Here is a 72,089-nt window from a genome sequence, read left to right on the forward strand (position 1 = left end):
ACCTGATTCACATGTGATCAAACTGATTTAGTCCAACATTAATTATTCTAAAAATTGATATTGTAATTCTGAGCACATTTCTAAGAGGCGCGACCTGATCAAAGTCGCCAAACACGCAGAGTTGAAACCAGAGAGGGCCTTTGGTAGATGCTGGATAAAGTTTTGTTTTTCAAATGGCGAGGTGAACGTTGAAGTACGATGGTCGTTAAGATAATGTGTAATTTAGAAGCAGGGTAGAATGCCCGAGTTTCCGTTTTTTTAAGTAAATTGCTTCCATCTATGGGCATTTGTAGTGGTTCTACAAACAAAGTGAAAAAACGTCTCGTTATATATATTAGTGCCCCCTAGGTGAAAAACACCCCACAAAAATGTGTAATGGTTTCATCTATCCAATATAACTAAATATTATATTAATTAACTAATTAAAAGAAAGAGATTTTTACATATTTTCCCTTACTAACATGTAAATTACATATTTTTTCAAAATACAAGCTTTTAATGCAAAATGTACAGTGCTTTTTAAGCATGATTTAGAGAAATGTGTAATTTCAAAGTTTAGAATGGGAAAATATGTAAATGAAGGTTCTAGCATTCAAAAAGGAAAGTTGAATGATTCAAAGGTTCTAGCATTCAAAAAGGAAAGTTGAATGATTCAAGAGGATGTTAACTGAAGTTGAGGGGATGTAATGTACTAATCAACTTGGGAGAAGTTGGTATTTTGTATATTTGCTAGGTAGTTGGAAAATTTAATGCGAGAGGGAAATCACTGATATCATAGCGTGCTACGTGTTGTGAATTTTAAACACATATCAGTTGATGCATTTTAAAAGTTTTGTGTTATAACTTATTTTGCGCCAAGTAATATATCTTGATTAATCAATCGAGTTAGTAGTTTTCCATAAATCATTTATGTAATTAATAAAATTAAAATATTTACACACATCTCTTTCTATTCTCTGCCCACGTCTGTATATCCATGTTAATGAACAAACTCATTTTTTTTCGATGAGCGTATTCATTGTAAAATTTAAAAAATATTTAATCATCAATTACGAAAATTTTGGTTATTTTTTTAATAAATTTTTTTTATATAAATCTTAGAAAGATTTAAAGAAACATGATATTGTTTTTTATGTGACTTGACCTGACTCAAAAACTTTGACATCAAATCTATCTATCTATATATAATATATATAAATGAAACCCCTAAAATCCTATGTGTCGTGATTTGGTCGTTCCTCCTTTTTATGAAAGCCACCAAATTGCTTGATTTTTAAATGGAGGTCTCTCATTGATTTAACTCAAATTCATGGGTATGGGTCTTATTAAAACCAGATAGCTCTTAAACGAGTTATAACATCTCATTAAATTAAAAATTAATTTTACCAATTATTTGATAGAAAAATCCTATAAAATAGAGATATACTAAAATTTAATATACAATTTAAAAAGAAAAAGATATTATTTATAATTAATAAACAGTTTTTATAATAAAAAACATAAGCGGGTCATGGGTCACCAAATCCAGATAGCTTTTAAACGAGTTATAACATATCATTTTTTTATGAAACCCTTTCATCATCAAACCCTAATTATATTATTAACTTTCTTATAATAAAGAAATTAAAATCCAAAAAGTAAATATTAAAAAAACGAAAAATGTAAAACAACCATTCCCTCATTATTTATAATTAAGAAACAATTTTATAATAAAGAAAATAAATGGGTAATGGGTATCACCAAATACAGATAACTTTTAAATCGGATTATAACATATTATTTATTTGTGAAACCATTTCATCATCAAAACTCAAGTATATTAATTATTAACTTTCTTACAATAAATAAAATTGAATCCGAATATACATATATAAATATTGAAAATGAATAATGTAAAACAACCCTGGTAATACGGAGAATTAAATCTGGTAATAATAATAAATTTAAGACAAAAATGTCAAATGCAAGAAAAAACTTTATGGCTCCGCGTTTAAGTTAAAACACAAACGTTATATTCCATAAGTTTGACTTATTCAGTTTTCAAAGTTATAAAAGGATACCAAAGTTGCCAAATACACACACTATCTTCTCCAAATTCTCCGTTCTTGCAATTCCACATTTCCACTTCATATAAACAGAAAAATACAAATACATATCATGGCTCGATTTGAAGAACTAGACCGCCTCAAAATCCCACTTCAAGACATCATACAAGCCACTAGCAACTTTGCCAAAGATAACTTCATCGGAATGGGTGGATTTGGGAGGGTCTACAAAGGCCAACTCTTACGCTCCAATAGGTCCGGTGAGCCAATTAGCACCATCACGGTAAAAAGGCTAGACGAGGGGGTCGCAAATCAAGGAGACCGTGAGTTCAGGAAGGAGATCATAATGCTTGCAAGGTACAAACATACTAACCATGTTTCTCTTGTTGGATTCTCTGATGAAAGCGGTGAGAAACTTATTGCCTACAAGTATGAGGTTAATGGAAGCCTAGACAGACATCTTGCCTCCACAGCTCTCACATGCGATCAACGTCTTCGAATATGTCTTGGCGCGGCTCGAGGCCTGGAGTATCTTCATGACAGTGTGGGAATAGGACACAGGGTGCTACACCGCGACATAAAAAGTGCTAACATTTTGCTAGATGAGAACTGGGAGGCAAAGATTTCGGATTTGGGATTGTCGACAATAGGCCCCACGAATCTAGAGTTCAGTTTTCTTGCCTCACTTACTTGTGGTACCTTAGGCTATGTCGATCCACAATATGTAAAGACGGGTGTACTGTCAAAAGAATCTGATGTGTACTCCTTAGGCGTTGTCATTTTTGAAGTATTATGTGGGAAGCTTGCGGTGACCCAATATCATGATGAACGTAGGCTTCTGAGTAATTTGGTTCGACGCTACTATGAAGAAGGAAAAATTGAAGAATATACTATATATGAAAAAGTATGAGTGACTGGCAAAATTAAAAGCATACTTTTAAGAGTTTTACAATCTATAAAACACAAGGTACAACCTTAAAGATGGACAATACGGTTTTTGCTCACATAATTTACCATTAATCAATTAAGTTTCAAAAAATACTTACAATAACAGTCCTTCAACTTTAATCAATATTTGTCAACTTATTAAATAGTTACACACTTATCCCATCTCATAAATCTACCCCATGATTTTTTAAAGACCATTACTTCTTATGCGTTAATATATATATTTTTTTTATATTATATTATGAAAATGAACATTTTACTCTCTTTAATTTGAGTATGATATTGCTATACTTTTTAATTTTAAAATGTTTGCATATTACGTGATTGTCAGTTAGGACTGGCAACAGATCGGGTCAGGTTGGCTCGGGTCATGCGTCAAAATAGATTAGGGTTAGAATGAGTCGATAAAAAAAAGAGTTAATTTGGTTTAGGTCGCGTCGACGAGGGTTTGGGTTGAAAGGGCCCATGTCAGATCAGTTTCGCGTTAGAACGGGATTCGAGTTAAAACAGGTTGGTTCAAAAATGATTTAATTGAAAGTGCTGTATATTTTAGTTTTGCTTCTTGATTTTAGGCATCAGTTACGCGGATGACATTGTTTACACTTACCAAGGCTGATAAACACGTGTCCGGTGCCACGTAACACACATTCGATGTTGTGCTTGTACGCGCACCCGCTCGCACAGGCACCCGTCTGTTAATAGATAAAATAATTGTAATTAAGAATATTTTTGATGCCTAAATATAATGCTAGATGATTACAAATTGAATTTACATATAAAATAATTTGTTTATTGTAAGTATATTTTATTTCCAAGTATACGAAAATGGTTTCGCCGTTTAACGTACAATGAAACAGCCAAAGAATTTGAATACGTGTTCATACAGTACGAAAATAAAGTTGGAAATTAAAGAAGGAGAAATTTATGTGGCAACAACGGCAAATCCAACCATGTTACTCAAGCCTATATATGTAGTAGTTGTGTCAGACAATAAGTTTCTCGAATATCCTTTCCATTTAACTTATAAAAAGATAAATGTTAATCTATTTATTATTTTGAATACTTGTTCTCAAGTGATCATATCTAGGTGGTAACATGTCTTTAATCTATCTTAGAGGTTGAAAGTTTAAATTATAAAAAACGAAGGTATAGATGGTTTATAAAGATAAATTATCAGGTATTTAAAAAGGTTAATTTATATTAAACTCTACCGTATTAGAGGCAAATCCAACAAGATCTTTAACATAAGACTGCGCATCAAACAAAATTCTTGATATCATTATTTTGTATACAATAAATAAAAATTAACATCACATTAGTGTAAAGTTCCTATCCGATAAATGATTTAATTGAGTGTTACTATATTGAACCAGTTATTGGCAGTAAGGTAAGATTTTATGATTTCATGCAACTTAATTTTAGGTTCAAGAAATTCTTCGATGACGTTACAGTTAATCTCCTTTGGCTCCGATAACATAAATGACCATTCTTCGACGTAAAAATCAGTACAAGTAATATGTTTAACCTATCAATGAGTAAGGGAATGAATATATTAGATTGATTACCTATACACTCTGAATGGTCTATACGTACCTTTGGATCTTGACGAAATGGCATATGGTCCTTCATCATGGTCCATTTAGTGTAATAATATCTATTGTACATCACTACAATAATAACTCTTTAAATAACATGCAACCTAACCTAATAAAGCTCAATGATCCATTAATGCAAACCTTTTTTAACTATATTTTTTTCCTATTCGCCTCATACACAATATCTTTGGATTTTTGCCTCAAGAAACTGTCAACATAGCAAGCTTTGTAGTTTTCTTGTGCATTCATTCGGCTTTTGCCTTGTATGTATTTCTTGTACAAAATCAACAATGCTTGAGACAAGAACACTTATTCCTCAGTATATATTGAACTCCCCCTAACTCAATTCTCCACACCCATCATCTAAATTTTAAAAACATATATAGCATAAGATATACAAAATGAAGACATCTAAAGTTGTCTTTCTTCTAATTATGACCACTTTACTCGCCTCATGTATCGACGCTCGATTTAAACTTGGTGAGAATTTGAGAGGCAAAGACGCATACAAACGCCCGCTATTTGCATCCGGGAATGCAAATGCTGTTATGACATTGAATAGCTTTGAGAAGGGTGGAGATGGCGGAGGGCCGTCCGAGTGTGATGGAAAGTACCACTCGAATAACAACCTTCTTGTGGCATTATCCACTAGGTGGTACAATCACGGGCAAAGGTGTTTTGACTATATTAATATATATTACAAAGATGCAAGTGCGCAGGCTATGGTCGTGGACGAGTGTAGTGGGTGTGGTGATGATATTGTGGATGCCTCTCGTGCGGTTTGGGAGGTGCTAGGGGTGTCTAAAAGTGATTGGGGTGAAGCTGAAATTACTTGGTCAGACGCTTGATGCAAATATGCAATTCAATAGTCTATGATCATAAGTAATTGAGAGCATATTTGCTTTGTTTGAAGAGTATTCATTTTATATGTATTTCCTAGTGTAATCTAGCTAATAATATGTTGAAATGTTTAATAAAGCTGATAGTCAGCACCTTTCGTTTTCGTTATTGAAAGGAAATGAATCGACTAGTCGACTACCTGTTAAGTTAAAACTAAAAATTTTCAGTGCCTGATTTTCCTTCAACTTGATCTCGTATCGGTATCGCTATTTTACTATTTGGTAACGATTAGAATATGTAGAGTTTTGGAAAGTTTCTATATTGATTCATTATATTTGACTAACAGTACCTTGAATATTTACAAGACTGTTGTCTCTTAGAGCATTCTTAGCTCGGTCCTTAAAAATATGTGAGGGAGATACAGCTGGCATGGTATTGATTTCATCCCTACATTCAGCAACAGTAGAGTACACACGGTTTTAACATTGTGTATACATTCACTACTACCTAGCATTTCACGAAACCTATATTGGCTTGCGTGTCCGAGTAAAAATTTGCATGTCGTTGGAAGTTAGTCTATGCAAATATTATTTTACACACAACTGAAGAACGTCATGAAACTGTTGTTGACTTTTACATACTGCTATTCCGGACATATTTAAGTACTCATCATACGCGCCAGGAACGCTCCCATATGCTAGTTGATGTATCGCAAATGCGCACTTATGTAATGACGTAAACTATTCTTCATCAAGCATCCCAACTTGTTTGAGACCATTCAAGGTTTCGCTTCATGTCAACAACAGTCACGCAATTCTCTTCACAATCGAAACCTTCTTCTGAGCACATCATCACCAAATATTGGATATGGCCCACTTCATAATCTCTAAATACATGAATCATTAACCTTGCGGTATCTTCAATTTCTCAACTTAATAGATTATTTTGTTTTTCCAAATTTGATTACAGGTTAAAAACTTAAAATAGACTATTTGTTATCATTACTATTTATTTAATTAAAATAACAAGAAGGTTTACACAAATGTTTCCAAAGTTTCGCACAAATTTGATAGTAAAATGCAAGAAAGCATGTTGCAAAGGCCAAAGTTTCAGTTGTGTTTAAACGAGCTCTAGCTTAAAAATAAGTTTGCTTAATAGAAGAGCCCGAGATAAAGCTATATGTGTCGAGTTTGGCAAGTTCATACAAAGAAACTAAATTTACTTAATATAACAAGTACATATTACATAATAAAATAGTTATGTATAGCTATACTTATAAATCATGTATTAAATTGTATATGCATATAGATAAATCATTAAGTAATTAATCAATAATAAACGAACAAAGCTCGAGCTTGAAGTAGTTCTCCTAGATGTTTGTAATACCATCCATATCAGTTATCACTTATGAATAATTCCATTGGACGTATTGAAGTGCGACCCGCAAAAGATTTATATAATGCCACAAGGTCAAGTATTAGAGAGTATGGACTACACGCAATCGAGTACTTTCAAGTTTAACTTCATCAATCGTCATCTTCCGAGTTTTAACGATGTTCATGCTCCAACCCCACCACCATTGCTACCACCGCCACGAGCTAATATTAGACCGTCGGCTCCACCTATTCCCACAACTCCAGATTTGGTTTATGGATACCCTCAGGAGTGCTTTGGCTTCAAAGATCATCCACATGGTTGGTGACTTGTTGACCACTTCTTTGGGTGATCATAATCTGTTTTGTGATTTTCAATTTATTTACATATATGTAGCCTTTTTATTGTTCTCATAGTATGTATTTTGTTGTATTTTTCTTATTACTTATATCTTGTATACATGTATATAGAGATATTTTGAGTATGCTTAATTTTTATGCAAATGGGTTCTTTTTGTGTGTTTAATTTATATGTAAATGGGTCCATTGAAAATGGGAGGTCTTGGGTTCAAGTCCGATAGACATATCTATTCGATGCAGTCACCCTCGTGGCTGAGTTGGCATTGGTCAACTTGAACAAAACTAGTAGATGATTTGTAGACCTTTGTATTAAATTTAACTGTTACACCAACAAACCAAATAAGATAAATAAAAATGGTCTACAAGTCACCTATTCTTAAGCACATGTATAGTTACAACAAAGGTTGTACCAGTCACTACATGCATAAGTTCTCAAGTCCAACCAAAACACACACAGAACCTGCAGCTTAAGTTTCATTTGGTTCCAACGGTAGGCCGCTGAATGATGAAACATTCTTGATTGCTTCCTGTTCCATCTCAACAAGTCGTTTGCAAAACGTCTCAACATCCGGAGCTTCATCCTTCAACGGCAATCTCAACTCCCTCCACTGGTATTCATGTGACCCATCATCTGTCATGGGCCCCACAAACTTCCCCAGCACATCAAGCCCTCTTCGATCTATAGAAAGCACCAGTGCGTCCTATATTATAAAAGGTACGTGATATCACGAGTCAATGAAATAAATCGACTTATATTAAGCAAGATTTGAGCACTTGTTTCCAAAAGGTTATAAAGTGACTGATGACTGATGGATTGAGTTTCATACCTTCACAATCTTATTCAAGTATGTGGCACAAAAAATCATGAGGGCTCGACGCCTAGCTTCACTTCGATTGATGCCATCGATCAAGCTTGCAGAAAAAAGTGCTACATGACCAAATACCAAAAGTAATGTGATCATACAACTTAGCTATATTGTCCATATTCCAAAATGGTGTTTTTTCTTATAATTTTCAAATGTTGAGGAAACCTGCTAAACTCATGTGAAATGACCTAAGCAGTTAATGCGGAAAAATATCGTATATCAGTTACCGCAGTGAGATATCGGTGGGATATCGGTAATTTTAATATCATGTAAAATTCATATATATAGCAATTTAACACTAATAATTCAGTATAGTCACCTACCATTAACAAATTAACCTTTTGCAACTTGCAAAACACTAACAATCGTAGCAAGCTAAGACTTAAAACACAAACATTGAACACTAAAAGTTGATAATTAAGACTTAAAACACTGATACCGGGAATATCAGTGATATATTGGTCAAATATTAGTCAAATATCGGTCAATATCGCTTATATTATCGGTACCGATATTTTGACTGATATTTCACCAAGGGACTGATAACCAATATATCACTGATATATCGGCGATATCGACTGCATAGGAAATGACACAACTTGTTTGAAAAGTGTGAATTTGAGCTTGAAAACATGTAGGAAGATACTTACACAAGGAGTCAGCTTTTGATTCTTCCACGTCCTTCAAATCCACTTCATGGCTGTTTTCCTTGCCTTCTATGTAAGTTGTTGTACTGTATGATGAACAAATTTGTATCAGATGTAAACTGGTAATAGCAATATATATTACCATGATTCAACAGATAGAATCAAACAAGCTATAAGGCAGTAACAGTCGAATGTTTATGCTCATAAATTGAAATTATTTATCTATCAATAAAATATGTGTAAAGGCGTATTCCTACCTTGGATTAAACTTATAAATCCTGTATTCTTGATCTCTGTTCAACAGTTCTTGGAGGTTTTCAGCACGAGATGTATATCTGAAGTCAGATGAACTTAATATACCAGTAACTGAATAACTGAACGCCTTTATTGCCTCCCCTTCTGATATTAATGTTTCTCGGAGGCTTTCTGCAGCTGACTTGACCTGACAGGATTCCACAAAATAGGGTCATACAAATAGATGTTAACATAAAGAATATCTAAGCATTTCTATTAACTAATATCTGTTACCATTCTTTAAAGGGTCATACAAATAGATGGTAAATTATGCACAGCTGTGCATAATTTACCTTGTTATGTACAGCTGGCAATTGTGTCATCTGGATTCGAATATCGCTGCAGTGTTGCACAGCATAATCTGTAATTATGCAGTTGTGTGTTGTGTGAAATAGCTTACAGTATATGTGAAAACGAGTGATGCACACCAAGTGTTTGTTGAAATTACTCACAGGAAGGTAGTGATAGGTTCGGTTATGTGAGGAAATGTGTTGGTGGGACGATAAAGAATGAGGGTTTTGCCACGAGCCAAATATTATGGGCTTTGGTAAAGAATCGGAACTGTGTGACGAACCTAACTGATATAGAGGTATGGGAATCGTCGGGGTATTTGTATTTGTTTTTGTGTTTTTTGTCGATTTAAAACATATGTCAATATTCTTTTAGGCATGTATAAAACTACATATGTAGTTTTGATTAAATTTTTTCACAACGAGTTAATAAGAATTCTGTTAAAATTGAGTTGTGTTTGAAATAAAGCATTCTTTTAGCATCGTAAACTACACCGAGTGCACTTACCGTACCGGTACTGTGACGAACCAAGCCGATACCGGCCCAACAACATAGGTATAGTTGTCGATTATGTTGGGACTGGTATTGGTATTTATTTTTATGGTTTTCGATCTATGCAAAACACGTATCATTACTATTTTAAGCATATTACAAATTTATGTTATGTTCAAGCTACTTGTGTACACCTAAGGTTACCACGATGCTATTAAAATCCATATATTGTTGCCCATCGCAACACACGAATACATTTACTAGTTAAGTTTATAACCATCAGATGATGACATCGTTTGACGTTTTCATTTTGGTTTCAAAAAGTGAGAAGGCACATAAAAGCGACAATGCTTAAAACTGAGGGTGCTGATACCATGAATAAAAAAAACATTAACAAAATGTAAAGAAAAATCTCATTCATTCATTCGAGAGTAATCAACATTATGTATATACATCTCAGCTAGGGGTGCAAACGAGCCGAGCCGAGCCCGAGCTCGTTTAACTTACACAGAGCTCGAGCTTGGGCTCTGCTTGTTTCGAGCTCTATTTTCAAAGCTCGAGCTCGACTCGTTTACTATGTATCAACTATTTTTTATATAATTATAATTAATTTTATATATTTTTTATATTATAAATTTATGTATAAAACAATGTATATTATTAAGTTATTTTTATTTATTTTTCATAACATTATATATATTAATTGATAATTATTAAATATATTTTAAAAAATTATATAAATGACAGGCTCATTTAGCCTCGCGAGCCGACTCGAGCTCGATAAGTGAAACTTGGGCTCGTTTATTAAACGAGCTTATTTTTAGGCTTGAGCTTGATTAAGCTCGACTCGATCGAGCTTTTTAACGAGCCGATCTCGAGTAGCTCGCAAGTAACTCGGCTCATTTGCACCCCTAATCTCAGCACTAAAAGCCAGTAAACATTAACCTCGCTTCATGAGTCTAAACGTCCATGTTTATAACTTTATAACAATAATTATTATTCACTATTCGGTTTATTTGGCTTTCTTAATTTATCGAACCAAAAAAGAAAATTAATAAAGAAAAAATAAAAGGAGAAATTCTTAAAATAGCCTCTTTTAGAGAAAGAGGTCCTAAAATAGCCATTTTTTTCTCAAAATCTTTTATAATTTGGACTGTCAAGACGCATTGGGAAAATATAAAAATAAAGAGACGGCAAGCCAAATTTCGAAAGAAAGTCAGGTAAAAGACGAGATTTGAGAAAACAATGAAGGTAAAGTCCAAATTTTTGTAATCTTTGAGGAAAAGTTCAGATTTTTTCAAAACTTTTTTTTCAGAAAACCGTCTTGAGAGACTGTTTTTTTATGTTTCCTATTTTTCCCGTCCATATTTTCAAATTTTTGAAAAAATATATTTTGATTATACCCCTGAACCACCACCACCACCTTGAACCACCACCATCACCGACGCCGTCGGCCCCACCCCGTCACCACCACCGTCAGTACCACCACCACCACCTTTAAACACCACCATAATTTCTGTGTATTCATCTTCATCCCCTGAAACCAAAGTTTTTTAATAATAATACTAATAATAATGTCTACCCACCGCCTCAGTAACTAGTTATCAAAGTTGTGTTTTTTATGCTTTTAAATCACACCCTTTTGCTTCTTGATTCCTAATTTCACAAACCCATTTTCAATTTCTTGAATTTCACAGTAAATTCATGTTTCTTGTTCTTCCAGATCTATAAAAGTAAAACCACTGTTTTGGTGTTTATTTTGCTTATTTCTTTCTGGGTTTTGTTGGGTTTAGCTTCAAGATATGAGTAAAGAGTTTGTCAAGATTCAGGTACTTAATTCAGCTAAATTGTTAAGTGTGTGTAAAAAAAGGTGTAAAAATGTGTGCTTTGATCTGTACATTGCTGGTTTTAATGCTTTGCTTGTTGTGAAATTAAAGATTTGTGTTTCTTGTTTCTCTCTCTCTCCATTTAATTTTGTGGTGGTTCAAGGTGGTGGTGTTTAAAGGTGGTGGTGGTGGTGGTGACGGTGGTGGTGATGGGGTGAGGCTGACGGCGTCGGTGATGGTGGTGGTTCAAGGTGGTGGTGGTTTAGGGGTATAATAGTAAAAAATATATTTTTTTAAGAATTTGAAAATATTGACGGGAAATATAGGAAAGATAAAAAAGCAGTCTATTAATACGGTTTTTTGAAAAAAAAATTTGGAAAAATCTGACTACAAGATTACAAAAAATTTGGACTTTACCTTCTTTATTTTCCCAAATCTCGCATTTTACCTGACTTCTTTTCGAAATTTGGCCTGTTCCCTCTTTAGTTTTATCTTTTCTAAATACGCCTTGATACTCCAAATTATAAAAGTATTTTTTGAAAAAAGCACTATTTCTAAAAAGTGCTATTTTGGGAATTTAATCTTACTAGATTCGATTTATCCTCTATGAGTTAAAAACTTAAAAACACCCTCAATATGACTTTTTTTACCCTTATCACACCCTCTTTTGACTTTTAACCACCAAACAAAAACCCCGCTGACTGATGGTTCAGAGAATCTGTCGCAACAATGGCTGACGACGGCGATCTACTTCACACACCTCCTTCCGATCCAGTACCAGAACATCAATTGTTCGACAGAGAACGTCACATAAGGTACCTGGAGATGAATTACCAGTTACTACCTTCACCCTATGAAGGCCAAGAGATTAATCATCTTACTCTTGCTTACTTCATAATCTCCGGCCTTCACATCCTCCACGCACTCGATCGCGTAAGCTTCTGTTATTATTATTAGTGAAATTATGTGATTTAAGGTCTGATTAGGGTTAATTGTAGTAGTAATTGAAGTTGTTTGACTTGTCTCAACAATGTGATTCCATAGTTACAGATAATTGGGGCTTGGTATCTATAAGTATCGTCAAATTAAACGTAATTGCGTGTATGTTTATGTTTAATTAAAGCATGTGTAATGTGCTAGTAGGGGTGAGTGAAAACTGAATCATTAACTGAAATTAATATAACCGAAGATAACCGAAGGTTATGATTAAGGGAATATGATTAACTGATTAGTCGGTTATGGACTTATGGTTATGGTTAATGTGTCTGTGTTAACCAAATTTAGCTAAAACTGAACCGAACCTTGTATGCTTTTGTTTTTTCAAATTTTATACCTATATTTGCAGCTTTGAACAATTAAATTTATGTTGCAACCGTCTATATCATAGCTTAGAATTTGGAACGCCATAAAGAAAGCTTGAAACCGGCATAGTTCAACTACGAAACTTCATATTTTTTTGTTTTTCGAAATTTTATATCTCTATTTACATCATACCTCTATTTCTAGCTTTGAACAAGTAAATTTTATGTTGCAACTCTCTATAACATAGCTTGGAACACCATAACGAAGCTTGAAATCGGCATACTTCAACTTTGAAACTTTATTATTCAGCTCGTAACACCATGAAAGAACCAATTTCAAGTTATCAACTTAAAAAAAAGGAAAAAAAAAATGCATTGGACAATTAACTGAACTTAACCGAAACCGACCCATAACCGACTGTTAACCTACCTATCGTTAACCGACCATTCGATTATGGTTATGGTTAAGTAGTCTTTCATAACCGAGTCAAAGCGACTTTGCATACCCATATGGCCATATGTGCTAGTGTTGCAGCCTTGCAGTGTGACTTGACTCGATGAATTAATATGATATTTAATTGATTATGTAGATTGATAGAGAAGCTGTTATTGATTGGGTTTTGTCATTGCAAGCTCACCCGAAGAATGAAGATGATCTAAACAATGGTAGGAACTATGAACTGTGAATTTACCAGTTTAGAAGTACAATGCAGAAATTAGTGAACCTGTTTTGGATTGTTTACTGCAGGGCAGTTTTATGGATTTCATGGTTCTAAAAGCTCTCAGTTTCATTCTGTTGATAATGGGGTATGAAGTCAGGTTATCAGTTTTTGTAGTTCTGGTATATTTCTCTTACTCTTGTGTGATGTATCTGCTTACAGATTTCGGTTCCCAATAATAGTCACTTGGCAAGCACATACTGTGCATTAGCCATATTGAAGATAGTTGACTATGACTTTTCACTTATTGACTCTAACGCAATTTCGAAGTCAATGAAACATCTTCAACAATCTGATGGGAGGTATGCATGATGCTATTTCAATTAGACTAAGCAAAATTTATAATAAGTAACTAGATCAAAGTTTCTGAGAAAACTACATTGAAACATATGATACTGCAATTTTTAAGTAGAATTCTTAACCAGCAAACATGATCTCGTTGGTTTTATATGTTTCATGCTTTCCGTAGTTCGACTCTTCCCTTCATTATAAAGGAACATCTTCAAAATTACTGGCCAATGGTTTTCTTTAACTTATTAATATAGGGTTTATATTTATTTTGTCTTACAAAACTTGCATGCTCGTTTTCTAATTATATGAGCCAGATGTGATTAAAAACAAATGAAATTGTATACATGTATTGTAGGAAAACGATATGATTTCTTGTTAAATTGTTGGGGGTGAGATGAAGGCACTTTGCACTCATTAATTTAATGTTTTTGGACACTATAATTATAACAATCTGGCAATATTAATGAACTTTTGAGTTTTTTTTTGCACATATAGTGTTTTGTGATCAAAGGGCCTACAATGTTTGTTTCACATAGGGCCACCAAAATCCACAGGCCAGTCAAAAGCTTACCACTTTACACACACACGCACATGATACAAGATTTTGAGTAGGCCTTGATAACAAAGGTCTAATTCATCCACACATATTCACATATAGGACCAAGTATAATATTAATGATTTATAGGAGTGATTAAAGACCACAAAATTTGTGTGCAATCTTTCAAGAGGTTTTGAATCAACAAATTTATGTAAAATTGAACCGTGTAAACATGAAACACCTAAAAATTTGACCCAATTGTGTTTTTTAGGGGCCAATAACTGAACCGGCCCATGCCCACCCCTACTAACCAATGCATTCATATCATATATTTGATATGTTTTTACTGACTTTATTTGCTTTATTTGTTTTCCTGCCATGAATTCTATTTATTAATTTTGTTTTGTTATACATTTGTGCATCAGTTTCATGCCTATTCATACGGGTGCAGAGACGGATTTACGGTTTGTATATTGTGCTGGTAAAACTCTTTGTTACTTTAAGCACTTATCTAAATCTAGTTCTTGCTAGATTGAATTTCATTGTAGCCACTTGGATTTTGTAGCTGTTATATCTTCTCTATTGGATAATTGGAGTGGCATTGATAAAGAGAAGGCCAAGAATTACATATTGAGTTGCCAGGTATCATTTCACGTGTTCCAATATGATAACGTTCATTTTTTTAACTTATAAGGTAATGTTTTCTTGCAGTCATATGATGGTGGTTTTGGGCTAATTCCTGGTCAAGAATCTCATGGTGAGTTTTCTTGCCTTATAATTGCAGTTTGACTTGAGTACTTGACACTATTTGTCAACTATATATTTTTTCAAATTTTGCGCCTTGTCAAATAAATGAGTAATTAGTATTATCACTGTGTAAACTGACTAGCTTTATAGTTAGTAGCTTTTAATTTTCTTCTTTTAGAACTACGTTTATTACTCATAAACCGTTCTTACTTTTAGAATCACAGGTGGTGCAACTTACTGTGCTGTAGCATCTCTTCGGTTGATGGGCTTCATTGAAGATGATCTAGTTTCTAAATGCACATCCTCTTGCATCATAGACGTTCCAATGCTTCTTGAATGGTGTTTGCAGGTACACTTACCAATTTCCATTAGATATCATTCGAAGGTCAAATGAGTCATTTAACTGTCGTCATCTGTTTCATGTTTCAGAGGCAAGCGGTTGATGGAGGATTTCAAGGAAGACCTAACAAAGTTAGTGACACATGTTATGCTTTTTGGTGAGTTCATATTAACTTTATATGTATGTTCTTTTATCCTAAATCTTTTTAACATTCACTGGTTTAATTGTAATCTTGTAGGGTCGGTGGAGTTTTGAAGATCTTAGGTGCCAATAAATTCATGAATGAAAAAACCCTGCGTGAATTTTTGCTCACGTGCCAGTCTGAGGTAAAATCTTCTTTCTTTTTCGTGTTATAATTTGTTTAAACATTATTTTGTTTATCTTTGTAGTATGGCGGTTTCAGTAAGTTTCCTAGGCAATTTCCGGATCTTTACCATTCGTATTACGGATTTACTGCATTCAGCATGTTACAAGAAACTGGTCTCAATTCTCTTAATATAGAATTGGGTATAAGTACCATCCAGCACACTATGATCTAATTATACTCACCTTATAGATCTTGTATCATTTGTCATGTAATGTTTTTCTAATAAGTTAACAACAATCCAACTGTTGGTTTTGTATTATTTATGCCTTGAAGTTTTGGACTTGTAGCATATGCATGGAAATTTGTATATTGTACTACATTGACTCTAAAGACAGTGATTTGACAATTGGTCATGTTTCGATGGTCAATTTGTCCCTAAAATTGTACATATTTGCCCCATTATTTTTGGTGGCGAAGAGTGTTTTTATTGTTTGATTTTATGTTTTTTGAAATTGTAGTTCTTAGTTCCTGAAACATCGGCTCCGACACGAATTGAGGTGTGCCCGATGATTCAACAATAGTGCGCCCCAACGGTCCGTCGGGAGTTGACAGACTCAACTATAAATGGCAAGTTTCGGCTGCTCATTTGAAGCATTCATATCCTGAGCTGTCTTGATTTCTGAACACCACATCCGTTCCCGAGCAATGTTCCCAACTCCTTATGCTTGTAGCGTGTTCTTGAGTCACCGAAGAACGTGCAATATTCCTGATACTGGATGTGTCACTCAAGGTTTTGTCCGATCACTCAAAGTCAAAACCTAACCCGGTGTCTCAATAAGCGTGAAGGTTCTGCGCAACCGTTTAAAGTCGTAGCTTTACTCTGTAGCTAGTTATTAAGTTTGTTGAATTAAGTTTTATAGGCTTATGTGCTTACTTATTTATCTAAGCTAAGACCTTAGACGGAGTTATAGTCAATCCTTGATTTAAAGAATAAATAATATAGTTAGTTTTAATGCAAAGATTTTGATAGTTTATCATAGAAGTTAAAAAGAACATTGTTAGTTTGTTACTGAGGTTTTGATAAATAAACATTTCTTTATGATGATGAAATGTCTGATAAATGAAGATAGGGCATGTAGACAAATTGGATGATGATCTAAATGATGTGCTGACCTATCTAAAGAAAGGATGATTTCTTAAAAAGGTTTTAAACTATCAAAGGGTAAAAACGGTTTAACGAAAGGTTTGAAACTATAAAACTAGACCTCTATCTCATAGGTATATGATACAAACCTATGGTATAAATATTGGTCAAAGAATATGATGCTGAATCCACGGCTTTATTCAAATGGCTCACAAAACTCATAGTTTATTCATAGACTTCATCTAACCGAAAGGTTAGAGATGAACCGAAAGGTTCAAGAACAAGCGTTCTTCACAATATTCTTAACATTTGGGCCAGGCTAATTTAATGGGTCGGATGCTTCTGCATCAGAATATAAACAGTACCGAAAAGAACCGTCATTACAGAAAGACAAATAAAGGTGAAAACATTTGACCTTTAAACTAACATGAAAACTTTAAGTATTTCAAAATTAAACATCGGTATCTATTTTGCTTGGAAAACACTTACCATGTGCAAGAACACAAAGCTGCAAATGTAACCAATCAATGAATCAACCCAATATTCACAAAGTGTGTCGTGTTATTATTATTATTATTATTATTATTATTATTATGATGATGATGGAGCCATGAATGTCCATATGAACACTAAAAAGACAGAAAAAGACAAATGTTTTCTCTTCTTTTTTGATAGCATTTTTTTTAATTATTATTTAGGCCCACTTATTATAATTTGTGCTTACTTTTGTCAACTTTTCTGTAAGACTGTAAGACTATGTGTTACAGAGGGTTGGTTTGGGGCTTGGTTGAGAAAAAAATGTTGCCACATAGGCGATACATAGATTCACTTTTTAATCACTTGTAAATAAATTGAAAAGGGTGTAGTGGAAGGGGCTTGGTTAGGGGCTTTGTTGGTGATTAGGTAATTATTATTTATTTATTATCTAATCTAACTAATATATTAAAGCAAAATCAATTTGTCGACTTGTTCTTCTCCTAGGGTGTCCACATAATGTTCCATGTCATCCACTTTCCATGCTTATAATTTTCACATAATTAATCAATTAATTTTAATGATAATGCTAATTAACATTTTAACCAATATATAACACATGCATTGTTCAAACTTAACATTTATTTTGACTTTATTATATCTAATCTAATCTATACATCTTGTGGTTTTGCAGAAAATAATGTAAAGAATTCTTATGATAGCTATATATATATATATATATGACGTTTGAAATTTTTTTCACCCGTGTGTAACACGGACCACTATCCTGGTTATATATCATGTTTAGTTCATATATTAAGAAATGTAATTGAATACGTATTATTCTTAAATACACGCAGCATTTAAAGAGTTAAAGTTTTAATTAAATTTTTATAGATAACAAAACTAAAATAGAGGGAAAAAAAAAGCCATAATTAGAAAACTTAAATTAAAAATATAAAAGATGGAGTGGATTCAATGATTCTTTTTTAATTAATTCATCAAACTTAACCTATTTCTTCCATCTCTCTCTGCAAACATAGCCGCCATCTTCAAAATTGCTTTCAAACTTTGAAGGTATGTCAGTTAACCAAAAAATTTGTCCCATCTCTGGCGTCCTATGACGCTGTGATAACACACAGCCTAATTTATGCTCACTTTTTAATTTTTGTTTACTTTTGACAGTTTTAGTGTGTAGAAAAATCATTAGTTTGTTTTGTATTACTGTTATGCAATACGCATTTATATTTTGAAACTAAGTCAGGTACCCGTGTCTCTTACACAGATTGAACAACTTAAAAGAACGATAAACAAAATTGAATATTACATTAAATAAGTAAAAAGTTAAATTGCAATTATAATTCACAAACTTAAAAATAAATCATAAATCTCTAAATATTTTTTTCAATACTACATTAGATGATACACTAAAAATATGGTAAAAACTAAAGTAAAATAGTATTATGAGAACATAACCGATATAATCGGAAAAAAAAACGAACCTATCATACTTAAAAATAAATCATAAATCTCTAAATATTTTTTTCGATACTACATTAGATGATACACTAAAAATATGGTAAAAACTAAAGTAAAATAGTATTATGAGAACATAACCGGTACAATCGGAAAAAAACGAACCTATAGAAAACTTTCGATTAGTTGAAAAAGGTGCAGTAAAAGAGAATCGATATGGTTTTGATTAACAATATATGGAAAGTGAAAAAGAAGGCGGGTGGGGTCGGATTTAGTTAAAAATCTACGTGTTTTTAACAATGAGCCTTGGTAGGTTTTAAGGGCAAAACCGATTCATATATCTGCAAATGCTTTTATATATAAAAAAACGATATAATTCATACCAGAGAAGTTAAATCATGAAAAATGCCCAATTTATAAAAAAGTTTAATAAACAAACCTAACTTTTTTTAAAATAAAATACATTTTGTAAAAGCAATTATAGAAATCAAAATGAATTAAAAAATGTATATTTAATGTACAATTAATAGGAGAGAAAGGCGGGAAGAAAGAGTAAGAATGCACCAGAGAATGACATGTGACAAGGGAAAACTTTTATTTATTATATAGTATAGACTTTTTACATATATCTCATTCTTAAGACCACTAATTAATAATTATATATATCCACAACCTAAAAAAAATAATTACATATTTTCTCTCTTTAAAAACCATTAATTACATAAACCAAACAAATCAATTACATGTTTCCCCTTCTTAAAACATATATAGTACATGTATATATATTTCATTAAATATAACTTATTAAATGGCTATTTTACTCTTATTCTTAATAAAAGAATTTTACATTTTTACTCTTCCTAAAACATATGCACATATTTATTTATTTCTTAAAAATTGAATAACTTTTTTTACTAAATATTTTTACCGATATCAGACATGTTAACCAGTATTGAATGCGTCACTAGCGTTGGACATGTTATCCGGCTTCAAATGCATTAACCAACTTCAAACGCACCAGGGGACGATTACGTTTCCGAAGATAGTTATGTCGGTTGCGCGTCAGGCAACTCTTGAATTTTATTCTTTTTTTAATTGTACATTTTAAAAATATTTTTTTGAATATTTTAAACTGGCGTAGGCTCTAAAATTTATTCCTTTCTTTAGTTTGGATGTAAAAAAGTTTTTATAGTGACCCTCGATTGAAAGTTTAAGTCATAACCGACACCTGACGCGTAACCGGCACATGCCGCGTACAAAGTCAGTTAATGCATTCGAAGTCAGTTAACGCGTCTGGCGCTGGATATAGGGGTGTCAACTTTTGACACAACCCGAAACCCGACACGAAAAAATATAGGTTTTGGGTCGGCCGACACGACCCGTTTTCTTAAACAAGTCAACCCAAACCCGACACGTTTAAAAAACAGGTCAACCCGAACCCGACCCGTTAAAAAGTGGGTTGACCTGTTAACCCGTTTAACAATTTTAGAGAAGTTAATATTTTTATTTTAGAGATAAGATGTTTTAAATTTTAAAGTTAAATACTTAGATTTTTTAATTTTTCATATATCAATTAACATTTAAAAGTAAAACTAATTTCTTTATACACTACTTTTATATACTTTTTACTTCTAATAATTTCATTTTATTAGTTCTAACTGTATATTCTCTAGTTATTTCATTTGTTTGTTCTTATCTTGAGCTGAATATGTGAACATAAATTTGTTAATTGAGAATGAGAGATAAATACACAAAAACAATTAGATTTATCACAAATTATTAACAAATTTTATATGAATAAGAGCAAATATTTGTTTATTTTATTACTGAAATCAATAGATATTACTCGTATTCGTATATGAACGTAAAATGGGTTGACACGGAACACAACCCGAACATGACACGAATTTAACCGGGTCGGCGCGACCCGACACGAATAAAAATATGGGTTGGGTTAAGGTTGAAGAATCTCAATACGCTAACCCGCCAACCCAAAGCCCATTAACCCGCCAACCCGACACGATTGACACCCCTAGCTGGATAACACGTCCGACATCGGTAAAAATATTTCAGTATAAACAAGGGTAAAATATTAATTCTAAGTTGCATTTCAATAAGAGCATTCTCATCCAACCCCTCATTTAATGTGAGTGGTGTTTTTATAATTTAGAGAGTGATTCATGGTGTTGTGAGTGAAAAGTTTTTATATTTTAGAAAAAGTAGTGATTTTTCTGTATATTTGAAAAGTTACTGTTCATCCCCTATAATTTTTTAATATATTTTGAGAGTGGTTGTGAGTGAAGGAAAGAGAAAATGTCATAATAAAATATATAAAAAATATTATTTAGTTGAAATAGAGAGAAAAAATTTAGTGAGTTTTAGTGTAATGTTTGGTTAGGGATAAGGGGTGGGATGAGAATGCTATAAATGGATAAATATGTATATATGTTTTAGAAAGGAAATATGTAAAAAAAAACTATTATTAAGAATAAGGGTAAAATAGTTATTTAATAAGTTATATTTAATGAAATGGATAAATATGCAATATATATGTTTTAGGAATGGGATATATGTAATTGAGTTGTTGGTTTGAGGAAATATGTAATTAATGTTTTTAAGTATAATTGATTTTTTTAAGTTGGGGGCATATGAAATTAATAGTGTTAGGAGGGAGATGCATGTAAATTACATTTCATTTAAATGACCAAGTGCAGACACAGATGCTATCTTACTGATGGGATCTACCTTGTTTGATCGACGTTTGTGACACTCGAGGAATGAAAAAAGGTTCAAGAATGCTTAGGAGTCGGCAAGAAAAGACGTGGAGCGTACTTTCAGCGTTTCAAAGGGCAAATTGGGGTATACTTAGGTGACCCATGCGGGCTATGTCCGTAGAAAAGATCAGTAACAACACGTGTATGCGCATTATATTGCATAACATGATTACAACAATGGAAACATGATATCACCGGTCTACATAATGGATCCTTTGGTCAGCCCAGTTTGGCAGTTTTTGACGATAATGTCCTTGTGGTGTTAAAAGATGAAAAATACACATTTATGATTTGATTTGATCTTGTAGATTATTTTGCAACTTTAAATATACCGCACATAGACTCGGGATGAGGAGTAGTTTAATTTCGTATCCATGTATTTTTTTTATTGTTGATTTGTTTTTATTTTTTACTTTAAATTATGTATCTTTCTTATCATTTTTAGTAAAAGTTTATTTTTGTTTTAAAAGAAATAATTTATGTTTTATATAAGAAAAATGATCTTGGGTAGTTGAAAGATGAGTTACGTTCAAGATAGTAATTTAGGATAACTTAAGGGCAATGATAAAGTGGTAAATATTATTAGGGCTAGTCAAAACATTTTTCATGGGACCCTTGTTATTACAATAATTAAAAGAAAAAAGGTGGATCTTGATAATTGATATGATACACATATTCGGTCCCTTTTGTGAAAACATTTTTCCTAACTCCAAAATATTTAATTTCCTCCTTTTTTTTATTTCATAATTTGCATAATAACATTCTCATATGATGTCTTATCTTCAAGAATTAGACCACTTGAGAATTCCATTTGATTACATTAAATCTGCAACCAGCAACTTCGCAGACGACAATTTCCTCGGCCAAGGTGGATTTGGGAGTGTCTATAAAGGTCATCTACTCGGATCAAGTGATCAGCCAGGTACAGATGTTGCTGTAAAGCGGTTGGATGTGAAGGGTGGGCAAGGTGAACATGAGTTTCTAATGGAGATTGCTATGCTTGCTAGTTACAAACATCACAACCTTGTTTCGCTCGTTGGATTTTCTGACGAAGATAATGAGAAAGTTCTCGTTTACAAACACGAGGTCAATGGAAGCCTTGACATGCATCTCTCCTCTACAAACCTTTCATGGCAGCGACGCCTACGAATTTGTCTTGGTGCCGCACGAGGACTTGAGGGGGGCACAGGGTGCTACACCGTGATGTCAAAAGCTCTAACATATTGCTAGATGGCAATTGGGAAGCTAAGATTTCTGATTTTGGATTGTCTAAAATAGGTCCAACTAATCAACAATTCACTTTTCTTGTAACGAAAGCTTGTGGCACTTTTGGCTATGTTGATCCACAATATATAGAGACCGGGATACTTACAAAAGAATCTGATGTGTATTCTTTTGGAGTCGTATTATTTGAAGTCCTTTGTGGGAGACATGCAACAATTATGGCATACGATGACGAGCGTAAATTTTTGTCTCGTCTAGTAAAACTTCATCAAAAGAAGGGAACATTGCATGAAATCGTAATGCCTAGTCTACTAGAGCTAACAGACACGTATTTGTTAAAAGTGTTCTCTAATATTGCTTTTCAGTGCCTGAATGAAGATCGAAAACAACGTCCAACGATACATTTAGTCATCGAAGCTTTAAAAATTGCTTTAAACCATCAACCAGTAAGTTATCACGCACGCGCGCATACACACACACACACATATATATATATATGGTTAGGTTAAAATAAAACCCACTTGAGTTGTGAAAACTTTAGAAACCCATTCTCAACCACAGTTTTTAATTAATATTTGAATCATATGGTCCACAATTAAAATTAATAAAAAATTGTAAACATAAATATAATTTTTTATCTCTCAACATATAAAAAAATTAGTAAAAAATGTTAAAAATAGCAAAACAATTTTTTTTGATTTTTCGATGTTTTGTATTAAATGTTACAACATATATTACATGTGCCAAAAAAAACCGATGTTACATAGGGTTTTCATTCTATACTTCCCCTATATATATATATATATATATATATATATATAGAGAGAGAGAGAGAGGGGGGGGGGGAGGGATTATTATAAAACAAAAAAGTAAAAAAAAAAGAGAGAGAAAACTAATTTTACCAACCAATATGAGAAAACTAATATTACCAACCAATATTTTTGTAGCTTTTTTTTTCATTTCTTTTTATTTTTAAGGTAAAAAATGTAAAAAAATAACAAAAAATTTCTTAATATGTGTAGCTTAAAAATTTACATATATGTAATTTTGTGGACTGCATATTAAAAAAAATATCTTTTTATAAATAAAAAAATGAAAAGTAAATCTAAAAAAATATTGCTTGATAATAGTTTTTTCATAACTTTGTAGTTTTCTCTTTTGACTTTACCTTTAAGACACACACATGCACACACACTATATTGATCAAATATAAATTACTTAGTGTAAGAAGTGTATAAACAATTAGATTAACTATGTTAACCCTAATATAATTACTATTACTCTATAAATTTTGAACTAAAGTAGTTATTATTACTGATGTGAAGTCAAAGTTCCACTTAAATTTAATCCCAAGTATACTAATTAGATAGTAGTAAATGGGTATCGAACACAAGAAGGTTGTGGAATGTGTGTTAATGAAGCAGCTTGTAAACTAAACTAAGATAAAAGTAAATAACAAAAAGTAATCTTCAAGTTGTTTTTGATTTGATTTTAAAAATTAAAATATACTAACACGAAAATTGCAAACAAGTAATTAAACAAGTATTCCTCTTGGAGTTCTGGTTATCAAGCAACACAATTGTTAAAGTTCTATGGATAACCATAATATCTTGGTTTTGTGTAAATATAAACGGTTGTGATTAACAAGAACTAAGTACTCGGATTCCTACAACGCGAGGTCGTTACTCGATAATCAATCAATATGGCTAACCCTAATTCCTTCTACTAAATCTGAATTGCCAATAACACTAAGAAGGTATGGATTAAAACGAGGTTTAAACAATATGGATAAGTTACAAACAATCACATAAACATCATGATCATACTAACATAAACGATTAGACAATCAATCCAAATTCAAGAACAATTAACATAATGTCTTGTAAGTAACCTTACATCCTTATAGAAACACCAAAAGGTTTAGCCACACATAGTTTTCATCTTCACTTCCAAGTTTAATCCAAACCAACCAAGGATTATAGCCACAATCTTCAATCGGAATTGCCCAAAATATTGTTTTAAGGCACCCAAAATCACCCACACACTTGTAAAAAATGGAATAATCAAGAAAGGATGTCAAAAGCCTCTTAAAACATATTTTTCGAGTTGTAACCGCCATCAGGCGCTGAGCCTATCGTAAGCTACGGTGGCTACTGTAGTTTACGGTGGCCAGTAAGGCTTTACGGGAAATTCTCTCTGTTTATGGTGGATAGCTACGCCAGGCAACCTGCCGTAGCTTACGGTGGCTACCGTAAGCTACGTTAGCCTTAGCTCCAAAATCATTTATTCTTCTTCAAGTGTTGGTTATTAGCTTCCCACATCATCTCTATTGCTCCTTTCCATCTGAACACACTCGAGCATCCTTTTCTCCTCACTTGTGCCTGCAATAATACAATATAAGGTAGTAACCTAAATACTTGAAATATTACACATTAAAGCATACGATTGTATTAGAATTACTACACTTAAGGGTTGACCTACGGTCCACCCGTCAATTACATTATTTTATTTTTTATAGCATTATTACTTTAATTCAAAACTGTAATTACACTAATTATTTGTATGTTTAGTATGCGAAAAAATTAAAATACAAAGGGAGACAAAAACGAAAAGTGTGAGAAGGATTTGTGGCCTCAAAAAACCCCTATAAAATTCAAGAAAATAATAAAAAAAAAAACTATCTTAAAATATAAATCAAAAATGAAAAAAGTAAAAATAAATAAATAAAATGTTTCCCACGTCTTCCTCATTCGAAAAAGACACAATGTCTTGAAAAAAAACACAATGAAGAAAATAAACAAAAACATAGTTATAAATTAAAAAAGACACAATAAATCGCAAAATATAACGCAATTCCGAACAAAATATAACAAAATATTAAGTAATATAACTCAATACCAAGAAAAAAGACGCAATGTCAAGGTAAAAATGCACAATCAATGACGAATATAAACAAAAAATACAATGATAAACAAAAAGACACAATAATCTTTTTTCCTCAACGTTGTGTCTTTTTTTTTTCTTTTGAGAACGAGAAAAGCGGGGAAACATTTTTTTGTTTTTTTTACCTTTTTTTCTTTAATTTTGAGTTATAATTTGTTTATTATTTTTAGTTTTTATTAATTTTGTTTTTGGCCACAAATCCTTCTCATTCTTCATTTTTGTCCCCCTTTGTAAAATATCTTGATAACGGTTTAAAATTTAAAGAGTTTGAGTTTGAGTCGGTTTAGTTTATTAAGAATAAGATTTGGTTAGTTTTATTAATTTATCAGAGTCTTAGTGAGCAAGTTAAAGTTCTAGTATTCATAGGATATTGTAATTTTTTTGTTCAAAGTTTTTGTTTGAGTTAATAATATTAAAAGAGTCGTGGTGAGTTACTACAAAATATCGTGTCACTCGTTCTAGTTTTCCAACAAAATATATTAGATTGTAAATATTACAATTTAAACATAGAACACCTACTGTAACTTCATCTTGTATTGTATTTTCAATTCGATCAAAACCAAAAAAGTGACATTTGATGCTAGGGTGCACGAACCAAGTTATGGGGATCGTTGACGGGTGGCAATCCATTTTTATTCCAGCTTGAGAGCAATCAAAAGCTGAGCAAGATAACGATATATCACGGACACTGGATTCATGCACTCATGTTTACGGTCCAAGATTCCGATTGCTTGTTGCATTCTTCTCAACAATATGGTGGGCTACATGACCCCATCATCAAGAATGTGATGAATGTGGTGATGAACTCGATCTTATTTATCTATCCCTTACGATTTGCATGCCCAAAATGTTAAGAGTTATTAATACCATATTGGTCATTACTCATTAAACTAAAGGGAAATCACTAAACATCATTACTTTTTACCGTTAGAACCTCACGTTTTTGTTTTAGGGGGTGATGACGATAATATCCCTGGGTTGTAGATGATTCTGTTAAGTCCAAGTGTTATAAAAATTTCCTGGTTTATGATTCGGGTATATAGTTCAGGTAAACGGGTATGTGTTTTCGGGTAATCGGGTTAGGTATCACAAAATCCCATGATACCCGTGAAAAATTTTCAAAACTAAACCCATGCCCGTCTGCTTGGGTTTCTGATATCCCTAGTTGAAGTGGGATTTTTGATAATTTTCTCTTAAATAAATAGTTGAGGTTACAAAGCTCAATATAGCATGTATTGTTGATATACTGATAGTTGAGGTTTGAAAGAAAAATGCTTATTTGACTTATTAACTTTTTTAAAAAGTCATTTTAAAAAACCAGGATTTGAGGCTTTTGAAAAACTGTTTTTATACCCCTTTAAAAAGCTAAATCAAAAAAGATTTTTGTGATTGCCAAACGCATTCTAACTTATGGGCTTTTTGAAAACACCAATAAGCCCATAAGCATTTTTCAAACTCAATCCCAAACATACTCTTGAGTAGAAGCTTTTTAGTTTTTGAACCATACAATAATTATTGTTGGTTTTCATAAATTGACTTGGATGCCGATGAAGAGATAATTGGGATGTTCGGAACTATTGGGGTGTATTATGAGCTTTTGCTAATCTCGTCATTGTCTTTTAAGACAAACAAAAACATCCATGGTCCTTTCGGTGAGGAGTACACTCCTGCTGAAGAAGCCACTTATTTTTCAGAGTCGTGGGACTTGGGTTTGTTTGATGGGTTCTATGGTCGTTTTGGCTGGTACGTGGATGCTCTGGGTTGTTGTTTGAAGACTATCACTTGAAAGACTCTTATTTTTATCTTTGTAGAATGGACAAACTGTTGACTTATATCGATCATCATCTATTTTCTTTACCGTAAACAAATCATCTTTCTTACGAAAATCAGCATGAAAGTTGGAAAGCTGGCTTCAAAATTACTGGCTCGATCGACATCATAGTTTTCTAACATCTTTGCAGTCATTAATTTAATGTTTTAGGACATTATAATTTATAAATAATAAGTTTGTAATATTAATGAACTTTTTTGCACATGCATTGCTTAGTGTTTAAAGGGCCTACATTGTTAGTTTCACATAGAGCCACCAAGATCCATAGTACATTATGTTAGAGGTGAAAAAAAAACCTGAACTCGGAACCAAACCTGAAAAAAATACCCGAAACTGATTTTTTTAATACCCGAGTTTTTGATGCCCAAACCTGTACCCGACCCTACCAGTAGGGTACGGATAGGGTATGCATTTCAGTACCAAAACCCGTACCCGAAACCGGACCCGATTTATACCCGGTAATACCCGAAAACCAGAACCGGTTCCATACCCGGAACCGGGTTTCTCCAATACCCAAAACCGGGTTTTTAAAATACCCGATTTATATCTGAAATTACTCGAAAATACTTGAAAAATACCTAAAAAATACCCGAAAATACCCCAAAAAAGTGCAACCTTTTAAAAAATCTAATCTATACCCGAAAAAACCCGAAAAAAACCTGAAAATAGGGTTTATTCAATACCCGGAAATAGGGTATTTAAATACCCGGTTTTAGAATACCCGGTTCTATACCCGACCCGAACCCGATGCATAGGGTATGGCTTTTAGAGACAATACCCGGACCCGAACCCGACCCGGTTATTGCCAATACCTGATTTTCCAATACCCGGTCATACCCGAACCCAGTTCCATACCCGAACCCGGGTATTTGAAAAACCCGATTTGTGCACCTCCACATTATGTAATTATGTATGATACAACCTTTAGTTATAATAGGCATTTTGGTAACAACGGACTAAATCATCCACATATGTTCACATATGAAATGAAACCAATAATAACTTATGGGAGTAGGGAAAGACCACAAATTCGTGTGTAAACTTATGAGGGATTTTGATTTAAAAAAAAAAGACTAAACTAAACCATGTAGAATAGAGGTGCACAAATCGGGTTATTTAAATACCCGGTTCCGGGTATGGAACCGGGTTCGGGTATGACCGAGTATTGGAAAATCGGGTATTTTCCGTACTCAAGTCTGGTTGGGGCAGTGGCAGATCCAGAAATTTTTTCGGGTGGTGCACTACTTATAGATGCTCCAATTTAATAGAGTCGGGTATAAAAAAGTTTCGGATCGGTTTGAGGTTCGGGTCGGTTCAATGGCAAAGTTCATTACACGATAAAAATACGATAAAATAATAGAAGACCTCTAAGTAGATATGCCCATCTAATTTCATCTTTTTGACTTGGGTGATAAGATGAAATTGGTTGCCTTTCGGAAGGATCCCATGGAAGATTGTGGAAATTTATTTTTGACGTTTTACTACTTGAAGATGATGATCCAAGGTTCGATGGTTCATAAAAACTAAGAAACTAACAAATTAACAAATTAAAACTAAATTTAACAAATAACTTAACAACTAACAACATAAAAAACAATTAACAAGAACAAGTAATTAGCATTTTACAAATGAATGTGAACATACCTTCAAAGTGGGAGGATTCAAGCTTTGAGGAAGAGTAGAAGGCTGAAGGAAGGAGCTATGTGGAGTGTGGACGTGTGGCTGGCCAGAAAAAGAGAGGGCCTGGCGGCCAGCGACGGTGGTCGGAGAAGGTCGGAGTGGGCGGTGGCAGAGTAGCAGATGCAGGTGGCTGTGGCCTGTGTGTGTGTGTCTTGAGAGTAAGAGAGGCAGCGGTTGATATTGTGATGGGTTTTAAAACTTAAAACCCTAAATTGATAACACAAGGCTTTAATTAAAAAAAGTTCAAAAAAAGCTTTAGAACCGGCTTAAACTTGCGACCTCACAGTTACAAAACCAGATATTTACCACCAGACTAGCACTTATAGATAAGGGTGGATCTTTTTTTTTTTAAGATGGTTCCTATAATATAAGGTGGTTCCTATAATGGATCCTTTCTAATTTATAAGGTGGTTCCTATAATATTTTCTATATAAAAGTACACTATTATTTCGAAACTCGGGTGGTTCCGGGGAACCACCCACTTTCCATATATATCCGCCCCTGGGTCCGGGTCTGGGTATCGTCTCTAAAACCATACCATATGCACCGGATTCGGGTCGGATATATAACTGGATGTTCTGTAACCTGGTATTGAAAAAACCCTATTTTTGGGTATTTATTGGGTATAAATTGAGTTTTTAACGGGTTGTACTTTTTGGGGATATTTTTGGGTATACATCGGGCATTTGAAAATCCCACTTCCGGTTTTAGGGTACTAACGGGTACAAACCGAGCCTGATTCCATGTTTTTGGTAATGAAATGCATACGCTATTCGTACCCGGGTAGGGTCAAGTGCGGGTATTAAAAACCGATTCCGGGTTATTTTTACGGTCCAGTTCCATGTTTAAGTTTTTTGTTCACCTCTAATTTAAAATGGGGACCCAAAACAGCCAATTATGTTTTTAGAGCCCAAAACCTGAACCGGCCCATATCACATATTCGATTATATGCTTTTACTGGCTTCATTTGCTTTATTTGATCTTCCTGACATAAATTATATATTTTGTTCTTGTGTTTATGTTTCTTTGAGCATCAGTTTCATGCCCATTCATACGGGTGCGAAGACGGCTTTAAGGTTTGTATATTGGGCTGGTAAGACTCATGTTTCTTTTGCTAAACCAATAAACGTTTCAAGGTGAAATCACAACACAAACACCAACAATAAACAAGCCAATTTACTGCCTGTTCTTGGACGAACAAGAACCGAGCCGCTGCTTTAATCGGTTGGGATACACCTTTGAACTCACCGGTATTGCTTCAACAAACAAAGCGACTCTAGCTATTTTATTAACGACAAAATTAAACTGAATAATACATCGACTCCAAGGTTTATAAATTTCATAAGACTAACTATTTATATTTCAATAAATAACTTATTATTATTATTTATTTATTATTATTCTGAATCTCCTGGAAGCCACCCATAACCAAACCACCCTTAATGAAATATCGCCTTGTTTGATACTCCATCTCGATATTAGCTTCTGTTGGGTTTCGTAGGCCTTGTTTGGGTCAGTTTATTATATGAAATCAAAGAGGAGACGGGTGCGGGCGGCCGGGCCCAAGCCCAACCCGGTTTAGATTTCTTGTTCAATAATTTACAAACCCTAGTTCATTCTCTATTTAAACAACGCTATGTACTTGTAATTATTTGTCACTCAATAAAGAATACCTAGTTGCCACCCGTGGACGTAGGTCAGTTTAGACCGAACCACGTTAAATCCCCGTGTTCGTTTATTGCTTTCGGTGTGTGTTCGGTTTCATGTGTGCGTTTAATCCTAACAGCTTCCACAATGCTTGACCAACTGCAAAACTCCGCAATCTTCTCTTTACATAAGCTCTTAATTTGTAAATATATCAGTAGCTTGTTCCAACGTGTTGACATATTTAAAGTTAATATGTCCTTGCAATACGTGTTCTTATTAGTGAAGTGATAATAAACTGTAACGTGTTTCATCCGAGCATGGAACGTTGGACTCTCAGCTAACATAATCGAGGATATATTATCTCCGAACAAGTTTACTTTACTAGTCTTTTTGTTTCAGCTCCTTTAATAATTATACCAACCGAACACACTCTTGAGTTGCCATTGCAGCTGCACGATACTCTGCCTCGGTAGTGGACAGTGACACTGATGCTGATTCCAGGGCTTTACTCAAATGACTCAAACACAATTGATTAATTCATAGACTTCATCTAACCAAAAGGTTAGAAACAAACCGAAAGGTTCAAGAACAAACGTTCTTTACAATCTTTTAATCTTCAAAACTATCAATCCTTATGAACCTAGACATTCTTAAATAATAAAAATGGTTACACATAAAAAGGAAACAAATAAAAGTTAGCCAAAATTAAGGGAATTAAAATTACTAATGTGACATTCGTCAATTTCGGGTCTTGTTTGTATTCGTTTTTGTATTTGTTTATTATGTAAACCGACCCGATTTGTAAACCGAAGCTTATGTTATAATCAAAATGATGGATTTATGTTACAATATTTTTTTACACTTGTTGGGTCTTGAAAACATCCTATTTTTATTTTTATTTATTTTTTTATTATTTATTTATTTTTTTGTTGTTTTGTGTTTTTGTCTTGATCCATTTTGCATGAAAACTCTTGTGTCTCACACCCATATTTGACCACCAACATTACCCTGTATATACACCACCTTTCCTCTTCATTTTCCCTTGCTACAACTCCAAAAAAAAAAACTCTCTCAAACATCAAAGATTCAAGGTTATCTTCTTAAGTGTTCTTGAAGGATTTTGGTCTTTCATCTTAATTAGTTTATGTAGCCTTATTAATACTTGTTTATGGTTGTACAACATATATATAATATACACCCCTTGTTTACCTTTGATAGTTACTTCTCCGATTCCGGTCGGTGAGGTTTCGGACCCCATAAGGCAAGGCTTCATGGAGGACTTCGTGTCCTTGATATATATACATCTATATAACTTGTTCATACATATTAATCTTGCTTATTTTAGTTTGTTGGTCATGTTTACAAGTTCCATGGTTATGGGTTTTTAAAAGTCTATGCTTCGGTTTAACCGTAAATAGCTCTAAACCGTAAACCGAACTTTGTTACTAGTTTTGTTTGTTTAAACATACTTAGTGTTAGATCTAAGTTTCTAAAATCATTTTTACAAATTCTATGGTTATGGGTTTGTAAAATCTTACCTCGGTCTTAACCCGAAACACGATCCGAACCGAAAACCGAACTTTTGTTTAAAGACTTTATTGTTAACTTTTGGTATTTTTTATTTGTACATTATTATACAAGTTCTTTAGTGTTTGGACATGTGGAAACTATCTATGAACTTGTTGTGAGATGGAAACCGAACCAAACCGATTCTTGCTCGCTTAAGACACACAAGTGTGTTTTTTTAGCCATCAAGACTTGTATATTTCTTTAAAAATAGTTACAAATTGATTTTTAAATATTTTCTTAAGTACTTGGAAATGTTGGATCCAACTTGATCTCATAACAAAGTTTGGACCGACAAAACTGAACACTCGCTTAACGTGCGTTGTTAGTTCTAAAACAGTGGAACTACATATTTGGTTAAGTCTTATTAAATTTTATTGAGTTATCTCATAACATTCAATATTTTGGAAAGTTGACTTTGGGTTTGACCAATTATCAAGACCCGAACCGACAACCCGAACACTCGATAAAAAAAAACCCGTTTTAGTATATTTATTCCAAAGGGATTTGCATTCTTGCATTTTACCCACCTTATTACTTAACATAGGTTGAGTAAATATTAAGGTTAGATACTTTAACCCGGTTTCGAGCAAACTTACATTTTTAAAGGGTTATTATTATAAATTCTTAAATAGTCACATTTTATACCTTGAACTTTAATTATTTACATTTCTCAACATTTATTTTGTTTAAAGACCTTCAAGACAACCTTTCTAAATTCAAGACTTCTTTTCTTTTTAGGCATTGTGCGTTAAACTCGTCGTTCCGACAAATCTCCAAATTATCATCTTTCAAGTTTACAACTTGAAGGTGAGTACTTCATACCCCATTTTCCATCTTTTATTTTGAGGGTGACATTTCATACTTATTCAACAAAATGCTTTATATTTGAATCTTAAACCACAAACGTAGTTGTATACTTTACCTAAATAATTGCTCGATTTGGTATTCTATGCTTATATGCCTATGTGTTTATCGCTTTTGGTTGGTGGAACTATAAAATCCTAGACTATTTGGCATCCCCTTATAGCAAGGCGTCGTTAACGTAATGCAATTAACGATAACTATAAAATCATAGACTATTTGGCATCCCCTTATAGCTAGGTGTCGCTAATGTGTTTAGAGATATCTATTTATCCAAATTACCACTTTTATTTATCGTTTCGTATGCAAGTTTTGTGGCTATCTTTATTATATACTAATATGATTAAACTTATGAATTGCTCACCGACCTTTGTGTTGACAAACTTTATTTTATGAAATGTTGCAGGTTTGCATCTTGGTTGATTTATGATTGTGAAGAAAACGACATCAAAGACCTTAGGATATTAGTAAAAATGAACAATATCAATTTGCCATATTTTGTGATATCTTGTTTATGGTTATTTTATGGATAATTGTTATGTGACATTTTCGATGTTGTGGAATGAAATGAGTTTATTAAATACTGTCACTTTAATTAGTGTCATGTGCTTATGGACAATCGTTACACCTCGGTATGTTCCGCCGCCTTTGGTCGGGGTGTGACAGAAACGATACTCCAAACAGCTTAATTTTTGTTAGTTTAAAGTTCAAACACCCGATTTGAAGCACTAATCAAGCCATTTGAAGCATCATTTCGAGCTAAGTTTTACATTAATCGACTCGTATCCTCCTTCCGATCAAAAGCCCTAAAAAATCAGTTTGAAATTCGAAAAAAACTTAACGTCGTTAGTTTTTTTTAACGGAGGACCATTGAGAGCCAACTTTTTCAAATTTGAGACCACTGGTAGGAATAAACTAAGTTTGGATTATATCGGCCAATAACAGAAAGTTAGGATTATTAAAATCCAATTTTCCTTTTTTTTTATTATTATTAACTAGAGTTTACAAAAATTATTACTTTCTTTGTGTACAAATCTGTCTATGACGGTCGATGAGGATCAAATTGACACTATGGTGAACTCTTTACTGTGTAACAAAGGCTCGTTTCTGTTCACATGCCTAGTTTTACCCATTGGTACGAATATGAACATCAGAAAATATCGGCGGCCTATTCTTGACATCTTCAAAGCTAGGTAATTGGTTTGGAGAGTTTATATTGACTTATTCTCTTTCACTTTGATTATCTGTTGGACATTTTACCACTTAGGATTTCAGGGTAAATATAAAAAAACATAGTTACAAAAAGAAAAACCGTAATTTATCAATTTGTTTTTATGACCATTTACATTACTAAAATGGTTCTTCTTGACTTCATGTCTAACCAAAATAACATTCGGACGGTTACCAAACCATGATGCATTGATATGTCTGAAAGGAACCCTTGTTAACCAGCTGTGGTTTATTTCTTACACTTTCACATTGGTGGTCGGTTTTTGGCCACCTTCAACTTATATGGTCCATACACAAAAAGTATGACACGTATCCATGTCCATACATATAGATCATAATGGTACCGCAATTAAGATCATCAATAATACAAGCCAGGTAAAGGTAAATGAATGTGTAGTCATATCTGAAAGTTCTTTCTTTAAAACACTTATTTTCTTCTTAGGAAAATGTTTATATACAAACAGAGAAAAATGAGGAGTTTATGAAGAATTTGTGACATAAAAAAACTCTCAAAAAAAATTCAAGAAAAATAATAAAAAATCGTAACTTAAAATATAAATCAAAAATGAAAAAAGTAAAAAAGCTAAAATGTTTTCAGCGTCTTTCTCGTTCAAAAAAAGATGCAATGTCGAGAAAAAAAGACACAATGAATAAACAAAAAAACGCAATGATAAATAAAAAAGATACAACAGATCGCAAAATATTACACAATGCTGAGCAAATTATAACATAATATTAAAAAAAACAAGGAAAAAAGATAATCAATGACGAAAATAAACAAAAAACACAATGATAAATGAAAAGACGAGATCTTTTTCCTCAACTTGTGTCTTTTTTTAGAAAGAGGAAGACGGGGAAACATTTTGGTTTTTTTTTGTGTTTTATTTTTTTCATTTTTTTTGTTTTTAGTTATAATTTTTTATTATTATTAATTTTCTATTACCTTTTTAGAGGTTTTTTTAAATCTTTATATTTTCATGTTATCACCATTTTTATAATTATTTTTAATAATTTTAATTTCAGTATTATTTGAAGCGAAAACTGTATGAATTAAACATTAAGATTCAAAACTAAAAAGCTAAATATATGTATTTTTCACTTTTCAAGTGACATAAGTAAACTAATGTTTATGAATAAAAACATTACATATTTTATATTACCGAAGTACTAGAAAGATAAATAAATCTTACTTTTCCTATATAGGTCAAAAAGGAGAACCAAATCTAAATGACCCATATACCAACACTTTATTCAATTTCAATAAACCCCTTGAGACTTTCCTTATTATGCACATAAAGATGAAGTGACTTAAATGAGTCGAATTGTTCGTGAGCTGATAGAGACCGGTTTGTTAAAAGCTCGAACTAAATTTAGGTTAAACGAGCTTAAGCCCAAACTCAAAGCTAAACTAGCATCTTATTCTTGTCAATGTGATAAGCTTGTTGAAGGTATTAAGTGCAAGTTGAGTTTGATTAAATAGTATTTTAATGTTTAAGTGATCATTTTATTAGTAGAGATAATAATAATAGAGAATGTTTGGGATTGAGTTCGAATAAGACTTGATTGACCTTTTCAAAATATTAGAGTACTGTTTGAGTAGGATTAATATACTTTTTCTAGTATATAGATGGTCTAGGGTAAGCATAGTGTTTTTTTTTCGTTTTTAATAATATCGAAAGAGTTCTGGTGAGTTATCACAAAATTATCGGTGGTGTTCATGTTGTTCGATCCAATTAATTCCAACAAAGTTTATTTTATATAGTAAATATATGTTGCATAGTAAGGATCATTTTATGTATAATTATGATAAAAATAACCAAACATAACCCATATCGTGTTATATAGAAATCACACTTGTTAGTAAACGTAAAAATTGCTATATGTGTATAAAAATAAACAAATTAAATAAATATAAACAAATGAACCACGCTTGAGTTTGAAAATTTCTTGTGACCCGATATTCGTCTCAGTTAACCTAAACGAGCCGAGCTCACCTCGACTCGTTTTACAAGTGATTTCATGCAATTCTGGGTTATTAAAAAAGTAAAAAATTGACAGTGTAATATATTCAGGGCTACTTTAGTAACTTGCTCTCAATCTTTTACCCCGTGTGAATGCGTGATTCATTGGCAATCATTTTGTGGTCCCTGAACTATATGTAATTTATAATCATGGTCCTTTAACTACAACAGAGTTTTACTTTAGTCATAAAATTATGATTTGTTTTCAAATAAATAACTTTACAAGTCCATTTCTTGATATCTACCTTTCATCACAATGTACACCCTATACAATCAATTCCACCGTTCTTGTAATTTCCAATACGTCACACGCTAACGTCATTCGATAACCAATTTAACTGTTTAGTCATTTTCGTAGTTAATAAATACGATTCAAAAATAGGTCTAAAACAAAAAACACTACAACATAACTTCTTGATATTTTTGGAAAGAAATAGAGTTAACAAGTGGATGTAAATTGTACAACTGTAAATCTTCTCACCAACCAATGTTTTAGACCAAAAAATTTACATAAACAGTCCTAAATTTATAAAGACTTCTATCCACACAAGAAGATAAATCTCTTTATAACAAGGGTCCTAAATTTATGATCTTTTTTTTATACTTCATATTTAAAGGTATATTGGTTTTTATTAATTCCAATTATCGCCTTTTGGTCACTGTCGGTCCTAACTAACAAATTAGTTGCTGACGGTCCCAACTTTTAATGTATTTGTTCCTAACGGTCCGCGACTAACAGTTACCTAATGCCGTTAATTTCAGGTCGCCGGAAAAACGTTTTTGGCCGAAAAAGTCACATTTTTCCCGGAAAACACCACCAAAACACCGTCACCAATACCAATTGACTCACCACCAACCAACCACCACCACTTGAGCACCGTCAACGGATTCCGACGATGGTTCTAGGGTTCCGGTGACCTCAATAATTAGGGTTTTTACTAGAAAAAAAGGTTTCTAAAGGTCCGATACAAAGTTACCAAGATGTTTGGGACGAAAATGTTGAGTTTTCAGGAAAAAGTGTGAGTTTTCCGGCCAAAAACATTTTTCCGATGACCTGCAACTAACGGTGTTAGTATTCTGCTGGTCGTGGACCATTATGAACAAATACATTAAAAGTTGGGACTGTCAACAGCCAATCATTAGTTGAGACCGACAATGACCAAAATACAATAGTTAGGATTAATAAAAGATATACCATATTTAAACTTATGGCTTTTAGGCTATCCTAAAAAAATTCCAAACAGTCACAAGTTAAAATAACCATGACAACAAACAAGAAACATAAAAATGTACTAGCAAAATCAGAGTCAATCTGGGCATGACCAAACCAACTGTTGTTTATAACAAATATGTCTGATTTATTGTACTCTAATGAAGATAAAAAGTATGTGTTTTCATTTTCCATATACATCCAATACCATCCGATCCATCACTAGTCAGCCAACACATGGTTTTATTTCACCTTTACCTTCACCTTTACCTTTACTTGTGCTCAGCTTTACATACATGACATCACACAACCTAAAAATCATCACTAAATATAAAGATTCAAGAACCACTTTCTTCGAAGATGTAAAACTAAAGCAGAAAACCACTTTCACTAATTAAATTAAAGAAATGGCAAAAGTGGCTTTTCTTGAATTAAAATTTAAAACTACTACTAAACCTATAATAAAAAGTTATACATAAGATGTGTACATACATAAAAGAACTTATAGTTCTTATTGTGATTTGAATATTGGTACCTGTTGATGATCAACTTCCTTATCTTTTGACACAATTAGTGTGATAAAAGATCCACTTTCATCACTTTATTTAACACAATCATCAACTGATCCATCAACTCCAAATCTTTCATTCATTTTTCTCTTTTGAAGTTTATCTTCAGCATCTCTTAAGAACTTAAACTTAGGAGGTGGTGAAGCCCAAATCCTGTTGAACTCAGCATCACTAGATGAATGACTCAAAGGGCTAAAAGGTCTACATGTTGAGTCTCTAGGGGTTATAGGTGGAGTCAAGTAAGGTGGTGAAGCAAGTGGAGTAAAAAAAGGTGTTTCAACTGAAAACACAACATCACTTAAACTCCTACCTCTTGAGCCTTTTTTACTCTTGTCTTCTGACTCCAAATCCTCCTTTGTTTCTTCCTTAATAGTGAACAAAAACCTTGGTGGGCCTGGGCCTGGGCCTGGGCCTGAGAGGTTATGCAAGGCTTCAATAGTCATTCCATCAGACTCATCACAATCTTGACCAACTGGCCTAAACCATGATGGTGGACCTGGTGGCTGTGGTTCATGAACTTGGGTGTCTATGGTTAAGCCTGTTGAGCTTAAAGATGAAGGCTTTTTCCAACAAAACAAGTATAAAAACTCTCTTGCTGGACTGTTGTAACTTTCTTGAATATCTCTGTTTGCAACTCTCTTTTTGCACCATAGCAAGTAGTAAAGCTCAGCAATGAGAGCTAATAGTAAGCATCCAAACACAAGACTTAAACCAAGGCCTACACTACTTGAAGATCTCATATTTGTTACTAGGTTTCAAATAGTTTACATGATGAAATCAATGTAGAGAAGCCCTTATCTTTAACTGACCTGTAGAGAAGCTGATGAAACCATAAAAACTTTGGCTACAAAGATAGGGGTGTCCCAAACTATAAAGTCCAATTTTATCACTGTATTGAAAAAAAATAGAGTTTTTTTTTTAAATTTTTTTTAGTTGAAATGAAAGTCTTAAATGATTATGTATCATTAAACTCGTGAATATATTTTTGCTTTATACCCACAAAATTAAAATAAGACACATGACCACATTTTGTCTTCCTTGTAACATTTCAAATTTTGTGATGTAACATAAAGACAAGATAAATAAATTTCCACTCAAAGAATTTTTAACTTATTTGACAGTGGCATCATGATTCCTAAATTTTAACTCTATTGATTTATGGGACAACCAATAGATTTTAAGAACAACCATTAGTGTTTTTAAAGTGATACACTATTATGATAAGTATTTATTTTGTGAAAAAATAATTTAGGAATAAATGGTGTATTTATAAGAGTGGATAAAATAGTGTGAAAAATCTTTAAAAAGCATAATTTATGGTTAGAGGAAGGATGCCCACAAAATCACATGGCACTACATAAGAAAGAAAGTGATGTATCATTCAACACTGTCAGTTTTGCCCTCTTAAAGACTTCAAGTCTTCATTTCATATCTATTATTTATATAAAAGAGTTTATATTATAGTTTTACTGTTTTTTATATAAAAAAGTGACGGTCTTCTTAGACTTTTTCATAACCGTTAAGGTTTGGTTAGAATATGTTAAGTGTATGGAAATTTAAGGGGTATTTCCGTAACTATTCTTTAGTTGTAGGATGTTTAAGTTGGTGATGATAAGTTTGCTGAAGTTAAGGGATTGTTTATGTCAGTTGCAAAGTTCGGTTGTTAATAGCGGTTAGGCTTGATAAAAGGGGGGAGAACACAAATCAGGGTTTCGCTTTTCAATCTTTCAACTTCGTTGTAGTTTCTTTCTGTATTTGTTTGTATTTCAAATTTAATTTAATGAGAGTGATTCTCATTCGTCTGTTCATCTTATTTCAATTCATTAATGTTCAACTTTGCAACAATTGGTAATTTGTTATCTGAGCGATGGTTAGGGTCATGTTCTATGAATCGATTCGATTGTTCTGCAATTACCGATCGAGATGGTGTCTTCTAAGTTCACTCTTGAGAAAGAAATTTAATGGCTGAAACGATTTTAGTCTATGGCATGTGAATACGGGAACAATATTATCATTCACAACGCTGTTTTCAGTGCTCTACATGGTGAAGATAACTTACCTGAAGGCCTGTCTGTCAAATAGCATAGGAAGTTATGGAGAAGGCCTACATTGACATCGTGTTAAGTCTCAAGGATTGAGTCCTTTGTGAAATGTCGAAAGAAACTACACCGTTGGTGTTTGGTCAAAATTGAACACTTTGTACATGACCATATCACTTGCATATCATGTGTACTTGAAGAAAAGGCTATATACATTCCATATTGATGTAACATTCCATCCTAGAAAGGGATGTGGGATCCCGTAAGGTGCCTCAAACACCCTCAGGGACTCATCTTCCTCGATAAGGTTTGCCCCCACCATTCGGAACAATGTATGAGTGGCTATGAACCATTCGTCAACCTGTCATACCAACCACTATTACTCGTTTTTCTCATTAGGATATCGTGACTTTGATTAATGTAATTCAGGTGGAGACTTCTCAATCACTTATTCTTGGATTACTCTCATGCCTAACGATTGAGTTATCCCCTCATTCACAACCAATGCGTCAAAAAACATGTAGATAGTATTTAAGGTCAAATGTTCCTTATGAACTTTAACATCTCTTATGTTCACGGCCTTTGTAGGGTCTATGTATTATAATTGTTATAAGAGTTCAAAACTCAGATAAATTTGACAACATATGACATGCATAACACATTCAAGACAATGCTTGTTAAAGCATAAAAATGCTATAGCTTTTATAACTCTATCACCTTGATAACAATATGAGCAAGTATTTATCATTATGTCCATGCTCATCACTTCACCTAAATTTTGTAAAGTATCATATGTTCTAAATAAGAAGAAACTCTTAATTATTCTAAAAATGCTAGAAAGAAAAAAACTATGCACTTGATATCCGAACAATGCTAGAAGCTTCTTGTCTAACCTCTACATCTGAATCAGAATCCAAAATCCGAAACAATATTTGAGATGAAGATATAGCATCCGTTCGACATATGGGACAATTAGAATGAGAACACAACCACATATCAATACACGGTACATGAAAAGAGTGTAAACATTCAGGTAAAGTCCGTAGCTCTTCGTCCTCCTCAAATTCACCAAACAAATCGAGCACATGGCATCATCATCACTATCTCCCTCTTTTGTACCTAATCCCGACCACTTTTGATGCTTGTGGGCCGGGATAAGGAGAACCACTGAGTTCTCCAAACTGTGGTCATTATCCTGATGATTTTGTTGGTGCACATGATGAGGCGGACTATGACTCCGCCTGCGGTTGCACCAAGTGACAGTGATGAAATGGTAGATCGCCACCAGGACGGCTACCAATGAAACTATGACTAGAAGGGAGATTAGTTTGAGTGTTAGTGAGTTATCTTCCATGATGCATTAAGAACATTTGGTAGAAATTATGTATGATTTAGAAGGCGGCATGTGGAATCTTGAGTATGGTTTCGGACATTACAATGAAGCCAATTGTCCCATTTAATGTTGTTCTTAGTCGGCATCTTTCAAACATATTGACTTGATCAACTAAACTCCTTGATGTTGTCTTCTTAATAAAATTTAATAAATATATAAACTATTTGTTTTCTGGAGTTTTATGCTTGTGTTTTTATGACAAAACTACTAATTATGATGGGTTTTGGTTTTTATATTCCTTTTACATATAATGCTAATCATAGTATCTTAGAGTTATGGTTGATAAACATTTTTTATGATAATCTTTAATAATTATGTTTTGATGGTTGGGCGGTCAATGATTATAGGCATATATTATAATATAATTTTTATTTATCTATGTAAGTTATGATCATAGTTTTTTTAAATATCGAGTATACTTATTACTTAATTTACAATGACAAAAATCCTGGACCAGCTTTGCTGCTTTGGTATATTGTTGTACAGTTGTACAGTTGTACTCATTGGGTAGTGGGTACAAAATCAATCCAGGTAAGCCCATTCATTTAGACTTTATAACATTGGGCTCACCACAAGCAAGGCATCCTCTTGTTCACTTACTAGCTTCTAGTTGAGGTGAATAAATCGGGTTTCTCAAACACCCGGTTTCGGGTATGGAACCGGGTTCGGGTATAACCGGGTATTGGAAATACCCGTGTCGAATTAGGGTCCGGGTATTGCCTCTAAAAACCATACCCTATGCATCGGGTTTGAGTCGGGTATAGAACCGGGTATTCTAAAACCCGTATTTGAATATCCTATTTCCAGGTATTGAAAAAAGCTATATTTTTGGGTTTTTTCGAGGTTTTTTTTTGTATTTTTCGGGTATAGATTGGATTTTTTAAGGTGCTGGCACTTTTTAGGGGTATTTTTCGGGTAATTTCGGGTATAGATCGGGTATTTAAAAACCTCGTTTTTGGGTATTGGAAAAATCCGGTTCTGAGTATGGAACCGGTTCCGGTTTTCAGGTATTACCGGGTACAAATTGGGTCCAGTTCGGGTACGGGTTTTGGTATTGAAATGCATACCCCATCCGTACCTTACGGGTAGGGTCGAGTACGGGTTCGGGCATTAAAAACCCGGGTATAAAAAAACCGGTTCCGGGTTATTTTTTCGTGTCCGGTTCGGGGTTTTTTTGTGCACCTCTAGCTTCTTGCCTTCTACAATCAGGTATTCGATCTTTCATTGCAATTTCGACATTCGAAGCTAGTGGCAGCTAACGTTATGTTGGTGGGTTAAGGTTCACAAATTGAGTTGATAAACCAAAATACGGCTCATATATTTATTCATGTCGAATACATCAACCCTTACCATGAGTCCATGACACGCTTAAAACCGTATAAGTTGAATGCAATCCATATGACATGTTTGAATGGGTTGTAATCCAGTTGTTAATGGTTAAACGAGTTGATGGTTTTATTAACATATTGTATTAGAGTTGTAAACGAGTCATAGACATGTGTTGAAGTTATAAACGAGTCATTATTAGGTTGGCCGGGTAAACTATAACTGAAATTTTTTTATTATGTTCTATCATAATTTTAAATGGGTTGAAGAGTCAACCCGTTTAATTTTTAGTATAACCCCAAACACGGTCCATTTAAACCATGTAACGTGGCCAACCCAAAACCCAAATTATTCCTATCATATTCTTATTGTGATTCAACTCTTCAAACGGAGTTTGTAATTGACGTCTTAACAGAACTTTAATAATGTGTTCATGAAACGGTTATGTTTTCAAATTTACAACTTTATTTTAAAGAAGACAAGCTTTCGAGTATTTAGGTTGAAAACGATTAAAAGAAGACTCGTGTGGATCGAAATAAGGTGCAATAATCACATATCGAATGCTTCTTTGACAGAAATGTTACCTAACTGGTTCCTTTTGAATATGGGGACATGTTTATAATTTTAAATACACCACATGGTCCATTTTTGCTATTTACTATATTATATATATATTTTAAACTATCACCCAATATAAAGGTTTGGTAAAGTAAAAAATCATTGAGGTGAACCATATACAAAACTAAACACCATAGATAGATAGTACAAAGATATTTGATACAAATATAATTACTTAGTTGTGGGTACAAATTGTTTATACTTATTCTTGTTTATATAAGTTTTTAGGATTAAAAATGGTTTCTATTATTAATTTATTTGGTTAACAAACTATTCGAATGAAATTAATTAACCCAAATTAACTTTCATGTACAGGAATTCAACTTTGTTACAAATCGTGTAAGAATTCGTGAAACGGAAATAGAATCTCTGATCACTCACCACCGTTGCATTCGCCACCCTCGTTGTACAGGAACAGAACATATCACTTCAGAAGTTGTCTTGTCAGCGTAGGAGCACGACATGTAATTATACCATCTAAAGAGCGGCGTTGTCTACTAAAATAGTTTGATTCTTTTTTATTTATGTGTTTGTAGTAAACGAGTCTTTACTACTCACCTCTTTCATCTTGCTTTTCCGATTTCTAACATTAACCCGTATACACCTTTATTAAAAACATCACTTATGTCAACACATAATCTAAATATTTTTCAGCTCATGTCATATGTTATCTACATTCGGTTTTCGAACTAAAGTCTAATACATTATGTCTTAATTTTAACATAATAATTATTATTGCTAATTTGTATTTTACATAAAGAAAAAAAATAATTGTGGAAAAAGAAAGATAGATAGGGATTAGACTTGGACTTTGGGAGTAATGCGTGTATAGGTCCACTTTCGGCCCGTATCATGTCTAATTGGACCTTTCTTCAAACATCATCCTCACATACCTTGTCATCTTTAACGCCGTCTACCGATTATTTGATTGTTATTATTGACACTACTTACATGAATAAATATTAGATAATGTTACATGATTGTAAATATGGTGGCTAAGTTTTCTTGGTTGAAATTTCATAGTGTATTGAAGCATATTCATGTAATCATTAAAACTTGACGTTCATTTCAAGTATGTGAATATGATCAAATTAAGAAAAAAAAAAAAAAAATACTAATCTTGGTTCCATGTTCTATCACGAAAAGCCTATGGTAGCATGTTACTATTGGTTCAAGTTTCCTCCAATTCCTTGCAACACGGTTGAAGATATCTTTGAGATCCTAAAGCGAGTATCCAGTATTTCATCGGAAAATAAAAGGTTGCAAAGATCTTATGGCCTGAGTTTGGTTATTGTTGTGTACTCGGAATGACAAAATATTGAACAGTAAACCAAAAATGGCATTGAGGTTATGGATGAGATAAAAATGGATACATTTATCTTTGAGATCCTGAAGCAAGTATCCAGTATTTTATCGGAAAATAAAAGGTCGCAAAGATCTTCTTGGCCGGAGTTTGGTTCTCGTGGTGCGCTCAGAATGAGACAGTATTTAATGCAAAATCAACACCGAAGTTAGGAATGATAAATATGAATGCACTTATCTAGATGAAAAAGTTAATGCAAAACATCATACATTAGAATAGGATGCTTCGGGAAACTATAGTCTTGTGTTATCTCGTTTCAATATAGTTTTCTTTAAAATTAGTTCATCAATCGTTTAAAAAAAGTTTGTTTTTACGTTGTCAATTGTGCTTGGTGAAGAATTTGCAATTGAAAGGTCTGACTAGTTAAAACGAGTACATATTATATTTTTGAAAGTAAAGTATGCATGTGTCAAGTTTAATACATGTGTTTAGTAATAGCTACATGAAAAACGTTTGTTATCATCTCATCTTCTCATATTGTACAATAGTTTGCTACAGGTACGTTTGTTTGGTGGATTGAACATGTTGATTAGACTTGTGTGCTTATCTAGGTCTGTTTAACATATTCATTTGATTAAACACGTAATGCTTATGTTGAATGGAGGGAGATTAAAAGCTTAAAACTTTCACAAATGAGCTAAAATAATCTCACTGAAAACTTGAAGTTTTAACATAGCGAAAGAGTGGAAATATGGCCATTAGACAAATTAATGTATTTAACTAGGTAAGAGCCCGTGTTTCGCACGGTTGAAAAATATAATAAAAATAAAAAATTGTTATATGTAATACATTAATTATAAGTAAATTAACAATAGATCATTTAGAAGTCAAGAAATTCAATAGAATAAATATTTAAGTGGAGTTGGTAAGCATCTTTAGTTTGAAACATAAGGTCTTGGGTTCAACACTTGTATCGCACAATAATTTATTTTTCAAAATTTTAATGATAAAATAGGAAACTGCTCACATGTCATCTATATGGCATCCTATGTGGAAGCGCTTGTCATCTATATGACATCCTATGTGAAAGCCCTAGAATGATGCCATGTGAAAAAATCATGTTGCTTTAATATATAGTTAGGTTAGATTAGATTAAATGTAGTCAAGTAATCATACATAGGAGTGCAAAAGAGTTGAGCTACACGATCTCCATTGATAAAAAGCTCGAAACGAACATAACTTTTTCGAGCTCGAGCCCGAGCCTTGTGTATTTTTTTAAGTTTGACCTCTTTTGGACTTTTATCTATTAAGTTAACACTTCACAGCCGAGCTCGAGCGGAGCTGAAGCTCGTTTAAGGTACTAAACGAGCTCGAGCCATGTTGAGGCTCGTTTAAAGTTTTACTCAAAAAATATAAGAACAATAAAAATTGTAAACAAACTAATTAGACAAATTAATACATTTCTTGTCAAGTAATCACACATAGGGATGCAAACAAGCCGAACTCCTCGATCTCCATAGATAAAAAAGCTTGAAATGAGTCGAGCCTTTTCGAGCTCGATCCAAGCCCGAACCTCAAATGAAGCTCGTTTAGTTATCGAGCCCGAGCTCAAGCCTTGTGTATTTTTTTTAATTTGACCTTTTCTAAACTTCTAGTATCAAGTTAACACTTCACAGCCTCCCAACCAAGCTCAATCCAAACTTTGGCTCATTTAAGCCACTTTAAGGTACTAAACAAGCTCAAGCTGTTACTCGTCAAATTTTTTCCTCAAAATACATAAAAATAATTAAAAAAAAGTCATATAAAATAATTATCTATACTCTATAATAAAAAGCTACAAATTTTATCACTTTTCACTCTCACATTAAACCTTGCCCTTTTTAAACTCACCTTAAATAAATTCATAATAATATTTAACACAACCTATGAAAACAAAAAAGCATATAATAAAAAATTGTTACCATTTATGCATTAAAAAATGCTAATTTAATATTTATTACCTATTTATTTACAAATATTTGAACTTTATAATTATCTCTTATTTCATAAAAATAACGTTATTCAATACATATCTATTTACGAGTTTCTTTTTTAATGTAAATCGTTATTCTATTAATAATATTGATTATTTTTTACTGTATTGCGCTTAATTATGAAAGGCTATATATTTTTATGAATTACCTGTGTGGTATACGGGTCTCAAACTAGTTATATAATAAACAAACCGAGCTCAAGCTCAAGCCATCATAAATCAAAACGAGTCGAACTCAAGCTTAGGGATGAGATCGGTACCGAAAATCCCGATCCCGAAAATCACAAATTCTTGGTACTGGTACCGAAATTTTCAGTTCGGTACCAGTATTTAAGGTAAAATTCGTGAAATACCGTACCGAAACCGAAACTCAAAACTTTGGTACCGATTCGGTACCGACAATACCAAATCAATACCGACACCGAATTTGCTCATCCCTAGCCAAGCCAGCTAAACTAGACTTGAGCTCGGCTCGTTTACACCCCAAACATTCACACATGATGATCTCATATTTATTTTTGAAGCAATGACACATGAATACATAACGGCGTGAATATCGGTCTGTGATATTTAACCCCGCGGTTTCAACTAGTGCAGGCCCATTCCCATCCTCTCTTCTCAGCGCCAAACCAACTCACGGCACCATCTCATCTCTCTCTTTCTAGGCTTATTATTATTATCAATCAGACACACACACAGTTTCCGATCAAATGCGTTGTCTCCATAGGTACCGTTCAATCCTATCCTTAATCTCATTCCACCATCTTCATACTAGGGTTAGGGTTTCCTTAATCGTCCCGTTATCACATAATTAACCCTTAATTCTTCTTGATTTTTCTGGGTATTGCGTAATTCGAATTGGGTATCCTGTGAATTGATCTGGGTCAGAGTTATTATTGCAAAAAAACGGGATCTTGTTTTTCTTGATTTAGGTATAATTCTTGATTTAGGTTTTAGGGTATGATTGTGTGAGGTTATTGTTATTAGTGTAATTTGTAATTCTCATGCTGTTGAGTGTTGATTGTGGTGGGACTAACGATTCCACCGAAGAGGAAACGAATACGATTACAAACCAAAACCACCCGAATCATTCGATAATGCCCGTGAAGGAAAAACATGGTGGGGATTTGTTGACAACCTTATCCATGGATAATAATCATTTATCGACGATGTTATCCATGGATTCGAGCTTATCGGCGCATGATGAGATGGAGCGGGAGCTGAATCGGGCGGTGGATCTTAGCTTACCGCCCGATATTAATCTCCCGCTTTCGGCGGAGCCGAGCCCGCCTCCGTCTTCGTGGAATGATACTTGTGATATGTTGGATGTTGGGTTAGGTCCGCAGCATTATGAGGTGGAGAATAATATTAATGTGACGAAGATCGGGAAGAAGTGTGCTAAACGGCTTGATAGCGTGTGGGGTGCGTGGTTTTTCTTTAATTTTTACTTTAAGCCGGTTTTGAATGAGAAGTCGAAGAATAAAGTGAGTCGGGAAAACGGGTTTGATAAGTCGGATTTGAAGCTGGATGTGTTTTTGGTTCAGCATGATATGGAGAATATGTATATGTGGACGTTTAAGGAGAGGCCCGAGAATGCGTTGGGGAAGATGCAGCTTAGAAGTTATATGAACGGGCATTCCCGACAAGGTGAGAAGCCGTTTCCGTTTAGTGCGGATAAAGGGTTCGTTCGGTCTCATAGAATGCAAAGAAAACATTACCGGGGGCTGTCAAATCCTCAATGTGTTCATGGAATTGAAGTCGTTCGGTCCCCGAATTTAACGGGATTGGATGAAGAAGAAAGAAAAAGATGGATGGAGTTAACCAGACGGGATTTAAACTTTTCTATCCCGCTTGATGCTAGTGATTTCGGTTCTTGGAGGAATCTTCCCAGTACAGATTTTGAAATCGAACGCCCTCCTGTTATTAGAAACAACAGTTCTTCTAACGAGAATCATCATCCGTCAAAAAGATTGATAAACGGTTCGGGTTTGAATCTTTCAACTCAACTGTCGGAGCATGTTAACGGTGAAGCAAACGGGAATTTAAACGGGATGGATCTTACGGTTGGGTGCAACAGTAAACGAAAGAAAAACTTTTTCCCACATGGTAACGATGACGATGCTTCGGATGGGATTCTTGATATTCATCATGTCGAGCCACATTGGTTGACTGAGTTTTCGGGTGTTATGCGAAACGCGTACGGCCCCGTGACGGGTGCCAAAACCATCTATGAAGACGAAGAAGGATTCTTGATTGTTGTAAGCTTACCGTGTGCTGACTTTCAATGGGTCAAAGTTACATGGAAGAACACTTTATCACATGGTATTGTGAAGATATTTTGTGTTAGCACCGGGTGTATGCCGACTTTGAAAAGAAAAGACAGGACTTTTAAGCTAACCGACCCTGCACCCGAGCACTGTCCGCCAGGGGAGTTTATTCGGGAAATACAGCTTCCGACACGTATCCCTGAAGATGCTAAGTTGGAAGCTTAAGGTGATGAAAGCGGGACCACACTCGAGATTATTGTTCCCAAATATCGGGAAGGACCGGAAGAACATGAGGTTCGTGTTTGTCTTCGTCCCTATGATCGCCCGTATGTTGACTTGACAGAAAACTTAATCTAAAAATGTTGCTAGTTTCATTATTTTTGCTAACTATACAAAGTTACCATATACTTTTGTTTCCATTAAAAAATTTACTTTAGTGTATGGGCACACAAGGCTAGACCGAATAAGAAACGTTGAGTTTCGCGAGAGATTAGGGGTGGCGAACATAGCAGACAAGATAAGAGAGTGGAGATTGAGATGGTTTGGACATGTAAAGAGAAGACAGACGACGAATCCTGTTAGATCCGTAGAAAACATTACTATAGAGGGGAGGAGGGGTAGAGGACGACCGAAATTGACTTGGGATGAGAGGATTAGGCATGATTTGATAGACCTAAACCTCTCCGAGGACATGGTTGAGGATAGGAATTCGTGAAGAAGTAGAATTAAAGTTAAGGATTTTTAGAGAGAATTGAATACCTTAGGGCTTAGAATTAACTTATTTAGGTCACATACCATAATGGTATTTCCCTTACATATATTATTATTATTATTATAATTATTATTAGCTTTTATATAGCTGTTAAACTGTGATCTTATTATTAATATTATTATAATTAGTAGTAGTTTTTATATAACTGTTAAACTTTGATTTCCTTTATTTTGCTTCATACACATGTACTTAGAGCCGAGGGTCTCTCTGGAAGCCACCTCTTTATTCCTTTGGATAGAGGTACGGTGTGCCTACATCCCACCCTCCCCAGACCCTACTTATAGCTTTGCTGTCGGTGGGATTTTACTGGGTATGATTGATTGATTGATTGATTGATAGTGTATGGTGCAATTTTAATGAAACTAAGCAATAGGGCTCTTTTGTAAGTCTTTGTTTCTTGAGTCATTTCGAACGTCGAAAAAAAGAAAAAAATAACTGTAAAAGTGTCATCTTTTGTTTTTCGTAGGACAATTTGGTAGTGATTTGTAATAGATCATGGTTTGTTGATCTATACTTTATTTGAATATAGTGTTTGTTTGCATCGTTTAACCTAAGTATGGTTGTGATGCCACATTGGTTGCCTGAATTAATGGCGGTTTGTACAGGAATCATGGACTCGGTATAATCTTTGCGCATGTATGTGTTTTCTTGCATTACATAGATTACATTATATTCTTTCTAGGTATATGAAAATGTTGGTTGGTTTTATGATCTGTCTCATGTGATTTATTAACATGAAAAAGTGGTGGTTTTATTACAACCTGGATACTTAATAATAATCCCTAACAGATTTTCAAAAGATTTATTTAACTCTTCAACAGCTTCCATTTTGTCTTGCTAGTATTTATTTGCCTTAGGCCCCCCTATGTTGGACGTGTCGATGAGACGTCATGTACTTCATCGTCATCAATCTTCGATAAGAAAGAGAAGTAACAATAGTGAAAATGTGTTTTCGCACGAGAGTGACCTACTTTACTTGGTTTAGAAACCACTCGTTTTTCCTAGTCGTCAATCGTCATTGCTTGGATCATGCTGTCATTGAACGAACTTGTGTTGGTAGTTATTATGTCCCGGTGTGACTTTAAGTTGTCAACTTTGCTCAATACACCAAAAGTGTTTCCGTGCATCTAGTATTCGTGAACTATTTTCCATAAATCCTTGTTTGTTCGAGAGTTTTTGATGAGGCGGTCGATAACATCTGGAATATCCTTGGCTTGTATATCAAAAGTCTGGTGGTTTTGAGAACTGGAAAAATTGCAAGGATGGAAGATATGTGAGCATGGAAAAGTTTTGATTTATGAGAAAAATAAATTGTGAAAATTGAAAGAAAAAAATGTTTAAAGCATAAATGCTCAATAATTTTTTATATAGTTATTTCAGGGTTTTATAAAATAAATGAACTTTCTTGTGAACGAATAAGTTTGATTAATCAAAAATAAAAGAAATAGATTTAACATGCAAACCCTTCAAGCGAACTTGTCCGTCAAAATGAACCTAAGAGCACCCAAAACGTGTATACCTTTTCTCGTCATATCTTAGTTGGCCATCAAGTAGAAGAGAGAAGTGAGAGAGGAGAGGGTGAGGGAAGTATGGACTTTTGGACGACGTCCGGACATGAATTATGACTTATGAGGAAGGAAAGATTATTGAGAAATGGAGGGATAGGAGGTGATGCTATGGATACTCTCATATTAAAAACAAAAAAAACACACACACACACACACATGAACAAGCGTCATAGTGGGTTGTTAGTACCTCCTACATCTAAGCGTATCAACGATGACACTTGCTCAAAGACCACCTTCTCTCCTCCACATCGATAACTAGTAACCGCATCCCAAAGAATCTCACCCCCTTTGGCCCTATCTTACAAAAAAACGATGTCCTTACTACATGAGCAATCTCTATGAATACACTGCTTATTGCTATATGTTGATCATACAAGTACATAGATGATGTGATGTATTTACCCCTGCGAATAAAAGTAAAAAGATAATGTGACGAATTAAGTGTGTAAACTATATAAGATGATGTGACGAATTTTGTAGGAAATATGTATTATACAAGTTATTCGCGTAACTTGTTTTTCACCTTTCTCTTCCCGAAAACGTGTTTTGCCCTCTCATTAGAGGTTGTCAAAGTGTCAAACCAAACATGTAACCATTTATACATAAAATAATTCATATCCTCTAATGATTGGCATGTAGAATCATATTATATCCGATAATGATTACATTTCCGATTGAAATTTCAAACTATACTACACACCATTTAATCATTACCAATATGAAACATTGTACAAAAATAAAACAATGGAGTAAAAAACTTATGAATTCAGAAAAAGCGAGTAAGAAAAGGATATAAAAAAGAATAAAGCAAAGTCTTGATACCAATCATCACCCTCTTCTTCACAGACTTCAGGCTTCACAGTTCACACCTGAAGAAACACTAATCGACCCCGGGCAGATTACGGATAATCTAGGGGTCAAATAGATGTTTCCCACGAGGGGTTGGACCCGGTAAAGATGGTTCTTCTGATAACCTGCAAAACAGACACCGTGAGCTCGTCACTGAGAAGGGGGGGGGGGTTCCTCCTTGTGACCACCCTCCGGCGTGAGAATCAGACTAGATTGCTCTTGAATATAAATGTATATTAAGAGATTGCTAGAGCAGATATCAGGTATAATATGTAATACGAGATAGTATATGATGATAAGATGATAAGATGAGATGATCGTACCATTTGGGGTATTTATAGCCGAAGGTAGGTTTCCAAGAAGGTGTAGCCAGCTGAATAGTATTCCTGTTCTACCAACTGTGGCCTACGCACGTGCCATGCTGGTAGTTGGTGGGTAGGCAGCGGCTGACAGTGACCAGGCCTGCTGTGTACTATTCCTTTTCCACCAACTGCCGGCTATGCACGTGGTATGACAGGAGTTGGTGAGTAGGCAGCGGCTAATAGTGACATACAGTACAAGAGCATGCTGCTCGCCATACTGTTGTCAATGAGCTGTCGTATCTTTGGTCAGATCTTTTGCCCATACCTCGTCAGGTACAGTACAGAAGATCTTCCCGTATCGTACGGACTGGCTTATTTGGGCGGGAGTATTCCCCCTCCCGCCTTTGTGCGGGATTGTTCCCGGCTTTGCTCATTCCTTCAGGTGACAACTGAATTATTGAGAGCTAAGTGCCTTGTGCGTGTAGCCTTGCTGCGCGGGTGGCCTTCCCTGATGGCTTGTATCCGCAGCTGCGGGAACAGGCAGAGTACTTCACCATTGGGAGGCATTTCCTGCGGGAACAGCTTGCGTACTGCGCGTAAGGACGTCACGTCTCTGAGCATGGTGGGTCCTGCGGATCCAGTTGGTTTCTGCGCAGACGTCTCTCTTCAAGGTGAGTCTTGCGGGTCCAACTGGGCTCTGCTGGGACCTACCTCTTCAAGTCCCCCCAGTCCAATGTTCTTCTCATGAATGTTTAATAAAGTGAGGTGAACTTTTGGACTTAAGCAAAGGGTTTTGAAAAGGGTTTAGTTTTAAGGTTTTCCATGGGGATTCTTCCCGCGGAAGTCCTTATGTCACTTGCAGAAATTCCCGACTTTCCTGCTTGATCTTTGGGTATGATGCGGGTAGGTCTGTAACCTCCTCGCAAGTCAGGAGCGTTGAGTCCCACTTGTGTGGATTCTCCATGAGGTTTTGGTAGTTTTGAACATAGTGATCAATTATGTTTAAACCACCAATTCCATCTTGGAGCTTCAAACAATGTAGTTCTCGACGTTCCCGCTATGCGGGGATGTTATTCCCGTTTCCGCAAGCATTGCCCAGAAGATCCTTCTTGATTTCAATTCCCTGCGGAGCGCTAGGTATGTGAAGGGTTTTGCCTTAACACTGTACCCGCACTCGTCTTACGGTTACTTTACTTCCAAGGTATTCCTGGCGTCAATTCCCTGCGAGTGCTAAGTATGTGAAGGGTTTTGCCTTGACACTGTACCCGCACCCGTCTTATAGTTACTTGGTTGCCAAGGTATTCCTGGCGTCAATTCCCTGCGGGTGCTAGGTATGTGAAGGGTTTTGCCTTGACACTGTACCCGCACCCATCTTATAGTTACTTGGTTGCCAAGGTATTCCTGGCGTCAATTCCCTGCGGGTGCTAGGTATGTGAAGGGTTTTGCCTTAACACTGTACCCGCACTCGTCTTACGGTTACTTTACTTCCAAGGTATTCCTGGCGTCAATTCCCTGCGGGTGCTAAGTATGTGAAGGGTTTTGCCTTGACACTGTACCCGCACCCGTCTTATAGTTACTTGGTTGCCAAGGTATTCCTGGCGTTAATTCCCTGCGGGTGCTAGGTATGTGAAGGGTTTTGCCTTAACACTGTACCCGCACCCGTCTTATAGTTACTTGGTTGCCAAGGTATTCCTGGCGTCAATTCCCTGCGGGTGCTAGGTATGTGAAGGGTTTTGCCTTAACACTGTACCCGCACCCGTCTTATAGTTACTTGGTTGCCGAGGTATTCTTGGCTTCAATTCCCTGCAGGTGCTAAGTATGTGAAGGGTTTTGCCTTAACACCGTACCCGCACCTGTCTTACAGTTACTTGGTTGCCAAGGTAAGGGGTATTTTCCCGCTTACTTTTGAATCTTTTTGAATTTTTTGAAATTCGAAGAGTTGGTGAAAGGATAAGAACAGTCCAAACTGCTGAAACGTCGTGCGACGGTTTCTTCTGACTGTGTCAGGACGTGCAGGAAGTTATGGTGACGTGACAGTACATGGTCATTCCAGACGCTTTTTCAGGCGCGTGGGCGCGATTTTTTCGGGCGCGTGGCCGCGAAATTAATGGTACGCGTCCTTTCAACAGCTGTTGCCAGCTTGCTTTTTGCCACGTGTCATAGTTTCATTGCACCTTCGATTTCTCTCTCTTCCGCATTAAATTCATCGCATTAATTGCGATTAGTATATAAAGGGGGAGAGGGTTCTTTGTAATCCACACTTTCACTTCTCTTCATCTTCAAAACGATTTCCGGCGAATACTCACCTTTTCAGTCGAGCATTCTCTTGAAATCGTTTTCTTTCATCTGCAAGATGTCTTCTCATGATCTTGAGGCTACAGCCCAGGAGGCTGGGGTGTACGCCGATGACAAGAGTACTGCTGGCGAGTGCCAGTGTGCTCTGCCTGTCGATCTATATCAGTACATCGTCAGGAAGTTCATGCTCGAGTCTCTCGAGCCTAAGTTTCCTGAACCCCATCAGACGGTGTATGATGCCCCGAGAGGCAAGATCGGGGTATATGCTGCATTCTTTGTCTATGGGAATCTTAGGTTCCCGTTGACAAAGTTTGTGTATCGTGTCCTAGAGAGGCACGGTGTACACCTGACCGAGGTGCACCCGATGGCGATCGCGAAGATTCGCCACTTCGAGTGGGTGTGCCGGATTCTGGGCATTGAGCCATTTGTCGACCGCCTGATGACCTTCTACTCTTGGAGGTGCATCCAGGGGTGGTATACTCTGATAACCCAGATCAAGGGTTTGAAGAGTTGCGCAACCGAGCGCAGTCTTCGTTCGTGGAAGCGGGAGTTCTTTTTTATCTCCGCTCGCGCCATCACCCTTGCCATGAAGTTCAAGAATGGGCAAGCACTTCCCAGCCTTCACGCCTCCAACTACCAGGAGGCGGAATGGTTCTCGAAGATATCCCGAGTCCAATCTCCGGTTTACCGGTTTGCGGAGTCCGGGATGGTGATGCTCGGGATGAGCCGGGTGTGGAAGGATGCGGATGCGCGAAAGATCCCGATCGTCCTCGAATACGGTTTGAACTCTGTTCCTTACGGTATGCTCTGTTTACTTTGTTTATATAGGTTTGTCTTCTAACTTCTTTCCTGTTTATTTCAGAGGGGAACGACTTGTAGTCGCTCCTGTATCCGCGGGAGGCTGACAGTCCCGCTCGGATGGGTACTCGTGCTCTAGATGAGAACGAGTTGCCCATCCTTGAACAAACGGCGGATCGGTTCGTGGAGGTCTACCCGTCAGGCCACGAGATCCTGAGCGCCAGGCGGCCAGGTAAGGCGTTATTCAACCCTCGACCCCTCAATGCTGAAACCTCTGCTGGAATTCCTCTAATCTTGTGTTCTGATGAGGAATCCGCAGATGGTCCTCCGTTGGTGCGGAAGCAGAAGGCTGCCGGCGGGAAGGGAAAGGCGAAGGCCTCCACTGCCGATCCGGTGCCTCGGTCTGATTCAGAGACCGAGAGCGAGGAGGTGGCGGGGAACCCGGGTGGTGACAGGACCACTGCTCCGGAGGCTGCGACGACTGTCACCTCCGGAGAGCCCAGGATGACAACGGTGAGCGGCGTGAAGAGGCCGGCTCCATCGGGTTCATCCCCGCCTGTCCGCACTTTCAGGCTCAAGAAAACCCGTAAGTACAAACTTTATTTTTAACTTCATAGCATTCCATCATTAATACTTATCTTCTTTGTGCAGGCGTGGATGTTGACGCATTCCAGGGTGGAGCGGGGAGGAGTACCTCCGGACCCATGACGGTAGGCTTGGTCAGCCTACCTGAGGCGACGACCCCGGCGGCTGCGCCTGCGCCTGCTCCGCTGGTTCAGTTGCTCACTCCGTTGAGCCGACTGTTCCAGCTGTGATGACATCACCGCCGGCTGTCAGTGCCATTTTTACCGCATCTTTCACTGAGCCGGCGGTTACTTTTTCTGCGCATTCCGCAGCGGCGACCACGGTTGTGAGTTCACCTCCGGTGAGTTCACCTCCGTTGGTTTCTACCGCGGCGGCCTCCATGCCTCCGACGTCGGCAGCTACAGCCGATACTTCAGGTATGCTTGGGGCTTATCGCCAACCTCTGCCTCCTTCCCATCTGCCTGACCTCTTGGATGGATTTCCCTTGGGTTCAGGTGATGGGTTTGGCGGCTATCGGCCTGTTGTTGACCCTACAGGTGCGTAGGGTTCTTTTGGCCTCTTTATATTTTTATCATCTTTTCCTAACTGCTTTTTGTTTTTTGCAGTGTCGGATTCCAATGAAGTGTATGTTCCACGATGGAACATCCGCCGAGGAACAACCCTTCGCACACCTGTGGAGTGCGTGGAGTGGGCTCGTCACGCAGCTCCCAGTGGTGCGTTGGGGGAAGCCATGGCTAGCTACCAGGAGGGTAGGCTACCAATGAGCTTCGGGTTCTCCTGGCCCGGATGCAGCCGCGCGTCGAGCTGCTTTGTCGTGAAAACGACAAGTTAAAAGCAGCTCGCCCTCAAGAAGTAGCTCGGGCGCGGGCTGTCCGGGAGGAGAACGTAAGGCTTACCGCAGCGGCTGCGGAAAAGGAGAAGGCCTTCAAGGCCCTCGAGGTTGAAGTTCAGGCCCGGCTCGAGGCCCGTTCCAAGGCTGCCCAAGCTGTTAACGAACAGCTTCGGCTAGCTAAGGAAACTGCAAGGAACGCAACCGAGAGGGCCACCAAGGCTGAAGCTGTTGCTGAGCCTCTACGCGTGGAGAATGAGGAGCTTAAAGCCAAATTAGAGGCTCTCCAGCAGGCTCATGATGCCTTGGCGATGGAAGACGCCAAAAAGCTCCAAGAGATCTTGGACCAGATGGGGGTGCTTGACCACACTGAGCGGAAGCTAAAGGGCGTCGAAGAGGCTGCGGCTAAAGAAGTGTTGCTTGCCAACCTCAACAAAAGTGAAGCCGAACGCGCCCGTAACGAAGCTCAAGCTGCCCTCCAGGAGGCTCTGGTTGCCAAGGAATGGCTTCTTCGAGAAGCGTTGTCTCAGGTATGTTTAGCTTCATGTCTTCACGCTTTTCTTTGTAAATAGAAAATGTTTTGATACTTGTATATTTTCTTTTTTGTAGGTTGTGCATCGAGTCTTCACGGAGACGTCTTATGACGATGCTATGAGCGCAGCCCTCAACGCTTCTCATGAGGATGGGGAAAAGGCCGGCTTCCTGCTTGGTCTAGGGTTCGTTGAGAAAGGCATCCCGCCTTCCAACTTCCCTTTATTTGATGTGGATACTGAAGCTGTATACGACCAAGCAGTGAATCAGTATGCCGCCTTCCCGCATCCGGTGGTGGAGAAGGTGAACGAAGCTGCTGCTGCTGATGATGGGCTAGCTATCCTTAAAGCTTTCCTTGAACCGCCACGCTCTACTGATGGTGCTGGTCCAAGTGGAAGTGGCCCTGAAGCTTGATCCTGAAGATCCCTTCCCACTGTTAGGATAGGTTTAGCTTGTATAGATTTATATTCTTGTAGGCGGGTAGTTACCCGGCCATTCTTGTAACGAATATTATGAAATATAAATCTTTGTGCGGGTAAGACCGCTATTTTCACTGGATTCCTTGCTTTATAAACGTTATATGACTTGCATACTTTAGTTTAAATTAGCAATTTTCCAAGTGTTTAGAATAAGTTAACCTTTGAACGTGGTAGATAATAGGTTGAAGTTTTGCTTCCTCTTTCGTGATTGTGCGGGTAGGACCGTCACTTGCACTTAGTAGGATGGCTAAACTTTACCTATATCTGACCTGCGTGGAGGTTTTCCTCATCTTTTTAGAAATTTCTAAGTGTTTAGGATAAGTTAACCTTTGAACGTGGTAGATAATAGGTTGAAGTTTTGCTTCCTCATTCGTGATTGTGCGGGTAGGACCGTCACTTGCACTTAGTAGGATGGCTAAACTTTACCTACATCTGATCTGCGTGGAGGTTTTCCTCATCCTTCTGTTAGAAATTTTCTAAAGTATTTTGAATAAGTTAACCGTTCGACGCGCGGTTGTCAATAGGTTCGGTTTCCTCTCATGATTTGTGCGGTTAGGACCGGCACTTTCATTTAGTTGGATGACCAAAGTTTACCTATGACTGACCTGCGTGAAGGTTTGCCGTTTTTTGGGTTTATGCGGCTTTTGCCGCCTTCCCCACGCAACGACTTTCACACTTATGTATGCGGTGAAAACCGGCATCAGTGTTGAATAAATTAACCGTTCGACGCGCGGTTGTTAATAGGTTAGTGTTCAGTTTCCTCTGTCATGATTCATGCGGATAGACCGGCACTTTCATTTAGTGGGATGACTGAACTTTACCCTTCAACTGACCTGCGTGAAGGTTTGCCGTTTTTTGGGTTTATGCGGGTTTTGCCGCCTTCCCCACGCAACGACCTTCCACGTAATTATGCGGTGAAAATCGGCATATCCGTGTTGAATAAATTAACCGTTCGACGCACGGTTGTTAATAGGTTAGTGTTCAGTTTCCTCTATCATGATTCATGCGGATAGACCGGCACTTTCATTTAGTGGGATGACTGAACTTTACCTTAAACTGACCTGCGTGAAGGTTTGCCATTTTTTGGGTTTATGCGGGTTTTGCCGCCTTCCCCACGCAACGAATTTCACACTTTGTATGCGGTGAAAACCGGCATCAGTGTTGAATAAATTAACCGTTCGACGCGCGGTTGTTAATAGGTTAGTGTTCAGTTTCCTCTGTCATGATTCATGCGGATAGACCGGCACTTTCATTTAGTGGGATGACTGAACTTTACCCTTCAATTGACCTGCGTGAAGGTTTGCCGTTTTTTGGGTTTATGCGGGTTTTGCCGCCTTCCCCACGCAACGACCTTCCACGTAATTATGCGGTGAAAACCGGCATATCCGTGTTGAATAAATTAACCGTTCGACGCGCGGTTGTTAATAGGTTAGTGTTCAGTTTCCTCTATCATGATTCATGCGGATAGACCGGCACTTTCATTTAGTGGGATGACTGAACTTTACCTTTAACTGACCTGCGTGAAGGTTTGCCATTTTTTGGGTTTATGCGGGTTTTGCCGCCTTCCCCACGCAACGACTTTCACACTTTGTATGCGGTGAAAACCGGCATCAGTGTTGATTCATAAAAGTATAAATGTAAAATCATCAGCGTCGATGTTCTAAGGAGAATCATTTCCATTAGAAGTGGCTCTGGGCCTTTTCTTTACAAATTTGGAATTGATCTACATGCAAACTGTGTAATTGAGCTCCCTTCCATGTTGTTGGGATGGGAGTGCCATCGAGCCGATATGCACCTGGTTCGGGATCTCGTTGTTTACGCAGTATGTAGTCTCCAACATTGAAGCTGTAATTTTATTCGTGTTTTCCCCAACTGGGGTTCTACACGCATCAGCCTGCTCAGCGTTCATTGCGCCACGAGGTGCGCGAGCGTCCCATCTCTGACAAATGCTTCGACCATGTCCTTAACGTCTGTGCATTCTTCAGTGTTGTGGCCTTTTGTCCTGTGAAAGTCACAGTATTTGCTCCGATCAGCATTGTGACGATGTCGGATTATTGGAGCCTTTGGCCATGTGAGCTCCTCAGTAGCGAATATCTCGGTGACGCTTTTGGTGAGTGGCGTCCATCTAGAGTTCTGGTTCGACTGTACGTTATCCCTTCCGCCTAACCGATGTTGCAAGTCGGATGAGGTGTCAAAGTTTACCCTTGACTGCCAAATGCCTAGCTTCCGCTTTTTGTTTAATCGGGCGGTAAGGACGTTGTCTTCTCTTGTTTTCTGGGTGTAGAGGTTTGTGCTCTGGGGGAGATCTCTACCCAGTTGCTTCTCCGTTTCCGCAAAACGTTTAGCTGCTGTCATGATGGCATCCCATGTGGATGGCATGCCATCTTTACCCGTTAAGGTGCGGATGAGCTCTGGGTCGTTCGCGCCCTGGATAAAGGCAGCGCGAACAAGATCTTCGCTGATATTACCCAGACTTAGCTTCTTTGAGTTGAAGCGAGTGATGAAGTCTGGCAAAGATTCATCTTTTTCTCGAATGCACTTGAGGATTGTCCATTGTTCCTCGGTATACTTTCTTTGTTGGCTGAAGTGTTGGCTAAACTTCTGCTGGAAGTCTTCCCAATCGTAGATGTGGTGGGCCGGTAGACGATCGAACCACGCTCTAGCTGCCCCAACAAGCGTCATTTGGAACATGTAACACCACGTAGGTTCCGTCCAACTACTGACGGTTGCCCCCGCTATGAACCTGTTCAAATGATCGTCTGGATCAGATATACCATCGTAAGTGCCGATGTTGGACATCTGTTTGGCACTTTTCGGGACGATTGCTTCCGCAATGTCCCTTGCAAATTTGGACGTTCCCGCCTTTGCAGCAGCTGGTGTAAATGTTTTGGAGAAGTCACGTGGGTTTCCACCTGCGTTTTTTGGTTTGAAGGTTTCTCCAAAACGCCTTCTCGGTTGGGAGTCCGTTTCCTTACGCTTCCCTTTTGCCCTATGGCGAGGGTTCGCGTCGGTGTCGGATTCCTCCGAGTATTCGCACTCACTACTCATGTTGAGCTGTTGAGTGCTTCCAAATTCGTCAGCCTGTTGGACGGAACGCAAGCGTTCGTCCAACTCAGCTTGGAATTCCTTTTGACGTGCTTCCGCCCATGCTTTAATTTCATCGAGTGTTTGGCGGGGGAGCCTCGTTCGTTCTCTCTCTAACCGGGTATCAGTGAATCCCAGTGAGCGATTATTTACTGCACTTGCCCCAGCTTGGGTAACTGGGGTAGTGTTCGTAAAATTTACTGCACTTGCCCCGGCTTGGGTAACCGGGGTAGTGTTCGTAAAAACTGTGTAGTCGGCGGTATTCCCCCCAGTAGTTGGGGTTGTGGTTACCAGGGTTTCTTTAACCATCTTTCCAGAAGTTTGAAAAAACTGAAAAGAAATGAAGTTCTAGCTTTTATGCACGGATGGCGCCAATGAAGAAACACTAATCGACCCCGGGCAGATTACGGATAATCTAGGGGTCAAATAGATGTTTCCCACGAGGGGTTGGACCCGGATAAAGATGGTTCTTCTGATAACCTGCAAAACAGACACCGTCAGCTCGTCACTGAGAAGGGGGGGGGGTTCCTCCTTGTGACCACCCTCCGGCGTGAGAATCAGACTAGATTGCTCTTAAATATAAATGTATATTAAGAGATTGCTAGAGCAGATATCAGGTATAATATGTAATACGAGATAGTATATGATGATAAGATGATAAGATGAGATGATCATACCATTTGGGGTATTTATAGCCGAAGGTAGGTTTCCAAGAAGGTGTAGCCAGCTGAATAGTATTCCTGTTCTACCAACTGTGGCCTACGCACGTGCCATGCTGGTAGTTGGTGGGTAGGCAGCGGCTGACAGTGACCAGGCCTGCTGTGTACTATTCCTTTTCCACCAACTGCCGGCTATGCACGTGGTATGACAGGAGTTGGTGAGTAGGCAGCGGCTAATAGTGACATACAGTACAAGAGCATGCTGCTCGCCATACTGTTGTCAATGAGCTGTCGTATCTTTGGTCAGATCTTTTGCCCATACCTCGTCAGGTACAGTACAGAAGATCTTCCCGTATCGTACGGACTGGCTTATTTGGGCGGGAGTATTCCCCCTCCCGCCTTTGTGCGGGATTGTTCCCGGCTTTGCTCATTCCTTCAGGTGACAACTGAATTATTGAGAGCTAAGTGCCTTGTGCGTGTAGCCTTGCTGCGCGGGTGGCCTTCCCTGATGGCTTGTATCCGCAGCTGCGGGAACAGGCAGAGTACTTCACCATTGGGAGGCATTTCCTGCGGGAACAGCTTGCGTACTGCGCGTAAGGACGTCACGTCTCTGAGCATGGTGGGTCCTGCGGATCCAGTTGGTTTCTGCGCAGACGTCTCTCTTCAAAGTGAGTCTTGCGGGTTCAACTGGGCTCTGCTGGAACCTACCTTTTCAACACCCTTCTCCCTTTGCTTTCTTTCACTATCCCATTTTTTTATGTTCCCCATGGAAATCATGCTCCCACCCGTGAATAATAATATCACTTAACACACTAGAATAATATATACACACACTTTATATATACACACACCACATTACCACTTCTCTTTTCATTAGTTAACACAAACATGACTGGGAACGGCGGTATCGAATCCACCCGCACGACACGCCTCACTTCCACTCCACGGTCTCCGAACGCAAGCTTCGACGTTTTAATTACTTGATTTTCGTCCTCGTCTAGCCGCATTTTGCTTTTCGCTCTCGGCTGTCGTTTTTATGATCGCTACCAAGTCCGATACGACTCGTTGGTACGACTTTGCGGCCTTCAGGTAAATTAAATTACTCGGCTAATTTACACACCCACTAATTATAAATTACATGAATTATTATTATATTATATAATATAAAGAACATCTTTACTGCACACCTTATTAAATATATATATTTTTTTACCGTGCACACTTTATTTAATACTTTTTTTATTTAACGACAAACTACAGTACTTCTAAACTGTACCAGTTATCTAAATTAAAACGTACATTAGTTTATTGATGCTAATTGCTAACAAATTAAAGCTCGACAGATTCGTTGTGGCGGCAAATGGGATCATCACTTTATATTCATTATTCGAAATGGTTGCGTCTGCTTGGGAGATTACTCGAGGCACTACCATTTTCCCTGAGTTCTTACAAGTCTGGTTCGATTTTGGCCATGATCAGGTTCTCTATTTTCATCACTCATTATTCATAAAATTATTTAAGCGCGCCAAAAAATATATTTATTTAGTGTTATTTATACGTTAAAATCCCAATCATCCAATAAAAAGCATCCGGGACCACGTGTAATGTACTTTTCTCAAATCTTTAAAAACTTCGTCTTGAAATATTCAAAATTTTCACTACCACTAGTGGCGCTAATTTATTTTATAGTAATTTTAAGATGGTTGTATGCATTTAAATAATCACAATAACAATAAGTGACAGATAAACCGGTAATAAGTTGCCTTGCATATTGTTTAAGTATATTTTTAAAAGAATGTTTACATCTATAGGTTTTCGCATATTTGCTACTATCAGCAGACTCAGCTGGGACGGAGATGGCGAGGCAACTTAGACGTGTTGCCACGTGTGACGCGTTTTGTGTCCAGTCAAACATCGCGGTGGGCTTAGGATTTGCGGGATTTTTGTTTCTGATGATGTCTTCGTTACTGTCGGGGTTTAGAGTTGTTTGTTTCGTAATCAAGGGGTCTAGATATCATGTGTAGGAACATTGTTTTGGGTTTTAGAGACATCAAATTATTGAGCGTTAAATTATTATTATTATTATTATTATTATTATTATTATTATTATTATTATTGTGTCACCTCTGTGAGGACTAGGAGTGGTTTGGTTTTGTGTGGCGTGTTTATTCGTTTGAATGACTTTATGTCTCGTGGAGGGTGTACGGTTTTTGAGTTTTCCCATGCTTTGACCAGGGGTGGTTTCAGTCAATTATTGCTTGTCTATTTCTTATGTTAAAAGATAAATAAAAGTGAAAAATTAAAATAATACTTTACAAGTGTGGAAAACGCGTTACTCAAGGATAATTGTTTATTCTAACGTGGCCAAAGGTCCAAATGTGCACAAGAATATAAGATTGACTAATGAGTGATTTTGTTTTCGAAAATACTAGTGTTTACTGATGTATTTAAAAAATAAGTTTTTGAACTTTATTTGTCAAATTAGGAAAAAAAGGTTCATAATCAATATAAGTACTCGCAGTAACCATACGTACAAGAAAGGCAACTCGGTAAAAAGATATGAGAATAGTATCAAATAACGGGTAGATATGCCAACCAGATGAATAAGAGTAATCACAATTTCATAATTGATTATGAAATTGTGTCTTATTCACGTCAAGTACCTGATAATATTAATATGACTTGCAGGCATTAAGTTTATACAAGAACTAAAATACGACTTCTTAAACTTGTCGAAAAAACAACTTTAAATGCCAAATTCTCAACCACACTTTTAACAATTCTATAACCTTAATAATTTAAGGCTTTCAACAAATTTAACATATGATTTGCTATATTTTAATGATTATATGATATATTAATATATTTGGATAATCACATGGATATCACCTAATCTTTACTGCCTCAAACCCACAAAAATTATAAAACTAATCTTGTACTCGTCTCAATTATTCTAGGCATCAAGTTTCTATGCCAAATTATCTTTATTTCTCCTATAATAACGAGAGATATCTTTTTAGTGGCACCACATATGCTCCTGAACCCTAGCGTGATACTGTAACATTAGTTATTAGTTTAGTTATTATTGATTCCAAAATTTGATCGTAAATCTCTTAACCATTGTTAATGAATAGGAACTCAATCAATCATGGTGTCCAAAGTTAGGTTGAGGTGATTGATTGACATAACATTGAATGCTTAAATGCGTGATTAAGACCTAGCAATGCGCATTAACACGTCCTAGTTAGTAGTTACAGCTCAACAAAATAGCATCACAGCTAGGGATATATTTAGTAACAATGTCCCTCACAACATGTAGTTAGGCCCTTGTCCCCTTAAAATTGTTTTGTACTATTATATTTCCACGCTCAAATAATTAGCCTACAAGCGCGATCTCATCGTAACATATATGCATACACACACATCACTTTCAATTAACCCATGTCCAAACAATGTATAATGATCATTAAGGGAAGGTTCATTTGCAATTTAGTCTTAAAATGAGAATGTAGGAAATAATATCAATTTATACAAAAATGAGAACGTAAGAAACAATATCAACTACAATACCAATCTACATAAACAATTATTTGCAATAATAAAGAAAAAAACCTAAAAATTACAACAAAAAAATCAAAATCAAAAACAAAATAATAACAGAAAATACCAACAAATAATTATATCAGCAAAAGAAAAAAATCTAATAATAGCAACAAAATATAAATAAACAAATACTTATAACGTCTCATAATCGAAAATTAGCAAATACGAACAAAATAACAGCAAACACTTATAAAAATAAACCTAATAATAACAGCAAATTGGTTTTCACTATTTTCATGTTAAGAATAAAATGTATTTGATCATGTTTCATGATCATTAACAAAAAAAAAGAAGAAGAAAAATGGTATTCAATTTTTATTAGAAAATACTAGTTAAAAGAACGTAGTTGGTAATGTCTGTTAGTTTTTTTCGACACCTACTAAATATTACTGGATCACAGTTATGTTTGTTACCTTAAGGGTGTTAATACTGATCATTTGACTATTCGTCGATCTTACAATCTTGCCATTCATGTACGTTGATTGAGCTAGTTGTCTAGATTATCATCAATGTACAACTAACTGTTGCATGTTTCTTGGGTCCAACCTCGCCAAATGAAGTTCCAAGGAAAAAAAAACGCATTAACGTTTGGAACCAAAGAAGAGTATTAGGATCTTGCTCATACATCAACTAAGATTTTAGATTCTCTTGATTATTCCTTTATTATCCGAGTTATACTTATCTTCTACATATCCATCCGCTCTATTACTTTGACAACAGTACAACACTGATGTTACATATTTAATTTCCAACTTGACATTACATCATGTACAAAACATCTTGAAATCGACTTACATTTCATTTTCTATACGGGACAACAAAACAAAAAATAAAAACCACGAAAAGACGATTTTACCCATCGGTAACCCAATAACCCGGAATAAAAGAGTTGCTAAAGTGGACTAAACCCGAGTCGGGACCCAAATAGTTATCTTCATCCACACGGATTCTCATAATCAAACTAGTCATAATAATAATAATAATATTAATAATAATCATGTCCGAATAAATCGTACACCGCCATTGACGACAAACTGCTCTCCAGGTAACACAACGCTTGTTATCAACAATTATCTAGTTTATATAATTCTTCCATTATCCGTAATTGACTATCCAAAATACGTGGAATATTAATTTAATTTGCTAGGTTTGTAAAACGGACCTTGTTAATTGAAACGAGTGGAGCAATTAGGGCTAGAAGTTATTTACCGTTAATCTTTTTGTACCTAACATACTTCAGATTGTTGTTGATGCAAATTTTACCTGTGAATCTAAGCAGTTAATGCCGAAAAATATTGGATATTGGCCGAGGACCGATACTTGAGATATCGGTTATCACGGTGAGATGTCGGTAATTTTAATATCATGCAATATATATAGCACTTTAACACTAACAATTCAGTATATTCTCCTCCTATTAACAAATTAACCTTTTGCAACACTAACAATTGTAGCAAGTAGGAACTAATTAATACTCGAAACACCAACATTAAACACTAAAAGTTGAAAATTAAGACTTAAAATGCTGATATCGGGAATATCGGTCACATATCGGTCAATATCGGTCAAATATCTGTCAATGTTGCCGATATTATCGGTACCGATATTTTGACCGATATTTCACATGAGGACCGATAACCGAGATACCACCGAGATTGAATGCGTAGTTGTGAATATGTTTTTAGTTTATAGAATTGTTGAATTTGTATTGTTTCCTTTGATGCATCTATTTGAACCAGGATGATAAGTTTGTTACAAGTTAGGGAAAATTAGGGCTGTAATCGAGCTGAACCGAACCGAACAAGGTCTTGTTCATGTTCGTTCGTTAAGCTAATATTGTACAAACAAACAGTTCATGAACACCTAACTGATTTTTTTTTGTTCGTGCTCGTTCACTAAGAAAACGAACTTATTCGTGAACGGTTCACGAACATAAACAATGTTTTATTTGATTTGGCTAACCGAGAATGGTCATTGCCAGTGGTTAGGTCCGGCTACCAAGTTTGTGTTGGTGTTTTTTGTAACGTACATATTCATATGTTAATTTGCACATAAATGAATTACATAATAGTCATGTATACTGTATAGTTTAATTTTAAGATTAAGAAAGTTATTAGAAAGTATTAAAAACTTTTGATGAACAAAACAAAGCATAAAAGGATGTAAACGTACACATTATCAAATGTTTATGAACACAATACATGGCCTCTGTTTGTGTTCGTTCATTTAGTTAGTCGAACGAGATTTCTTGTTCATTTCCGTTCATTTACTAAACGAGCGAAGATAAACGAGCTTCAACTTCATGCCAAACAGTTCACAAACAGTTTACCAAACGTTCGGTTTGTTTACATCCCCAAGGAAAATCATTAATCTTTGGTGAAATATGATGAATAATGTACAGTTGTAACTGAATAATGTTAGAATTGGATCCTATGATGCTAATGATGCCAATGATGTTTATTAGTCAAAAGTAAGCATGTGTGTTATGACATAAGATTTCTATGATACACACTGGGTTGATAAATTACTAACACTGATTATGTGAATGAAGTTTATGGTAATGGTTTTATGAAGGATGTGAAGTGATTGGGGAGACAATACGCTTTTTCAAATCAAATAAGAAGGTAGAGCTGAGAGTAACAGCTACTCAGAATCTGCCCAGAAGTCGTTTGTTTGGTTTAGTTTTAAACAAGTATTCAAAGAAGACAATTAAATGTGCAACTTCATTGAAAGTCAACTTGGTGGCCAATAGTGCTGGGGATGTTGGAGTTTTTCTTTTGACAACCGCAGCCCTAGAGATTGTTAGAAGGTTCTCATCAGCCCATTGCCCGTTTATTTGGCGCGGGATTCAGGCCCTGCAAATTCTCTGTTGTCCACCGTTTAAATGGATCCAGAAATGGGCCCCTTTCACTGGTTTGGTTCAAGGAATGCAGGTTGGATTTTTGTTCGTACAATTACATTTTGGTACCATTGTTTAAATCTGATATTGATTTGGTCGTTTGATCACTTAATAATCTTCTTTCAGACGTTATCAAAACCATTGCTGTTCCTCTCATTGGCAACTGGTTTATTTAGTGAATCGGACTCTCCAAAAGGAACACTCAGTGGTTCAGGTGCTGAGCTCATGGAGTTATCTTCACAGTTGACTACACAAGACACAAGGTGTGTAATTCTTGTCTGTTTTCAATTTCCCTTGCTAAAACTGGTTCAGATAAGTTAGTTTGTCGGTACAATATTGGTTGAATTTTGATTCTTTAATATGTATTGTGGCATGGTAAAAAAATGAAATTGGGATTGTGCTTAAGGTTGACAAGCATATAGCCATATACACATGTCACAAACTTAATCTTTAATAAACTATTCATCTCTTATATATTTGAGTTATATAGGCCCGACAACAAGGTTTCTAGAAGTGTTGTTGTTGAAGATTGGTTGGTTGAACTCTATGCAGAACTTGATAAGGAGGGTCTTACTATTCCAGGGAGGTACTGTCATTTACCTTTCTATTAAAGTACACATGATTTGTTTTTGTCAACTGTCGGTTTTGAAGAATCAGAGCAATTAGCTTCTATATAATGATTATTTTTAATAATATAGTTATTCATATTTTCACATAGTAGTAGGGTATATCATTATAGATCCAATTTCATTCTTTTTGTCATTTTGATAGTATATTTGTAATCTTCCATAATGATTTTGGTTGTGAGATGCTTTTAACATATACATTACATTGAATGATTGTTTTAGGATAACTGAGGAAGATCTTCGTAGGTTCTATGCTGTGTCTGAAGGTGACTTTGCATTGTTTATAACGTCAGTTAAGAAGACTATTCGTTGGAGGCAGACATATCGTCTCTTTTCACCACTAGAGCTTGAGGCTTGGGCCAATCTCGTCTTTTGGCATGGATCTGATACGATACAACGACCTTGCCTCATTATACGCATTGGACTAGCAGCTGATTTGGCTTCAAGTGGCCAAGAACAGTTTGTTAGAGCAGTTGGTAAGCAGTTCAGTGGATTATATTGCCTTCCCTTTAATCCTGTTTCCAACAAATTAGTTGGTTAACAAAAAGTATGAAATCGTATCATATATTTCAGTTTCCCAAGTGGAATATGGAGTGCTAAACTTGCTTGACACGGAGCATTCGCAAATTACCGTTTTGATGGACTGTGATGGACTCTCGCCTTTTGGAATCCCGGTAAAAACATTCAGATCCTGTGCTGTACTTCTTCAAGATCATTACCCAAACCGGCTCGGGTCTTTACTCGTTGTACGCCTCCCCTCTGTTGCCCGAGTCATCACTCAAACTCTATTCCAAGTAAGCATGTCAGATTTTGTACTTGTTCATAATCATTATCACAGAAAGATTACAAATAAAATGTTTGTAAATGGGCTTCAGGTTTTGAGGCCAAGGACGCAGCAAAAGTTAATGATTGTGGGAGACGACTACAGAGAGGTTCTTGCCAGATACCTTGAACAATTACCACCGTTTCTTGGTGGCAACTGTTCTTGCCCTAAATGTGCAAATGTGGTGGCGACTGTTGGTGAAACGACTCAAGTTGACCTTCATCGAAACGGTGCATCTTCTCATACTGAGCTTTATGTTGGTTCCAGCTTAGATACTAACCGGGAGCATACGAAGACTGTTATGGGTGGTTTGCTGATATGGGTATGTGTTGTGTTCATTTTAGCAGTTTGTTATCACCATTCTATGCTTCCTCACTTGTACAACAGAAGTGGTTCTTGAAACCACTTTTGTCATCTAGGCTATGGTGTTTGGACATATTTTTCAACTGGTTTGAGTACCAACATATTTTGCTGTTTTCTATGATATGAGTCATATGACTAACTGATGCAGATAAAAAGACGGGCCTCAATCGACCCATAATATATGCGTGTAAAGACGATTTCTTAGAAATGCATATACATTTTTGGTTTTACTCGACCTATAACTTTTCCGGGTGAGTTTCAATTCTTATTTCCTAACACGGTTCATTGAGCCCAAGCATTTGATAACATTTGACTACATCTTAAAATATCTATAAAATGCGTATTGCGAATTAAATGTTTGATAATGACTAATCAATTTTTTAGGTTATAAACTGTGGCATGTGACACATGGACTCTTGCTTAGTTATACTAATTAATAGCTAGTGAGGCACCGATCATTTAATAGCATTTTGTGAGTTTGCAATGTCTATTTGGGAAGGAGTAAATTCGGTGTAATTTAGGAGTGAAATGCGGGTAGAGATAGTGTTTGCTTTTGGAAAAATAAGAAAAGTTAAACCTGTCAAATACGGAAGTCTAGTACCAAGTTCAGGGAAAATAATCAACATATTCAAGTCATCTAAAGTTTGGTAAAAGTCTTTAAGGTTGAATACTATCTTCCTTTGACACATGTACTAGATATATCCTTCAAATACTCAACTGCATTCACTTCCTCTCTATATATAAACGAATACCGTTTCCTTAATATCCACAATACCCCCCCCCCCCCTCTCTTTCTTTAATAAACACATCAAATTCTTCTCTAAAACAGATATCCAAGATGACCCGAGATTCGGGTCACCAAAGGGCAAAAGACATGGGTAGGAGCAAAAGGTCGGTAAACATGGGAAGGATCATCAAAGCACCCGTAAGAGCTATATCCAAAATCCTTGATCTATACGTTAAAGGGGTGATCAACTTCACCAATGCGTACAATAGGCCTTTGAGGACCATGGTGGAAGTCCTCCCCAATTCTCACCGGCTTTCTAGGAGCTTCACCACAGGTATTCTACCTGACTATGACCCACCGCCAGAGGGACCCCTCGTTAGATCTATATCCGCTCCTGCTATAGGTGGCAAAGCCACTAATGTTAAGCTAACCAACTTTGAGTTGTACATGATTCAACGCATGCAGTCAAGTGCATCGCGGCCTTTGAGTTGCAATGCGGGGATGGGGAAAATTGACGAAGATAGAGTTTGTTCTTTTAGATATGATGATATTATTCTTAAATGCAAGCGATGTGTCGATAGTGAAGATTCATCAAAGAGTCATAGTGATATTGATTCAATGTTATTCTTAGAATAAGTATTTAGTTATAATGCAATAATACAAACACATGAACTTATGGATGAAATCCCATCATAAGTTTTGTTCAAATAAACTCGAGTTCCATACTTGATTTATATAAATACGATACTCTAGTATGGTTTTTTTATATGGATATGAGTGTCTAACTATGATTCACTAGTTTACGCAAGTTATTCATGCCTGGACCGGTATTTTTTCGATATTTT

General features: G+C 36.0%; 6 protein-coding genes and 3 pseudogenes across 6 annotated transcripts; 7 read left to right on the plus strand and 2 right to left on the minus strand.

The window, feature by feature from the left end:
• The first annotated feature begins 2,157 nt into the window (after positions 1-2,157).
• LOC143567840 (putative serine/threonine-protein kinase PBL28 pseudogene) lies at positions 2,158-2,955 on the plus strand (annotated as a pseudogene).
• Positions 2,956-5,022: 2,067 nt separating this feature from the next.
• LOC143567841 (putative ripening-related protein 1) lies at positions 5,023-5,436 on the plus strand. Its single transcript, XM_077054147.1, has one exon. It carries the CDS (start codon positions 5,023-5,025, stop codon positions 5,434-5,436), a length of 414 nt encoding a protein of 137 aa, XP_076910262.1.
• Positions 5,437-7,395: 1,959 nt separating this feature from the next.
• LOC143567842 (uncharacterized) lies at positions 7,396-9,134 on the minus strand (the record flags this gene model as incomplete). Its single annotated transcript, XM_077054148.1, has 4 exons — positions 7,396-7,862; positions 7,989-8,089; positions 8,678-8,760; positions 8,932-9,134. Coding segments are annotated over 4 exons (621 nt in total), but the record flags the coding sequence as incomplete, so codon positions are not given.
• Positions 9,135-12,304: 3,170 nt separating this feature from the next.
• Positions 12,305-16,140, plus strand: LOC143567824 (geranylgeranyl transferase type-1 subunit beta-like). Its single transcript, XM_077054134.1, has 11 exons — positions 12,305-12,510; positions 13,469-13,544; positions 13,627-13,685; positions 13,760-13,899; positions 14,853-14,908; positions 14,993-15,069; positions 15,139-15,184; positions 15,399-15,523; positions 15,604-15,671; positions 15,753-15,840; positions 15,904-16,140. The coding sequence occupies exons 1-11, from the start codon at positions 12,307-12,309 to the stop codon at positions 16,051-16,053; spliced, it is 1,089 nt and encodes a 362-aa protein (XP_076910249.1). The 5' UTR covers positions 12,305-12,306; the 3' UTR covers positions 16,054-16,140.
• A 6,320-nt stretch (positions 16,141-22,460) lies between these two features.
• LOC143567843 (receptor-like protein kinase HERK 1 pseudogene) lies at positions 22,461-22,919 on the plus strand (annotated as a pseudogene).
• Positions 22,920-38,506: 15,587 nt separating this feature from the next.
• Positions 38,507-39,214, minus strand: LOC143567844 (uncharacterized). The gene has a single exon (XM_077054150.1). The coding sequence runs from the start codon at positions 39,212-39,214 to the stop codon at positions 38,507-38,509; it is 708 nt and encodes a 235-aa protein (XP_076910265.1).
• Positions 39,215-48,157: 8,943 nt separating this feature from the next.
• On the plus strand, positions 48,158-49,862 carry LOC143567825 (uncharacterized). The gene has a single exon (XM_077054135.1). The coding sequence runs from the start codon at positions 48,190-48,192 to the stop codon at positions 49,675-49,677; it is 1,488 nt and encodes a 495-aa protein (XP_076910250.1). The 5' UTR covers positions 48,158-48,189; the 3' UTR covers positions 49,678-49,862.
• A 13,228-nt stretch (positions 49,863-63,090) lies between these two features.
• LOC143567845 (CASP-like protein 4C1) lies at positions 63,091-64,227 on the plus strand (annotated as a pseudogene).
• A 3,546-nt stretch (positions 64,228-67,773) lies between these two features.
• Positions 67,774-70,631, plus strand: LOC143567846 (uncharacterized). Its single transcript, XM_077054151.1, has 7 exons — positions 67,774-67,789; positions 68,381-68,739; positions 68,832-68,968; positions 69,196-69,291; positions 69,554-69,807; positions 69,905-70,125; positions 70,207-70,631. Exons 1-7 carry the CDS (start codon positions 67,774-67,776, stop codon positions 70,552-70,554), a joined length of 1,431 nt encoding a protein of 476 aa, XP_076910266.1. The 3' UTR covers positions 70,555-70,631.
• The last annotated feature ends 1,458 nt before the right edge of the window (positions 70,632-72,089 follow it).

The sequence above is a fragment of the Bidens hawaiensis genome, unplaced genomic scaffold (genome assembly GCF_021521415.1).
Source record: "Bidens hawaiensis isolate Kalapana, Puna unplaced genomic scaffold, B.hawaiensis_p1.1 tig00023644_1, whole genome shotgun sequence".
Classification (NCBI taxonomy): Eukaryota; Viridiplantae; Streptophyta; class Magnoliopsida; order Asterales; family Asteraceae; genus Bidens; species Bidens hawaiensis.

Coding starts and splice junctions, on each gene's coding strand:
- LOC143567824 (XM_077054134.1), top strand. CDS start 12,307: ATGGCTGACGACGGCGATCTACTTCACACACCTCCTTCCGATCCAGTA. Junction 15,672..15,752: donor GACACATGTTATGCTTTTTG/GTGAGTTCATAT, acceptor GTAATCTTGTAG/GGTCGGTGGAGTTTTGAAGA. Junction 15,841..15,903: donor TGCTCACGTGCCAGTCTGAG/GTAAAATCTTCT, acceptor TTATCTTTGTAG/TATGGCGGTTTCAGTAAGTT.
- LOC143567846 (XM_077054151.1), top strand. Junction 68,969..69,195: donor TTGACTACACAAGACACAAG/GTGTGTAATTCT, acceptor TGAGTTATATAG/GCCCGACAACAAGGTTTCTA. Junction 69,808..69,904: donor ACAGTTTGTTAGAGCAGTTG/GTAAGCAGTTCA, acceptor CATATATTTCAG/TTTCCCAAGTGGAATATGGA.
- LOC143567844 (XM_077054150.1), bottom strand. CDS start 39,214: ATGAGATCTTCAAGTAGTGTAGGCCTTGGTTTAAGTCTTGTGTTTGGA.
- LOC143567825 (XM_077054135.1), top strand. CDS start 48,190: ATGCTGTTGAGTGTTGATTGTGGTGGGACTAACGATTCCACCGAAGAG.
- LOC143567841 (XM_077054147.1), top strand. CDS start 5,023: ATGACCACTTTACTCGCCTCATGTATCGACGCTCGATTTAAACTTGGT.